The sequence below is a fragment of the Schistocerca americana genome, unplaced genomic scaffold, assembly GCF_021461395.2.
Source record: "Schistocerca americana isolate TAMUIC-IGC-003095 unplaced genomic scaffold, iqSchAmer2.1 HiC_scaffold_13, whole genome shotgun sequence".
Taxonomy (NCBI): Eukaryota; Metazoa; Arthropoda; class Insecta; order Orthoptera; family Acrididae; genus Schistocerca; species Schistocerca americana.
Window position 1 is genome coordinate 20,788,312 of NW_025725371.1, and position 72,089 is coordinate 20,860,400.

Consider the following 72,089-nt stretch of genomic DNA (forward strand, 5'->3'; position numbering starts at 1 on the left):
GAGGTGAGCCAGCATCTGTCTAGCAAGCAGGAGGTGCAGGTTCGGATCCCGGTCCAGCACAAACTTTTAATTTTCCCCACTGATGTAACTCGATGCCCACTAGCAGCTAAATGTCAGCAATTCCTTTGTGTCTCGATTCGTACTGGTTGCAGGATCAAAAAAGGTGTCTGTTCTCTTGGACACGTGAATTTTGCAGTAACTTTCATTTTCGAGTTGGAGAGGAAAAAGTACTGCGAGAACAGAAATTATAAGCCCTGCGGACGGGAGTTGACTGTTTAGACACGGGTTTCGTACCGTTCGGCCACAGTCGGTGAGGCTTTCCTCGTGAAATGTATCTCTGATAGTGGATGACATTTCACTGTGACAGGTACCGCAGCTGTATACATTTTAAGAAATCGTTATTTGCACAGTCTCAGGTGTATGACATAAATGATTGAGGACTAGCTTTGATCAAATATAAGAGAAAGGAAAAAAAAAATAAAAAAACTGTCCTGAGCGGGATACGGGTCCATTTGACCAAAATTTTCAGAGTAACTGTAGGCCATAACTCGACTATTGCGGACCTACAGCAGATTGGTATGAGTGCACGGAAATGTGTGTGATTTTAAACTGACTTGCCCCCAGATAGCTACCTGTTATGCTAAAGAGCATAGTTACAAAACACAAAGGAAGGACTAGATAGGTTGAGGACAAAGGGCACTAGGAATGGGAAATGGCAGTTGGTAAGAAGGCAGCTAGGAGGAGTAGATATTCGGACAGTTGTCGTATAACAGATAGATTTTACCAACTGTCTGTGTTTAGTGGAGTGTCTCTTGCAGCCTCTTGTAACTGTAGGTGTAGGAAACATGCAGAAGTCCTCAGCAGTTAGAGAACCTGAGTCAGTTGCAAATTCTAGCGGCAGAATCTTCTTCTTCCTGTTACATAATTCACACGGCAGAGGTATGAACCCGCAGTTGCAGGAAGTGTCGGGGGGAGAGTAACAGGTCACCGGCATTGTGAAGCCTAGTGCAGGATTGGCTCAGGTGACCGTTAATGTAGAGGAGTTACGTAGGAATTTTACAAAAGAGGATCACATCGTGATTGTGAGTGGCGCTGGGAATAGTATCGATAGGGTGAGGGAGTGTGATGCAGGTGGTGACCTGGTAGAGATAGCTACTCAAACTGGTGGCACTAACGTGCACTTCGTGCAACCGTTTCAGCGTCACGACTGGCCTCGTCGTAGTGTTGCCGTTAGGTGTGTTAACGTGGGGCTGGAGAAGGCACTGATGGAGGAGGACACAGACTCGACTGGCAGCACTGCCATGTGATCCATCAGTAGATCGGATGTCACTAGGCATGGTCTGCACCTCAATAGGTATGGAGAGGGGAGGCTGCCAAAGCTTATAGGTAACAGTGTAGTGGGTGGTGGTGGGATCACTCGTGGAAAAATTCCTGTAGTAATTGGTGTTAGAGCTGCATCTTTTTTAGATTGAAGTCAGCTGATAGGTGTTGTTGTTGTTGTGGTCTTCAGTCCTGAGACTGGTTTGATGCAGCTCTCCATGCTACACTATCCTGTGCAAGCTTCTTCATCTCCCAGTACTTACTGTAGCCTACATCCTTCTGAATCTGCTTAGTGTATTCATCTCTTGGTCTCCCTCTATGATTTTTACCCTCCATGCTACCCTCCAATACTAAATTAGTGATCCCTTGATGCCTCAGAACATGCCCTTCCAACCGATCCCTTCTTCTTGTCAAGTTGTGCCACAAGCTCCTCTTCTCCAGAATTCTGTTCAATACCTCCTCATTAGTTATGTGATCTACCCATCTAATCTTCAGGATTCTTCTGTAGCACCATATTTCGAAAGCTTCTATTCTCTTCTTGTCTAAACTATTTATAGTCCATGTTTCACTTCCATACATGGCTACACTCCATACAAATACTTTCAGAAACGACTTCCTGACACTTAAATCTATACTCGATGTTAACAAATTTCTCTTCTTCAGAAATACTTTCCTTGCCATTGCCAGTCTACATTTTATATCCTCTCTACTTCGACCATCATCAGTTATTTTGCTCCTCAAGTAGCAAAATTCCTTTACTACTTTAAGTGTCTCATTTCCTAATCAAATACCCTCAGCATCACCCGACATAATTCGACTACATTCCATTATCCTCGTTTTGCTTTTGTTGATGTTCATCTTGTAGCCACCTTTCAAGACACCATCCATTCCGTTCAACTGCTCTTCCAAGTCCTTTGCTGTCTCTGACAGAATTACAATGTCATCGGCGAACCTCAAAGTTTTTATTTCTTCTCCGTGGATTTTAATACCTACTCCGAATTTTTCTTTTGTTTCCTTCACTGCTTGCTCAATATACAGATTGAATAAAGTCGGGAAGAGGCTACAACTCTGTCTCACTCCCTTCCCAACCACTGCTTCCCTTTCATGTCCCTCAACTCTTATAACTGCCATCTGGTTCCTGTACAAATTGTAAATAGCCTTTCGCTCTCTGTATTTTAACCCTGCCACCTTCAGAATTTGAAAGGGAGTATTCCAGTCAACATTGTCAAAAGCTTTCTCTAAGTCTACAAATGGTAGAAACATAGGTTTGCCTTTCCTTAATCTATCTTCTAAGATAAGTCGTAACGTCATTATTGCCTCACGTGTTCCAACATTTCTACGGAACGGATGGGTTAAACATCATCATCAGTTATCTGCTATATTAGCAGGTCCTTTGCCTCTCCATTTTCTGCGATCCATTGCTTCCTTCTTAAGGCTGCTGTATGTTGTACCGTCCATCATGTCATCCAGTATCTGGAATCTCTTCCTTCCTCGCTTCCTTTTCCCTTCTACATAACCTTCTAAAACTGTTTTTATCAGTCCGTCATTCTTTCTTAATATATGCCCAATCCAATTTCTTTTTCTTCTCTTTATTACATCTAGTAACTGCCTTTTCTCTCCCACTCTTCTCAGTACCTCTTCATTTTTTACTCTGTCCATCCAACTTATTCCTTCCATCTTCCGCCATGTCCAGATCTCAAAAGCCTCCAGCCTTTCTCTGTCTTTTTTCCTCATAGTCCATGTTTCAGCGCCATATAGAAGAACACTCCATACAAGACATTTTATGAGTCTCTTTCTGAGTTCCCTGTCCATACCGCTGCAGAAGATTCTCCTTTTCTTATAAAACGCCTCTTTTGCCATTGCTATCCTTGTTTTAATTTCTTTTGTTAAACAAAAGGTTTCAAACGGTAGGCATCCTTTTTTATTTAACTAAGGCATTTGATTGTGTTGTTCAAAGAATATTGCTGCAGAAGTTGACCATTATGGAATACAGGGGGTAGCTCACAATTGGTTCACCTCTCATTTTAACAATACAGCAAAACATCATGATCCACAGTGTTGAGAATGTGTACAATGTGGGGTCTGAGGGGTGCGGGGGGGGGGGGGGGGGGGAGGGGGGGGTGCACCAGCGATCAGTGCTGGGGCCACTCCTGTTCCTTATTTATATAAATGATATGCCTCCAAGTATTACAGGTGATTCTAAAATATTTCTGTTCACTGATGACACCAGCTTGGTAGTAAAAGATGTGTGCAACATTGGCTCTGTTTCAGATAATGCAGTTCATGACATAAGTTCACAGCTTGTAGAAAAGAAACTAATGCTAAATTACAGTAAGACTTGGTCTTTACAGTATCTAACAGACAATTCAACAAAACCTGACATTTTAATTTCACTGAATGGGCATGTGATTATTTAAATTGAACAGATCAAATTTCTAGGTGTTTAGACAAGATCCTGAATAGTTTACTATCTACCTAAAGACTTAATGGTGCCATTTGTGCTATTTAAATGGTATCTGAAATAGGTGATAGTTTGATACAAAAAGTCATTTACTTTGCTTATTTTTATTTTCTTATGACATTTTGTATTATATTATTGGGGAACTCTTCCCATTCTCTAAGGATATTTGTGGCTGAGAAACAGGCAGTTCGGGCAATAACTGAATCTATTGTCGACCCTTGTTCATTAGTCTGGGCATTCTGAAATTGGCCTATAAATATATGTATTCTTTACTGTCATTTATTGTTAACAATATCAGCTTATTCCCAAGAATTAGCAGCTTTCACTCAGTTAATACTAGACAAAAGTCCAATCTCCATTTGGGTCGCACTTCGTTGGCTCTTGTGCAGAAAGGGGTGCATCCATTTTCAATAAGCTACCACAAGAATTCAAATGTCTTAGCAGTAATCCACACTCTTTCAAATAGAAACTGAAGAGCTTCCTCATGAGCCACTTGTCATGTTCTGTCAAGCAGTTCCTAGAAAAAATAAGCCGATTCCTGTGTTATATTGTTGATTTTGTTTACATAAACTTATGGCTTGTCTTTTTTGGGTTCATAAACATTTTATTTTATCTGTCAATGCTTTTATGCTGTAATTTCATGTACTGACCAGTCCCATGACCTTAAAGATTTGTTCCTCAATTTGGTCCTACAAAACTAGTTGCTTAAAATAAAAAAATTAAAAAAAAAAGTTCCTGAAGATTATGATTCCTGCTGACCAGTCAAATGTAGGCAAACTTTAAATTACTGCCTGTGGGTAGTTATGTTTGTTGCAAATTTTCTGTGGTGTCTACTGGGCGATGCACGACTGTGCTAATTATAGCATACTGTCATTAATTTATTACGATGGTAATTTATGTTGGAGAAATGGAACTACACTAAGATAGTAGACATGTAGTACCACAAGATTTGATGTTGTTAACAGTGAAATCTAAGGGCTAGCTAATGTGGAAAGACACTGAATTAACTGTTATTGTAACAAGTGGAGTAGCACCTTATTCTGACAAAAGCACACTGGTAGACACACACAGACTGATTCCCTTCCTGGAGGAGGTTTTGTATGCTCATTGCTGACTCTCCTTAATTTTGTGGCCATAGCTTATCATAATTGCCCTTCTGACCTCTGATTATTCCGAAAATTTTGCTCAGTTTGATGTTGCTTATGCTGCTCTGGCATTATCTTCAGTTTTTTTGCCTCCCTGTTTATTGATCCTATTAATATCTGAGTGTTCACAGTTGGTGATGAGTCAGGTATATGTGAAACAAATTGAAATTCAGTCTTTGATATCTTTGAAGCTATTATACTTACAATTCCCTTATTTTTAAGTATTCTGAAATTCTACCTGCCCCAAATTGGCTAGTGTATTGTGACCTGTGACTTGGATATTTCCTAAAAACTATTTTATCTTCGCATGGCACTCAGTTAGAATATCAAAGTCGTCAAAACTGGTGAGCAGTTTGCAAGCAGGTCATTTAAATTTTGTCTCTCTGATTTTTTTCTCTAATAAAGACAAGATAATCTGACACAACTTTAACTATGTATTTAATTGTGTTTTAAAGGGGTCGAGGGCTGAAAAGATTGAGAAAGCTGGACATATGGTGTGGACCTGGCTTGGACAATGAGACAATAATTGCCATCAGCCGTGGGCTCCCTGCTTTGCGGAACTCTCTGTCTGTGATGCAAAGGTGCTCTCGGCTGCTGCCTTCTCTGAGATCTATCGCCTGGAACAGCTTGAAATGTAAGCACTGCTACTGACTTTGTAGTGTAGTTCAAACAAAATAACTGGCTAGGTGATGAAACTGTAACTGGTGAAGGAGTTGAGAACTGTATGAGTAATTCATAAATGTGATGATTGAAAATGTGTTAAAAATCATAAGTGCAGCCATTAAATGAAAACACATTGGGGGACATTAAAATTGCAACAGTACACAACTGGAACATGAGGAACATCAAATTTGCTTGAAGGGTACTGAATGTTTGGATACGCAAACAACTGGCATTTCAGTGTAACCCCACAGAGTAAGTAGAAGTAAATCCACTACCTTCTATATGTGAGGAAAGATTACACAGTGGATTTCACATTCAGAAATCACATTAGATGTTGTTTGTGAAAAGGTTGCATTATACCTCGTGTAAGATGGAGAAATGTCTGTCGGCACATGTCAGGATATGAGAGCAGCACGGTTGTGGCCTGTAGAGACTGTTGTTTATCAATGAATGATGTTACTGCTTACATCAGTCGAGATCCGACAGCTCTACTGCAAATATGGAACCGATGTATACTTGCACCAAGAATGATCAAAAGTACTGTTTGTTAACAAAACCAAAACTCAATTATAATGTCCTCGGACAAATATCCACACGACTATATGCACATGTCAAAGAAAGTTTTGCATCACCCTGGTTCCCAGAACTCTTGAAGATAGACATTGACTGTGGATATTGTATCACAGACACAGTCCCTTTGACTGTTGAGAGGTGTCACTAAACCTGCCCAAAGGTGTAAACAATCCTGCATGAGCAGCACATATTAGATGCGAGGGGGTCCGATAGCCAATCAGTTCCAGTCATCTACCAGGAAGTAAAAGGTACACGGCTTGTGTTGTCTGTATTTCAATCGTGCCTAGACAGTCATGGTCGCAGTTTGATCACATCCCCAGTGTTACTTTGTGCCAGGAAGGGCTTTCAACAAGGGAAGTGTCCAGGCATCACGGATTGAACCAAAGAGATGTTGTTCAGATGTGGACAAGATACAGAGAGACAGGATCTGTCGATGACATGCCTTGCTCAGGCCGTCCAGTGGATGACCGCTATCTACGGATTAAGCCTCACAGGAACCCTGATAGCACTGCCACCGTGTTGAATAATGCTTTTCGTGCAGCCACAGGACGTCATTTTGTGACTCAACTGCACGCAGTAGTCTGCATGATGTGCAACTTCACTCCTGATGCCCGTGGTGAGGTCCATCTTTGCAACCGTGACACCATGCAGAGTGGTACAGATGGGCCCAACAACATGCCGAATGTACAGCAGTCCGGACCACTACGTCTGAAGGTCTCGCTGTATGGTGGTACAACGTGCAATGTGTGGTTTTCACGAGCAATAAACATCATTTCCGCCCTTTTTATGTTGATCTCTATTCCAATTTTCTGTCTTGGAACCGAAGTGATGCAAAACTCTTTTTTGATGTGTGTATAACAGAAATGTCTCTGCTGTGGACATCGTGTGTTATGTTCCTACACGATGAATCCTAGAGTTGCAGTAGGAGGCGGCGTGAAGTGTGGGGACGTTGTTGTTGCTGCTGGCATGCAACAGCTGATGTGCTGCCGGTGAAGATCGGGACAAACTGGGCTGAGTTGCCAGCGTGGAGTGCTGAGATGGAACTGCCAGTACTGCCGAATGGTGGCATTGCATCTGATCTGCTGGTACTGTCCGCTCCATAGCATGTAAATGACTTTGTATGGTTTTGTAATGGCTTAAATAGTCGGAGCAGACGAGTATTTGCATGACGCTGCAAGGCAGCGTGACTAGGCGTAGCGAAATAGTGTTGTGCTGATAGTGTTCTCTGCTGTAACAGGCAGACTTACAAAAGAACATTCCAAAATCAAGATAGGAGACGAGGTACTGGCAGAAGTAAAGCTTTGAGGACGGGGCGTGAGTCGTGCTTGGGTAGCTCAGGTGGTAGAGCACTTGCCCATGAAAGGCAAAGGTCCCGAGTTCGAGTCTCAGTCTGGCACACAGTTTTAATCTGCCAGGAAGTTTCATATCAGCGCACACTCCACTGAAGAGTGAAAATCTCACACTGGAAACATTCCCCAGGCTGTGGCTAAGCCATGTCTCCACAATATGCTTTCTTTCAGGAGTGCTAGCTCTGTAAGGTTTGCAGGAGAACTTCTGTAAAGTTTGGAAGGTGGAAGACGAGGTACTGCCAGAAGTAAAGCTGTGAGGACGGGGTGTGAGTCGTGCTTGGGTAGCTCAGTCGGTAGAGCACTTGCCCGCGAAAGGCTAAGGTCCTGATTTCGAGTCTCGGTCTGGCACACAGTTTTAATCTGCCAGGAAGTTTCAACATTCCCAAATGTCAATAAACGATCTCGATGAAACTTGGCGGGTGTGTTGAGGGGCCAAATAGTACAATATATATTTTTTTGTTGGTACCTAATTTCACTATTAAGGGATAAAACACACCCTGAAAGACAATTTGGCAGTTTAGGTTTAGAAGGAATATCTTCAAGACAATATATAAAAAATGTTTTTCGTATGAAAGGTCATGTGTAATTAATATTCTTGAAAACTGTGTAATCAGCTTCTGTAATAATTTGAAATTTTGCAAAATGCTGCCTACTGCAGTTCTATTGTGTTGTTTCTCAGGTGGAGACTGACATCATAATCATTCAGTAGATGTAAATCAGAAAGTCTTCTCACAAAAACTTCCAACATCGCCAACTGTATACTTCCCACAGCTGTACCTGTGCTGTCGATCCCTTTGGTATCACTAGGTGAGGGTGAACGAGTTCTTTGTCTTCAGGTACGATGCTCTATATGGTTCTTTCACACTGACCACTGCAATAATCTAACAACAATACAGATATTCTCCCTCACTGGGAAAGAAAACAGCTTTCAAATATCTTTCGACTTGGTCGGGTGTTTGTTTGGTGACATTTTGATGGTATGACAAGGACATTTGTGGCTTCAAAAAGAAATTCTCAAGTTCTCGGACCAAACTCACCATTGTTTTCTCTTACAACTATGAAAAGGCAGCTGGTCAATGTGATAAAACCATTTAGAGCATTGTACATGAGGAGAAGGAACTTGTTCGTAAGGCGATCCCAATAGGCTCGATGGCACAGGTACAGCCGTGGGACGTATACAGCTTTTGATTTTGGAAGTGGTGTCAATCTTCACTTGTGAAATAATGAAATCGAGCTGCAGTCACTAGCACTAAACAACCAATTCTCTTCGCCAAGACTTATAGATATATTGAAATATGCCTGATCCACAACAGAATATTTTGAGTACCATCTGTGACAATTTGGAATCCTGCTGAATTTTGTTTTATATTGTCTTCTCTGTTGCGTATATTACAGGAAGAAATTTCATTCATTTTATGTGCATGCTGTAAGAAAACATGTTTCAAGAATTTCTTTACAAATTATCATCGTCATTATTTTCTACAATAATAAGTAGTTACTTATTATTTTCAATTAACAAAATACACACATGTGAAATGCTAAACGAAGAAAGAAAAGGAACAAGAATGTAAAATAACAACTGAAGAAATAAAAAAAATATAAGTGAAATGAATAATTTGAATTGTAATGAAAGTTTATATATCTTACAAAGTAAAATCGAGGATGGAATGTAACAATACCAGAGAAGGAAAGTTGCGGAGATGAAGAGTCGCGATAGGCACAGTAAAGAGATTCACACCATCATAGCTTTTGGCCATGAAGGCCTTTGTCAGCAGTAGACACACATACACATACACACACGCACACAAACACTCACACAAACACAACTGGCACACACGTCTGCAGTCTCAGAGAGCTGAAACTACACTTTTACATATCTTAATCTACGTTGAAAATACTCTGACAGCACACATTGTGTACAGCTTCTTTTCAAAAAATTGTATTTCAGAAACCAGCTTCATTGCATAGGGAAGCTTGAAAGCTTCTTTAATTTACTTTATACAAAAATTTTCATTTCTCGAAATTAATTTGATTTGATTTGATTTATTATTGGTCCAGTTTTATCTTACATCACAAATTGTGCAATTAATATTGGACAGGTCAAAGATAAGTTACAATAATACATAGTATTAGCAAAATAGTAGGCAAATTAAAAATAAGTACTTATTACAATTAATTTTGTTACATATTTAGAAATTCTCTGGCAGAATAGAAACAGTGCTTTATTAGAAATGCCTATAGTTTAGCTTTAAATATTGGATGAGTAGCATTTTTTATTTCCTCTGGTATCTTATTGTGTAGTATTACACCAATGTTAATTATGCTCCTCTGATAGGTGGTTGTTCTGTGATATTTTTGATGTATATATGATTTCCCTCTGGTTCTATGGTTGTGTACATTTTTGTTCTGCAGCAGTTTATCTTTTTCACTATGGACTACCACCTGAAAACAGGCAGTTTCATAAATGAATAAACTTGGAACATTTAGAACACCAAGCTCTGTAAAATGGGGTTTACAGGACTCCATCTTTTTAAGGCCACAAATTATTCTTAAAGCTCTTTTTTGCATTCTAAAAACCTTTACACTGTGAGTTGAGTATCCCCAGAAAATGATCCCATATCTGATTAGTGAGCGGAACTGTGCATAGTATCCCTGCAGTACTGTTGTTTTGCTTGTTGTAGCCTTTAAAATTCTTAGGCCATAGCATACAGATGATAGATTTCTACACAAGTTATTTATATGTGTGTCCCACTTTAAGTCTTGCTGAACCCTAAGACCCAAGAATTTTTTGACACTTACATTTTCTAGGGGATCATTTTTTAATTGGGCTTGAATAGACATTTGATTACTTCGAGGAATTAAATGAAAATCGACACACACAGTTTTTTCAGTATTTATAATGAGTTTGTTTTTTTGTGAACAACTCAGAAAGTCTTTTCATAGAACTTTCTGCTGTGGACCGCAAAGTTTCTGGACTGGATCCAGTGAGCAATATGCTGGTGTCATCGGCAAACAGGATAGTTTTTGTGGAACTCATATATTCGACTACGTCATCCACATAAATCGAGAAGAGTAGTGCCCTAAGATTGAGCCCTGTGGTACACCATATTTTATTGGTAATTCGCTAGATAGAAAGGAGTTCTTTCTTGTTTTATTCATTTTGTTGAATTCATACTGAAGTGATACTTTCTACCTGTAGTTTTTTAGGTATGGACACAACCAGCTATGTGCTATACCTCTTACTCCTCGTCTTTCTAATTTTTCAGGCAGAATGTTATGGTCCAGGATTCAAAGGCTTTTCATAGATCTAGAAAAATACCTGCAGCTAATTTATGTTGATCAAGGGATTTTAAAATGCAATCTAAGAATTCGAAAATTGCAGTCTGTGTAGATTTAGACTTTCTAAAACCATGTTGTTGTATTTTAAGAGGTGCATATTTATTTATAAAACTTAAAAGTCTGTCATAGAAGAGTTTTTCTAGAATTTTTGAGAAGGAACTTAACTGTGACACGAGTCGGTAGTTCGATATTTTATCAGAAGAACCTTTTTTAGCAGTGGTGAAACTTTTGCTATTTTAAAAATACCTGGAAATACACTAGTTTTTAAAGAGAGGTTGAAAATTTTTGCCAAGGGGTTTGCTATGTTGTGAGCACATGCTTTTAATATGAAATCAGGTACTTTATCATGACCACTTGGCGTTTTATTGCTTAATGATTTAATTTTGCTTATAATTTCATTGGGGTTCATTTCATAAACATACGTAGAAGCAGCCGAGATCACTGACTTGCCGGAGAAACTTGGGACCGGTCCTTGACAGTTTACTTGAATCAGGTCTTCAGCTAGTGAAGTGAAGTATTCATTGAATTTTTCCACAACTGAATATGTGTCTGTGACTTTTGAGCCTTCTAGTGTTAGTGATACATTCTTTTTCTTTGGCGCTGAACTACAACTTTCTTTCTTTGTAACTCTCCACGGGGATCTCATTTTGTTAGATGAGTTTCTTATCAAATTGTCATTCCACATAATTTTTGCCTCTTTGACTACTATACCATAGATTCTTTTGTAGGCTTTTGAATAATCTGCGAATTCTTGGCTTACTCTATATTTCTTACAACAGTAGTGCAGAAATCTGTTTCTCTCACTGGAAATTTTTATGCCTTTAGGTACCTGTTGCTTATTATTCTAAGATTTTACTGTTTTTGCTACTTTTGGAAACGCTACATTAAAATAGAAAGATGCTCTGAAAACTCATGTACATGCTATTAACATTTTTTGAGTGGTGATGCTTTCCCAGTTTTCCTTCGTTCTAAACATAATAAGCCAAATTACCTTTCGGGGCATGTATCACCCCTTAAAAGTGAAACTGGGCACAGACAAAAAAATATGAATCACACTATTTTTCCCCTCTACACACCCACGTAGTTTCATCAAGGTTGTTTATTGACACTTGGGATTGTTCTCGGGACATTCACCCAGCAGCAGTAACCGGTGTGACCATTTCCACTGGCAACATGTAGCCAATCAGATTTGCAGAACGTGGTATCCAACGCAAAACTTCTATTTCTTTGCACCCACACTGTGAGTATAATTGTAAAAAGGGAGAATAATCGGAGAAAGGAATATAGGTGGTTGGTACATAACTTCTCTGTAAACGGTTTAGTTATGGAGGTTACAGTTAAGTGATGAGTGACCTAAAAATTTTTTTCGTATGTCTGAGACGGACTTCCAGATGTTACTAAATATGAAAGCTCAGTACGACATACTGAGGGTTACAAATTTTTGAGAAGTTGTAACCCCTGCTTAATATCTTTCTGTTAGATTACACTTTTAGCTACTGAATATTCGTACAGCTCTTTAATGTACATGCATAGCATTTCAATATCTAAAATTAGTGAAATAGACCCGAAAGTGTTGGTTTGTTTACATCCTGCAGGAATAGCAGTGAGTCATAGGCATGCCACTTCAATACGTTCAGCTCTTTTCTGCCTGATTTCAAGAAGGGACATCTGCTAAATTCACGGAGCAATTGTGACCTCAGATTGTGAATTCTGCTGTCCAATTCTTTATCCAAAATACCAAATGGAGGTGCGAGTTGGCGAACTGCATCACGTTTGGCAATGTGGTTTTTGTAATCAGAGAATGTAGAATCTTACAACGAATGTCTTTCACGAAATTCTTCAATTAGTTTAATCAATATTATTTTTTGTCCAGTCTATCTTCACACACTGCTACCAGCTGATCGCCTGCACCCGAGACGTAACACGGGGAGCCTGCCTATGAACTGTGCAGGGATTTGTGCTGCGTTTTCAGTGAGCGAACGGATACGGGCACGCTTGCCAGGATAGAGTATTTCTTGGAATTCTAGCACTGATGTTTCAGGCACACGTTTAAGCGACAAATCTACTTGCTGAAGCTATTGTAGTGTGCCCTTCTCCTCGGGGTTCTGCCGTGAAAAATATAAAATAAAAAATCTGATTGGGTTTGGAATCTTGGTGGTTTCAGTTACGGATAAGGCGGACTTCGTATTATTGATTGAGATCGTGCTGTAATTTGACCGTGCATGGCAGAGCGGGTCGGTAACACTACAAAAAGCGACTGTACGGAAATAGCATCAGAAACTAATTGAAATTTACCTTATAATCTTGTTAGACACCCAGTATTAATTACAATGTAGTCATCATGGCTGTCATCCTAATTTCACTTGTAGGACGACCTGTCTTTCACTTTTCTCCGTCTGTTGAAAACTTCTTCAAGTTGCCACTGTCATGATCAGTTTACAAATTTGATGATAACCCCCTCAAATCACTTTTGAAACAACCACACTTTGTAATGTAATTTTAATTTCCACCCAAAAGCACATTTAACACATCGCCGAAAAATACACGTCTTTCGTATCAAGACAAGAGAGAGAGTCCTCAATTAGTTCTTAAAAACAAAAACCTACGCAAGACTAAAAGGACGAACAAAATTATTTATAAAAATCGGTCGCTGGCGCAGCGCTCTTCTGCGTGTGCGATCTTTGTATTGGCGGAGGCGCGGAAGTCAAAGTACCATTACAATGCCTCCTCTACTGACACGCTCCGCAAGCGAGCGTGGCAGTATAGAAAATTTACATAGATACATATATATGAGAAAATAAGAAATTTACATATTACAAAAAATATTTCTGAGCACAATGCTCTTTGCATATCAGTCTTTGTATACAGTCTTTTTGGTGTGTATCTTCTTTAGGAGTCGTAACATTAATGTCTTTGAATTGCAGCGTATTATCGTTGCTTAGCACAGTGTTTGAATTCAGTTCACATGATTCGTGTTTAGAATGGAATTAATTCGAACAATAGATGTTTCTATTATATTGCTCCAATGTCTTTAAACGTAGTATCAGATTCTGAGTGTGTGTGTACTGCCTGGATCTCTTGCGTGTGACTTGAAGAAAATCCAAAGTTTGTTCAATGTGTCAACACGAAATTGTGATCTCCAGCAGTCAAATTTTGGTGGCGTCTACCGGGGTATAAATGGTCAATGAGGGCATAGGAAACACCTCACTGCCTAAGACAGGTGATGAGCTTGTCTTTTACACCAACCTGAAGACCTGCCGGCTTCCACTACACCATACACTTCAAGGTATATTGACATTACGTAAATATTGCTTGACCAGTGTTCCATCACGTTGGTTTCTTCTTTGCATTTTCAGTTCCATTTATATGAATCATGTGCTACATGCACAAGTCCTTTGCAGCTCATTAACATCTACTTAAAATACATTTCTTGATATAGTAAGTACATAAATATACAAATATTTACAATTAATCATTACATGAGATAGTTACATTGTTGTCATATAGCACATATACAGAATTAAATGAAAAATATAGTAAATTTTTACGTTACATTCAATATCATTGTGCTGACATGTGAATTACATTCAGATTTAAATATACATTTTATTTATTTTATTTGTTAGCTCATTCTTTTTTTCTTTTCTTTCCTTTTTTTTCCCTTTCGTTACACTTGCAACATTTGAAGATAATTGTGGCAACTCGCTAGAATATTCAACTTAAAATTCATCTTGCCTCCTGGAATAAAATTTACACATATTTCAAGCTTCAAGACAGCCCTCTGTAGGAGGATAGGTTCATGGGATGATTGCTAACTACTTCATAAATACTAGTAAAGTCATCTCCTACAGTGGACTACACAAAATAAAATATGATAAATAAAATACATGTTAACTTAATATAATGTAAAAGTTCCTATACCTAATACCGTTTCTAAGTGTGGTATCCCCACTATTGCTGTTTCTAAGAGTGGTATTCCTCTATTACCATTTCTAAGAGCGGTGCCCCTCTAAATATCTTAGGATCCTAAAAGTATGTACATCAGTGTGGTAAGTGTGTGTGTGTGTGTGTGTGTGTGTGTGTGTGTGTGTGTGTGTGTGTGTGTGTATATATATATATATATATATATATATATATATATATATATATATATATATATATATATAGTTCAAGTCACTCACTCATATTCCTATAAAGTTTGTGTAGTTCATCTCCTTCCTTTCATGAGTATCAACCAATATAAATAAATGTTTTACTTAATAAATAAATAAATCTTCTTAGATAATTGCTGCTGCGTTCCATGCTGTATATCCATTCTGTATTTACCTTGTGGTACCTGTAAAATTCTATTCATAAATAAATATGTGTGTATGTCTCTCCATACTGTCAGATAATCACGAATTATATAATGTCAAATATTTCATCAACATGTATAAATTTTTCTAAGGGAGGGATGAGAGTATGAGCCGCAACACAGGACTGACGTTTTGTTTTCTCCTTATTCTCCTTTCTATTTAATGGTGCATTAGTTCAGTTCAGTAGATGAGCTTTAATTATGTCATTAGATGACTGCTAAATATGTTCTCTTAAATAATTCTTCCAATCTGAAGTGTCAAGCCTACATAACTCCAAAAATTTCATTACAAGTTCCCATTAGATTAGTGTTAAAGTGTTATAGATTTAAATCTACTGGTATATTTCCAACAGTGGCTGCTGTAAATAATTCTTTCCACATAAATCTATACTTTCACCTTTAGTTATAAGAATATATAAGACATCACATAAGTTATTATCTCAGGCATACCAATCTTTCAATAAATAGTATTCTTTCCACTACTTTCATTCTGTATTCCATGAGTACATGTGATATAGCGTTCAAATCTAGTTTCTCCCCGCTCAACATATTCTCAATTACTCATAACATTCTCACCTATCCATTATTCATTCTTCACAAAATAACATATATTTATTCCTCAGCATTATATATATATATATATTTTCCTCTTATTCATCATCATTTCCTTTTTTTACTTCAACAACAATAATAATAATAATAATAATAATAATAATAATACCCTTTTCTCATCTTATATTCCATTTACCTCTCTCCATATTACTATTTATCCTCTTACTAAACTAAAATTACATTCACTCATCTCATTCAGTCACTCACATCACTCATATCAACATTACTATTATCACATGCCTCCTAAAGAAAATAATTCTGTTCAGTTCTCTGCCTCCTCTAATGTGTATATGCCTCCTCTAATGTGTATATGCCTCAATAGCAACTCCTCTTATAACCAAATATCTTATTAGCTATTGGATGGTTCACATTGCTTTCTAGACTTACCTGCATTCATTAGATTGTAAGTATCTGTATAACTTAAATGTAGGCTCATCATAACTGTATATCATATTAATTATCTTCTTCTCATTAGCTAACATTTTACTGTATGTATTTTTTCAAATGTCTGTGTGGATGTAGACCTCTGGGTTTATGTGTTAATGGATATTCTAATGAATAACAGCCAGGGTGTGGAATATTTGCAATTCGGTATGGTCCAGAGTATAAGATCTGCCATTTCCTGTTTAAATGTTTCAGTTTTGTGGGTTTAGGATGTGTTCTTAGTAAAACTAACTGATCAACTTGAAATGTTTGTGCTTTCCTGACACCTCTGTCATATTTCTGCTTTCTTTCCTTAGCTTTGTCACATAATGTTGTGTAAGCTTGTCTTACCTTTTCTTCTAAACTAACATGATTTGTTGTTGCTGTAAATTTAGGTAGAGGGTCTGCCCATTAATTTCTTTCTGTTTTATCCATAATTAATTCAGTTGGTGTGTATCCAGTAGAAATGTGAGTTAAATTGTTCACTATTTGTTCAAATGGTGCTAGGTATTCTACCCATTTTGTGTGCTTCTCTGGTGTCCGTGTTCTCATAAACTGTCCAAATTCTCAAAATGTTCTTTCTACTGGGTTTCCTGCTGCGTGAAATCTTGAAATTAAAATATGTTTAACATTCTGTTCTTCAATAAAAGTCTTCCATTTTAAACTGGTAAAATATGCTGCTTTATCCGTGATCATAACTTCAGGTTTTCCTATTCTTACAAAATAATCTGTTAATAGACGTCTGGTAATAGCAGTGGTAGAAACTGAACATAAAGCATATAATTTTAAATACTTTGTGAAAACATCTAACACAGCAAGGATGTATTTTATTCCTCCACGTGCATGTGGATAGGGTCCTGCAATATCTCAAAGAATTAGCTGTAATGGCCTCTTAGGTATGATTTGGGTGCAATTCATTCATGCTTGTGTGATTAGAATATTTGGCTTTCTGACATATGATGCATTTCCTAATATTACTCAATACTCTTCGCCTTAAATTTGGAAAATAGCAATATTGTATAATTTTATCTGTACATTTCGTTACACCATAGTGTCCCCAAGTTCTGTGTGTAAATAAAATAAAATCATCAACATGAGCTTCAGGTAAGCAAACACACCAATGCTGTGATTCAGGGTTTCGTCGGTGAAGTAATACTTCTTTGTGTAATGTGTAATATTTTTCAAGATGTGGGTCCGTTCCTGCACGTAATTTATTCTTTATCTGGATCCACCTGGTATCATTGTCCTGCAATATGGCTAACTTCCTGCACATGTTTTTGTAGTAAGGTGCAAATGTGCCATCATACATGAGTAAAATTTTGAAATCTGATGTTTGTTCTGTCACATCTGAAAATTCTTTTAGGCCTTGTGGCAAACAAGATAGAGCATCGGCTATATTGTTGGATTCTCCTTTTATATATATAATATCAAAATCATATTCTTGTAGTGATGCACACCAGCGTGCAAGACGTGAATGTAATAACTTGCATGATAGCAGGAAAGAAAGAGCTTGATGATCAGTATAAAGCTTAGTACGTTTTCCCCATAGAAAGTAGCGAAACTTGCGAAATGCCCATACTATGGCAAGTGTTTTGCGCTCAGTCACTGAATATGACTTTTCGCATTCAGTGAGCGTGGGGCTAGCAAAACTTATAGGTTTGATGACTGTTTGTTCATCTTCTACATGAATTTGGAATAAAAATGCTCTGAGCCCATAGGAACTTGCATCTGTTACTAGGCAAAAGTCTGACATCATGTCAGGATGACATAACAATGGTGCATTAACTAAAGCATTCTTAATCGCTTCAAAATCTGTCTGACAGAACTCTGTCCATTTCCAAATATTATTTCTTTTGAGTAAAGATAGAAGATGTGGACTGTTAAGAAGGTGGTAGGGTACAAATTTTCTGAAGAATGAAGATGGACCAAGAAAGGCTTTGAGTTGTTTACGATTCTGTGGGGATGGAAAATTCTTTATTGCATCAATTTTTCTTGAGTCTGGATAAATGCCTTCAGTTGATATGATGTGACCAAGGAATTTGATTTCTCTCCTCCCTAATTTCGTCTTTGATAAATTGATAGTGACACCTGCGTCAGAAAATTTAGTCAGAAGTTGCTTCAAAAGATTTACATGTTCTTCCCAAGTAGTGGTGGCAATGACAATGTCGTCAACATAAACTGTGATTTGCGATAACTATTGTGGTCCAAGAACAGCATCTAAGGCTTCAATAAATACTCCAGCACTCACTCGTAGACCAAAAGGTAGAACACAAAATTGATAACTACGTCCCTCATTTACGACTGCTTTTATGGAGGTTCACCTGCCAAAATGATGAGCGGAGGTCGATATTGGTTAAATACTGTACATTATGAAATTTTAAAAGTTGTTCTTCCAAATTTATAGTTCGTGTGTTGATTGGGATTATAACTTTGTTAATTTCTCGTGTGTCCAGCACTAACCTTACACTACCATCCTCTTTATTAACTGCTAGTATCGGATTGCAATATGGTGAATGTGACCTTTCAATGATACCCCAAGCTTGCATTTTTTCAATCTTTTTCAAAACTGCGGGTTTCTTTGACCAAGGAATATTATAATATGTTCTACAGTATGTTTTGTGTGGTTTAACATCCATCTCATAAGTATGGCCTCTAATAATTCCAGGTTTCTCCACAAATACCTCAGCAAATTGCTGCAAAACTTCAAGTAATTCAAGTTGTTGTTCCTTCGTAAGATATTCAGATTCTGTGCATTTCTCATATAAATCATTAGGTTTAATTCCCTGAGATACAGCTTCATTAAAAGTTAAATCACATATGTTTGTTGCTGTTGGATACATAAAATGTAACTGTTCAAATTTACCTTGTTTACTGTTTAAGTTTTTACCCTATGTTAACTCTATTGTCAGTTGTTGTTGGTTTACGGTTAAATGACATTTCCCTTTTCCTAAATCTATGATTGCTTGATATTCATTCAAAAAGTCAATTCCTAATATGCAGTGCATAACTAATTTGTCTACTTCCAGAAAACTGTAATTGAGTGGTATATATGAAAATGTGAAGTTAATTAGCGCTTGAAATTTCACATTCTTTGATTTGTTACCGGTGGCACTTATAATGTGACAATTCTGTACTGGCAATGTTTGTATGTTTATTATTTGTTTGAGTTCATTATATAAGGACATTGAAATAACACTTGCTGCTGCTCCTGTATCTAACATTACTTCCACTTCATAACTACCAATCATAACTCGTGTTATAGCCTGAATAATCTTCTTCGTCTTACTGGTACTATTAAAATCTACATCCTGATATAATTCTTTTTCTATTTTCTTACTGTCCTCATATCGGAGAAAACAAATCGTCGGTTCCGTTGCGCTCTGCTCCCTATCGACCGTAACTCGAGCGCTTAGCTCGGTCGTCGTTCGTTTTCCGGGAAATTCGGTTGTTGTTGCGGGTTGGGTTCATTGCCCAACTCAATAATATTTACATTTCTGTCACGCGTCACCCAAGTATCAGCTGTTTGGTTGTTGACATTACCTCGCGTCGCATTGGGAGTTTCGTTAGGTAGGAATTGAGGGTTGCTGTATTGCATGTGTCGTGGCGGTGGTCCATTGTGATTTCCCCATACATTATTTCGCCCATGACTGTAACTGGTATTGTCATTACTGTTATTCCTGCAATACATGTTTGGATGTTGTTTCTCTGAAAATATCCTGGATGGTACCTGTTATCCTCTCTTCTTTGATCTCTATGATTTTGGTTCCTTCTTCTGTTGTTGTTGTTTTGAATATAACTGTTATTGTTCTGATTGTAATTACTGTTCGGATAACCATTATAGTAATAATTACTGTTTCCTTGCCAATGCTGCGAGTTGCTTCTCCTAATATTGAATGGATTTGTCCTAGTGTAGTGCGAATTGTTTCTTTGAGTGTTTTGTTGTGGTGTCAGAGGCGGATTCCAATAGCCTCTGTCATTTCTGTTGTGCGTACGCGAATTGCTTGGATGGATCGGATACAATTGATTGAAATTCCTGATCTCATCTCTGCAAACAACATCTATCTCATCAACATAACTAAAAAAATTCTTTATGTTGTCCTCGGACACTCCTATTAATTTATCACGGTAAGGAAATGGTAAGTGGCTTTTAAGTGTTCTAATTATATCTGGTAAATTTGCTGGTTTTGTCCAATATAATGTTTTGTCTAGGTAGCGTTCGAAGTATTGACGTAAAGTCTCTTTCTTCGGGTTGTAAATTTCTGGATTGTATACTTCTCGTTTTAAACTTTGCTGTTCTGTGATCGACCAGAATTCCTCAAGAAATGCTTGTTCAAACTGTTCAAATGTTTAACATCGTCTTTTCATTGCTGCTCCCCACTTAGCTGCTCTTCCACGTAACAAATTTGTAACATATCGAATTTTATTGGCTTCTAACCAATGTCTCAGGAAAATACCATCAAAAGAGCGGATGAAAACAATCGGATGCACTTTGTCTTTCTCATCACATGAAAATGTCTGAAAGTATCCATGTCGTACTAATGTTTCATCAGCTACTCCCGATGGTATTATGGGTCCTGCATTTTGTGTCAACCTGTGCATAGTATGTGGTGATGTCTGATAGTAATTTTGATCTTGTGGTAGCATTGAAAATGGTTCATTGGGATTTGTATCACTCATTGGTAATTCTATTTTCGGCTGTGTGCTGGGTCTAGCATTATTATGATTCTCATTTATGTTTTGGTTGCCTGTTATGGGTTTTGGTATCACTGACGAACTTGGTATTACATTTTCTTTAAGTTTACGTACCTCTTTCTGAATATTATCTGTTTCTCCCTTTACTTGTTCCTTTGTCTTATCTAAAATGATCTGTGTCATTGTCTCACACTTCTCATCTAAATAATCATCACATAATTTGCATTCATGTACAAGTTTCTCTGCTAGAGTTGTGCCATTCTTTAAAGATGCTACATCTGCTCTGTCTTCAAGTTCTTCTAAATTTTCCTGTAAGGATTTCTGCTCCAATGTTACATCATTTAATCTGTCTGTAATCGTCAGGTCTAAGTGTTCTTGGTTTGTTTTTACGGAATTGTGTGACTGTCGTAATTCGTCAACTTGGGTACTGGTTTTCTGTTGTTCAAAAACTACTGTTAACAATTTCTCATTACATCATTGTAAGTCTGTTTTTGTCTCGTCACTGAATTCCACAAATACCTTTTATTGTCTCGTAACCTTGTCTGATAAGTCAGTAAATTTCCTTTCAAGACTACTGCTGGTTTCTGTCAAGTCGGCAATTTGTCTCGATTGTTTTTCAGAATTTTGTTTTATGTCCCGTGTCAGTTCATCGAATTTAGTGTCAAATTTCCCAATGTCACGTTTTAAATTGTCGTCTAAAGCATTAAATCTTTTGTCTAAAGTGTCAGTTTTCTGTTTTGGTCACCAAGTAACTTCAGAATCTGGTTGAGCATGTCAGAGTCCTGTGTCTTAGTTTCGTCATTTTTTCGTGACTGATTGATGTCTGGTTCTGAAGTTGACATTGTGAATGTCATGTTTTGTCGCGTAGTACTCACTCTCCATTCGCCTGTATATCTTTAAATATAGGGGTTGTTGTCTTAATCGAACCGGTAAAATTATGTCTTGAACATCCTCACGATTATGTTCAATTTTCATTTGACTGTCGGACATGTTTTGCAATGTGTCACTTTCACTAAGCTCGTCCGCGGGAACAATTTCTACGCGTCTAGCGTCCATCTTGCGATTTTCGTAATTAATTGCAAATAAAATTTTCCAGTGGCAAAAAAAAAAAAAAAAAAATTTAAATATGATATGTTGAAATCTGAAATTTCTCTTATGGAAATGGATATTTCTATATGATTTCTAATTAGAAATTAAATTATTAAACTGGTACTGAAATTTCCATCTCACAAATAAATGACTGTGAATATGCTCTTCACTTATCCTTTGCAATAATAGTAGTAAATCAATTTTAACTACAATTTGAAAAAATAATTTCGAAATAAATGGATCGGAATAAAGGGAGTACAGATGGCTGCTTGAAACTGGAAAAAATGTAAATTTCTGTACTCACCAATTTTTTTTTTCTTCACTCTTATGATGCAAATGTAGCGTCAAATATACAGTTTTCAATCCAAAATTTTTCTTTCGCGTCCGTGCAAATTATTTTATGGAACGTTACCCTTTTCCTTTCTTTTTTTTTTTTTTTTTTTTTTTTTTTACCAAATTAATTTCCTCAGCATCAAAATGAAAATTAACACAAATTAATAACAGGGAAACCAATATTGTTGTAAATTTCATGCATGTAACATTACAATTGAAATGAACGGGACTTAGTCCAAATTCATTTTCTGATGCTATTAAGTGGTTAAAATTAGATAAAATGTCCAAAATTTATAATAACTGCACTTGTATCAAATGTGAAGATAGCAAGTCCTGTCACCAAGACGCCAATTGTAGTGTACCCTTCTCCTCGGGGTTCTGCCGTGAAAAATAGAAAATAGAAAATCTGATTGGGTTTGGAATTTTGGTGGTTTCAGTTACGGATAGGGCGGACTTCGTATTATTGATTGAGATCGTGCTGTAATTTGACCGTGCATAGCAGACCGGGTCGGCAACACTACAAAAAGCGACTGTACGGAAATAGCATCAGAAACTAATTGAAATTTACCTTATAATCTTGTTAGACACGCAGTATTAATTACAATGTAGTCTTCATGGCTGTCCTCCTAATTTCTCTTGTAGGACGACCCGTCTTTCACTTTTCTCCGTCTGTTGAAAACTTCTTCAAGTTGCCACTGTCATGATCAGTTTACAAATTTGATGATAACTCCCTCGAATCACTATTGAAACAACCTCGCTTTGTAATGTAATTTTAATTTTAATTTCCACCCAAAAGCACATTCAACACATCGCTGAAAAATACACGTCTTTCGTATCAAGACAAGAGAGAGAGTCCTCAATTAGTTCTTAAAAACAAAAACCTACGCAAAACTATAAAGACGGACAAAATTATTTATAAAAATCGGTCGCTGGCGCAGCTCTCTTCTGCGTGCGCGATCGTAAATTATATCTTTGTATTGGCGGAGGCGCGGAAGTCAAAGTACCATTACACTATGTCTGCAATGATAATGTCCGAGAGGACAGATTTATCGCTTCCTCAGCCTCGCAGGGTCGTAGAGCCACATCACGTCTGCCGAGTCGGTTTACAGGTCATTTGCAGCAGGACGAGTACACGACGTGGATAGTGGGACAATGTAGGGGGCACAAGATCACGTCTGTTAATTTCTTACTTTTCTGATCTGTGACATGACTTTTGAGGTCTCTGGAATGTCACGACACGGCAATTGTCGTCGCGGCTTCCCTTGACGTGGACGCGGTGAGAGATGTGTCGGTAGCAGTGTGTCTGACAAGGACAGTGGTCACAGGAGTGAAACCGCATCATTTTTCCATAAAAGTCCCCATTCTGAGCACACTTGAAGATACACGCACCAACATGTGGAGGTCGAGAGGAGGAAGAAGCATTGCAAGATAACATTTGTGGTACTCGTTCAAGCCTGACACCTGGCGCAATAGTACGAGGTGGCCTCAAGTACATAACAAGATTACGTCTGTTAATTTCTTACTTTTCTGACCTGTGACATGACTTTTGAGGTCTCTGGAACATCTTCTGACAACATAATGCGCAAACCGAATCACCTCAATCCAGAGGGCGGTCAGCTGTTGCCGTGGCCAGTGAGTTCTCCGCACCTCTAGTCTGTTTCATAAATTTGGCCACAGGCCGCTGAGAGAATATCGTGCCACCACTGTGACTGATGACCTCTGGCACAGAGTATATGTAAGAATAAAATATAAGAATTAATATAAGGACTGATATAAGAACGAAATATAAGAATGTGGGCATTTAAAAGGATTGTAACGCCTGAAAATATTGTACACACATATACTATATAATAAATGCATGACACTTATTGTGAAACACAGTCATAATTTTACAATTAGTATAATGCCCTTGTATACTTAACTTGATAAGAAACATCATGTAGTAATCTTCTATGGACATGGGTAGATAAATGTAAAATAAATAAAATAAATAAATAAATAAAAGCAGTAATTGGGTTTTGAACGTGGGGCACAAAACTGAGAGGCTGCATCACTAGCCATTGTGACACCATTTCACCTGAGATTACTTTGCTCTAAAAGACACACACGTAAAGTAGCTAAAAAACTTTGACTGTTGTTTTCCCGAATAAGCTTAGACATGTGTTAGCTTATTTTGACTCCTCTTGCACTGTGCAAAGTTTAAGTTACAGCACTCGGCATTTTCTCCTCATTGAGCCAGCTCGATGTACGGCCAGGTCAGAGTCGAGCCGCTGATGTTACCTGAGGTGGCGCCTCCCTACTAAATGTATTCCCTCAAATCACCTAAAATATAATAGTGTATGTTCTTACTATACTGCAGACCCACAATAAGAAAAGTGGTATTTGTTTTCATTCTTGATGTTGCAGTTTTAATGGCCAGATTCCTGATGTTGCAGTTTTAATGGAAAGCAGTGTAATTTCCCAGACGAGTGAAGATACAAAGTGAGAAGCTCGTCTTACTTTCACATTTCTTACAATAATCAAACTATTCGAGCAAATCAGATCTCTGTAAAGTCATTTCTACATCTGCAATCTGCAAGACACCTTATAGTTTGCAGTGGAAGGTACCTCCGCTACCACTGTCACTGCAGAAGAAGTTATCAAAAAGTTTCTGTTCGAGGGCACTGTTGTAGTGTATATGCGACACAGCACATGTCCGACGGTGATATATGAGCTCTGATGTGTAGGGACAGCTTAGTGAGGCATTCGTGTCTTCCTGACACGTGTGCGGAAAAAGTGTGCCGTGGCAATATTAGTACCAAATGTGTCCAAACTGGACCAATGTGCTGCTGTTCTTTTCTCAGCTGCTGAAGGACAAACACCAGTCAGAGAACAGAGAATGTGTTTCGGGCAGCACATCTGTTGAAAACCACAGTTCAGGAATCGTACACCAACTTCCGTGCCTGTGACAGTTTGACACGAGACGCCAGCTGATCTAGGAGGTTGGCTTCACCCATTAGAGATAAATGGGAGACACTCGAGCACCTGCCCTTCAGTCCCAATTTCTCCCTGTTCGATTATCCTGCCGGCGGTACCTTAAAAAAGTCCCCGAAGGGTCGACAATTCCTGCCGGACGAAGGTGTGCGGCAGGCAGTTACGGACTTCTCTGCGTAGCAGGACACGGTGTTCTTCCGAGCAGGTGCCTTCGACTTGGTGTGTAGGTGGGAGGATTGCCTCAGTGCTCACAGCCATTTTGCGCGATTGCAATCCCAGACTGTACGGCCTTCGAATGGGAACTTTTTGATTGCCCTTTATAATTAATGTTTGTCAGAATGTCTATACACAAATAGTACCAAGGAATACATTTCACTGTGAGTACTTCACTTACAAAAAAGGAAAAATCGATAATTTGTCCTTGTACTCCTCCACGTAGTAGGTGAATATGGATTGGGGCTAAGAAATGGAAGAGGAAGCCACCTGGTAGAATTTTTCACAGAGCATAACTTAATCATAGCTAACACTTGGTTCAAGAATCATGAAAGAAGGTTGTATACATTGAAGAACCCTGGAGATACTAAAAGGTTTCAGATAGATTATATAAAGGTAAGACACAATTTAAAACCTGGTTCCTAAATCTCAAAGACATTTCCAGGGGCAGATGTGGACTCTGAGCACAATCTATTGGTTATGAACTGTAGATTAAAACTGAAGAAACTGCAAAAAAGATGGGAATTTAAGATGGGACCTGGATAAACTGAAAGAACCGGAGGTTGTACAGAGTTTCAGGGAGAGCATAAGGGAACAATTGACAGGAATGGGGGAAAGAAATACAGTAGAAGAAGAATGGGTAGCTTTGAGAGATGACAGAGAGAAGGCAGCAGGGGATCAAGTAGGTAAAAAGCCGAGGGCTAGTAGAAATCCTTGGATAACAGAAGAAATATTGAATTTAATTGATGACAGGAGAAAATATAAAAATGCAGTAAGTGAAGCAGGCAAAAAGGAATACAAACGTCTCAAAAATGAGATCGACAGGAAGTGCAAAATGGCTAAGCAGGGATGGCTAGAGGACAAATGTAAGGATGTAGAGGCTTGTCTCACGAAGGGTAAGATAGATACTGCCTACAGGAAAATTAAAGATACCTTTGGAGAAAAGAGAACGACTTGTATGAATATCAAGAGCTCAGATGGAAACCCAGTTCTAAGCAAAGAAGGGAAAGCAGGAAGGTGGAAGGAGTATATAGAGGGTCTATACAGGGGCGATGTTCGTGAGGACAATATTATGGAAATGGAAGAGGATGTTGATGAAGATGAAATGGGAGATACGATACTGCACGAAGTGTTTGACAGAGCACTGAAAGACCTGAGTCGAAACAAGGCCCCGGGAGTAGACAACATTCTATTAGTGGATGCATATTCAATAAAGTGAGGAAACGTCAAATTTCACCTGTAAAAGGTACAGGAAATTTAAATAACAGTGCTGCAGACGCTATTCCAAAGGGTGTAGTACAATTTTCGACAGAGTCATAGAGTTCATCGAGGATGATGATGCTGTGCGAAAGATGAGTTTCCCAGTGGATTTAGAAATACTTGCCTATATGATTGTTTCACGTGCATATGGTAACTGTGGGCGCTGTACGGTGACAGTGACCGTATTAGCATTTTAAGTAATTGATAATAATAAAGTGTAAAGTTTGTAAGTACGCTGTTCAGTTCAAGACTTCTGCTCTCCACGGGAAGATGTATGAGGTGAATACAAGATTGAGTTGTGGCATGAGATGCTTAGGTGTAGGCAGAGAAGGCACAAATCTGTTTTGTGGCTTGATGAACTTGCCTGCCGGCCGGTGTGGCCGAGCAGTTCTAGGCGCTTCAGTCGGGAACCGCGCAACTGCTACGGTCGCAGGTTCGAATCCTGCCTCGGGCATGGATGTGTGTGATGTCCTTAGGTTAGTTAGGCTTAAGTAGTTCTAAGTTCTAGGCGACTGATGACCTCAGCTGTTAAGTCCCATAGTGCTCAGAGCCATTTGAACCATTTTTGAACTTGCCTGCACTAGTATCTAGGATCAGTGATTACAACAGAACACTTTTCAGTACTCTTGGAGTTGAGTGCAAGGATATGAAAGCAGCTATTGAGGAAGCTGTAGACATTAACAATGAAGGGGAAAAAGACATTGTGAGTCTCTTGTGACGAAACCTGGATGAAAAGGGGCAATACACTACATCGTGGTGTAACATGTCATTAGTGTAGATACAGGGAAAATCTTAGTCTTCCAAGTAATGAGCAAGTATTGCTCTCAGTGTGACACAAGAAAGAACAATGATGGCAGTGAAGAAGAAAGGTGGCAGCAGGAGCACAAGAAAGTATGCAGCAAGAAACTTGGGGCTAAGTGGTGGAATGGAAGCAGCGGGGACAAAACTAATATTCCAGAGGTCAGTTGAAAAATATGGTGTTAGTTATGTGAAGTTTCTAGGTAATGGACCTTCCAGTGCTTTTAAGACTGTTTGAGAGAGCAATTGTTATGGCTCACAAAAACTAAATTTGAAAACCTGGACTGTGTGTGGCATATTCAAAAGTGAATGGGGGGTAGACTACTCTAATTGAAGAAAGAAATGAAAGGCAAGAAATTAGAAGGAAGTTCACACTTACAAAAAACCCATCGGGGGTAACTTCGTAGTGTGGAAACAATGTGCAAGTCGTGTGGGCAAATTCTTTCATAGACTTTCCACAGATGGTGATCCTCAACATTCCCTTTGTGACATGTAGTGATGCAAATATCTTCAGGCAGAAGCCAGTGGAAAGCCATACACTAACAAACATCGTTTGCCACTTGCTGTTTTAGATGCTATAAAACTAACTTTCAGGTATCTAGCCAATCCTGAACTGCTGAAAAAATGTGTACACGGGAAAACACAGAATGTAAATGAGAACTAGAATCACCTTGTTTGGATGCGTTGTCCAAAAACACTATTTGTATCCTCAATTGTTGTGAACATCCCTTCATGTGACGTCTGTCTAGCATTCGATAGTAGAAATGCAGGTAAGGTTAAGCGCATGCAGAGACCGGCCTTCCATCCAGGTGCATTCACACTCGAGACGCACACAAGCATTGATGAAGCATTACTGGAGAAAGCTCAGGCAGCAGAAAGAAAAATGCAAAATTTGAAGTATCAACAATGTAGAAAAAGACAGATTGCGATTCGCCTTAAAGAAGACACGACACGTAAGTTGCAGACAGGCCCACCCAACCGCCCCCCCCCCCTCCCACACACACACACACACACACACACACACACACACACACACACAAACACACACAGCGAGATGCTGCAGTCGGCAGTCATGTGTGCATGAGACGTGCCTGCTACTCCAGGAAGACGAGGAAGAAAAAAAAGATTCAGGACATGGGCATCATTAGTCACTAGATGTACACCAATATTGTCAAAAATTTAAATAAAAAGTTTAAATGTCAATTGCCATAAACTGACTTTTCTTAGCTATAATGTACCTTTTTCTCAGGAACTGTAAAAGCTAACATTCTGATATTTGCTGTAGTTCTTAAGATTACTGAATAATCCTGCTCAGCAGTTTTCCATTATATTTTCTCTGAGAAAAGTTCTCCTTTAAAATTTGAGAAATATAGAGCAGTCCCTGGTAACACAAAACTGAAAAATTAATTTCAAAGCAACTACGACCTTAAACAAAAATCGGTTCCACGCACTTATGTAGATGTAAACTGTGAAATTCCACTTTTATTGCTCGAGTAGTTTACGAGAAAAGGTTATAGAAATAATGGTTCAAAATGGTTCAAATAGCTCTGAGCACTATGGGACTTAACATCTGAGGTCATCAGTCCCCTAGAAATTAGAACTACTTAAACCTAACTAACCTAAGCACATCACACACATCCATGCCCGAGGCAGGATTCGAACCTGCGACCATAGCAGTCACGCGGTTCCGGACTGAAGCGCCTAGAACCGTATGGCCACTGCGGCCGGCTAAACAGTGGTAATTGAAAAATAAAATCCTTATAAGATGTTTGTCATCATGCATTGTCAACCAAAAACTGCACAGAATATCAAGCATTATGTTGTACATAATAGCCTCAAGTTTAGTATTTTAGCTGTCATATTGTTGGAGATACATATGTGAAAGTACAAGAACACATTTTGCCCTATGCCTGTCCTTAGAGAGTATCATTTTCTTATTAGTACTCTCCACATTCAGGAAGACCTTCAGGGTTTGATGATGATCATTCAGATGCTTGAATCCACAATGATCCAGGTTGGTGTTCTTGAGGACTGCCAAATGTGATGAACTATGATCATTTCACCATCATATGATATTTGCATGCAGGGGGGAAGGTTCAAAAATTGGCTGCATGGATACCACATGGTCCAAGCCAAAATCACAAAAATCAGTGGGTAGCCATATGTGCGTCTCTGCTTATTTATCGTCCACTGGCTCGTGAACAACACTGACCATTCCTATCCTGTATCGTGATTAGTGGTGAGAAAAGGTTCCTTTATGATAACGTAAGGAAAAGAAATGAGGCTGAGCCCAAATTAAGCAGCAACTCCCTGCGTAAAGACCTGTGCACATCCACAAAAAATAATTTTATGCATCTGGTGGAACGGCAACGGAGGGGTGTACTTCCCCGAGGTGTAACAGTCACTGCTGACGATAACTGTCAAAAACTGACACATCTTGCAGATGTAATCTGAGAACAGTGACCAGGAAGATGGGGTCAAGTGATGCTGCTCCACAATAATGCATGCCTGCATTCTGCTAGACTGACAGGAATTGGATTGGGAAGTCACACCACACCCATCTGATCTTGCACCCTCAGTTTTCACCTTTTCTACTCTCTATCAAACAACCTTAAAGGAAATTCATTTCTGGATGAAAATGTGCTTCAAACATGGCTCAACAAGTTCTTTGCCTCAAAACCAAATGATTTCTACTGCTGCAGAACTGAAATGTTACCCCAGACGTTGTAAATAGTGATGGAGAACATATTATTGACGACTAAAGACTGTTATGTGTGTCTTTTGTGTTTATTAAACTTATGGAAAAATGCTACGAACTTATGCACTAAACCGATACATTGTATTGGAGTTTAATTGCTTTTACTTTAAGATATTCATAATTTTTTGATTTCCATCAAAGATTCTCTGTTTTGCTGGCAACAACTGGAAGTAAAATCCATTACAATTTTCTCTACCAGCTTGTCCCCAAATAAACGACAGCACAATCGTGGTTTGTTTCAGATTGGACGTGACAGATTGCAGAACACTCGGCGGGGCCCTGTTCTCCTACCTCGTCGGGCTGCCGCGACTTCACACGCTTCGAATGGAAAATATGGCTTTTGCGAGGCTGCAACCGGGTGTGAGCAGCATCCTCGAATTGTCAGGTGTGCGCTGCCTGACATTCGATTATTCCGTTGTCGCTGGAGTTCCGTTTGAAAAGTTTCCAGAAAAGCTCGTCAATCTCAGGTAACAAAAGATCTACACCTGTTAGATTACCCTGCAATTTTGGCAATGTGTTCCTAAATATAGAGCATACCAAGAAGTGGTACAGAATGGGACAGTGCTTTAATGCCACTGCTTATCAGTATGACATCCTGAAGACACATTCCAGTTGGAAACTGCTGTCTTCCAGCCACATATTTGAGCCATCGTATCCCTGTACAGTTTTTACCCACCGTACTTCCCTCCAATAACAAACTGACAATTTGTTTGTGTCCCAGGTTGGGACCTACTGACAAATCCTTTCTTTTAATCAAGTTGTGCCATAAATATTTTTCTTCCCCAGTTTCTGTCTACTTTCTCCTTGGGTATTCGATTTACCCATCTAATCTACAGCATTCTTTTGCACCATCTTATTCCAAAAACTTCTATTCTTTTCTTATCTGAACTGTTTATTTTACATGTTTCACATTTATATGAGGCTTTACTCCAGCCAGAAAAGACTTCCTGTGCTCTTTTTCAGAAGTGATTTTCTTCATATTTTCACTTGCTGCTTCACGTCTTCTCTACTTTAACCAGCATCATTTATTTTGCTGCTCAAATAGCAAAACTCATTCACTCGTTTAGTATCTCATTTCTGAATCTGATTCTCTCAGTACTGCCTGATTTAATTTGACTACATGCCATTACCCTCATTTTACTTTTGTTGATGTTCATCTTATAATCTCTTTCCAAGACAGTAGCCATCCTGTTAAACTGCTTTTCCGAGTCATATGGTCCCTCTGACAGGATTATAATGTCAGCAGCAAACCTTTTCTCTGTCAGAATTAAAATGTCGCCAACAAACTTCAAACAGAAAACAACACAACTAAGAAATTAACAGGAAAGCTACACCTTAATAACATCATATTCGTATAAATGATTGACAGGTAGATAATAAAATGAAATTAAATTAAAGCATCGTCAGTAGAGCTCATAAAGGGAGCAGCACAGTACTGATCAATGAAGAGCAATATATAGAAAAAAAATCAAAGATTTCATCTGTGGTGTCACCGCCAGACACCACACTTGCTAGGTGGTAGCTTAAATCGGTCGCGGTCCATTTAGTACAAGTCGGACCCGCGTGTCGCCACTGTGTGATCACAGACCTAGCCCCACCACAAGGCAGGTCTCGAGATACGATATAGCACTCGCCCCAGTTGTACGGACGACATTGCTAGCGACAATACGGATGAAGCCTTCCTCTCATTTGCCGAGAGCCAGTTAGAATAGCCTTCTGCTGAGTCCATGGCTACGACCTAGCAAGGCGCCATTAGCCTTACCTAGTTTGAGAGTTATCGTATAAATGTCTCAAGAAGAACGCTGTATTCATCAAAGAATAAAAGTTAAGTATAAAGCAGCTACGTACTTTTCTTGCTACCATTCAATAGTTATCCTGTTCCAGACTTGACGCCGGTCGGCGTGTGTGTACGCGTGCCTTTCTTTCGGCTCCCTTCCCAGTGTGGCGTAGCAAGCTTGTTACGCCACATCATCATCTCCTTGAACAATATCAGAAAACTGAAATCCAATCCAGCAGCACATTTCCTGACACACATAACAAACAATTTCAAAGACATCAAACACATACTCACAGGTAAACAAAAACAACACATCACACAATAGAACCCAAAATCTCCAACACTGAGGCTGACCTGAGGTTCACAAACCCCTTATTCCAGTGAGGGCCATTATCAACTTGATGAATGCACTACCTACCATGTGGCAAAACACATGAAAAAATTGTAACACAGCAATATGAAATGAAGAGCAGCAGAACAGTGAAACACACAAATGAGTGCATAACACAAATAAAAGACTTACACATATCACAAACAGCACCTCTCATAATTTTCAACAAAGAGAATATGTACAACTTGATACCCAGTGCAGACACAATAAAACTAATTGAAGAAAATCTACTGACATTTAACAAACTACCGGCAGAAATGAAAAGACCAAAACCCTTCAAGCAATCACATCCAAAAATTACTTCCAGTTTGAAAAGGAATTTTACTTACAAAAAGATGGCCTTCCAGTGTGATCGTCAGTATCAGAAACATTGGCAAACATATTTATCAGCCACATAGAAAACACATTCTTTGATAAAAACATCATAAGGAAATGACACATAATTGTTTACTGGTACAGGTGGCAGGGGTAAAATACAGGGAACGAAAGGCTATTTACAATTTGTACAGAAACCAGATGGCAGTTATAAGAGTCGAGGGACATGAAAGGGAAGCAGTAGTTGGGAAGGGATTGAGACAGGGTTGTAGCCTCTCCCCGATGTTGTTCAATCTGTATATTGAGCAAGCAGTGAAGGAAACAAAAGAAAAATTCGGAGTAGGTATTAAAATTCACGGAGAAGAAATAAAAACTTTGCTGTCTCTGATAGAATTACAATGACATCGGCAAACCTCAAAGGACTTGGAAGAGCAGTTGAACGGAATGGACAGTGCCTTGAAAGGAGGATATAAGATGAACATCAACAAAAGCAAAACGAGGATAATGGAATGTAGTTGAATTAAGTCGGGTTATGTTGAAGGAATTAGATTAGGAAGTGAGACACTAAAGTAGTAAATGAGTTTTGCTATTTGAGGGGCAAAATAACTACATTTTATATCTTCTCTACTTCGACCATCAGCAGACTGGCAATGGCAAGGAAAGCATTTCTGAAGAAGAGAAATTCGTTAACATCAAGTATTGGTTTAAGTGTCAGGAAGTCGTTTATAAATAGTTTGTACAAGAAGAGAATAGAAGCTTTCGAAATGTGGTGCTACAGAAGAATGCTGAAGATTAGATCGGTAGATCACATAACTAATGATGAAGTATTGAACAGAATTAAGGAGAAGAGGAGTTTGTGGCACAACTTGACCAGAAGAAGGGATCGGTTAGTAGGACATGTTCTGAGGCATCAAGGGATCACAAATTTAGCATTGGAGGGCAGCGTGGAGGGTAAAAATCGTAGAGGGAGACCAAGAGATGAACACACTTAGCAGATTCAGAAGGATGTAGGTTGCAGTAGGTACTGGGAGATGAAGAAGCTTGCACAGGATAGAGTAGCATGGAGAGCTGCATCAAACCAGTGTCTGGACTGAAGACCACAACAACAGCAACAAATCTGTGGATGTCATAATCTGTAGGGTGAATGAACCAACAGAGTAAATAGATAAACTTCATACAGACATAAACAGCATGAAAATAAATAAATAAATAAATTCAATTCACCATGGAAAAAGAAACACAAAATCAAATACATTTCGTGGATATAACAATAAAGAGAGACAGCAGTAGGCAAACATTTGACATATTCAGAAAGCGAAGAGCCACAGATACAATTACACATGCTTCAACCAACTATCAGTAAAATAAAAAATTATCAGCCCTGTGACATATACCACTCAGCCAAGAAAACCATGAAAAAGAATTACAACCATACAACTAATTGCCAAACAATGTTTATAAAATCCATATAGTGCAAAAGACTCAACCCCAAAATCAAAATATAACTAAAGAAAAATGAAAACAAGCAGAGAACACAAACACTTAAAAATGCCATAGACACTACAACACACAAAGAAACACAAACTAACAGACATAACTAACAGAAAGAAATGGCGCAATTTAATATACACACAGAATAACAAATACACTAGAGAAACAGGGATTACACATTGCTTATGGAATGAGATACCCATTCCTGTCACATTTACAAACAACAACAGACAAACCAGATATTAACCAAGGAGTGTACCACCGAGACTGTATGCTCTTCCTAAAGTGCATAAAGAAGGTCTGCCTTTACGGCCTATAGTCAGTAATATTGACGCACCCACATATGATTTAGCCAAACATCTAGCTTCTTTGTTGAGACCATTTGTTGGCAAATGTTCACACCATATACGGAACTCTGCTGATTTTATTAATAGACTGGGGGCTCTCCACTTAAGGTGGGGTAGGACGTCAGACTTGGAGCAGGAGAGGCACCACAGGACATTTTATTTTCTGCTGTCTATACTTTTACAAATAAAGTCATAAAACTTTGTCAGCATGACCAGGAAGGATTCAGTATTCACAATCATAGCAGTGGAAGTGCAAAAATATAACAAAATGATTTTTTTTTTTAGGTATGAAATTTCATCATTTTTTCGCTTACTGTTGGCTGCATTTGTTGCTGTAGGTACATTTTTCTTCACAAGTAAGAGAGATTCTTTGATGAATTTTGCACAGCATACAAACCATACTTACAGGTGTATGAAACTCTAGAATTTTCCAAATCTATTAAAAGCTGTGGTAAAAATTGAGATAATTAACTACAAAATCTAATTTTTTTTCTAAACATAAAGTATAAAACATAACAGCTCATTCATTTTTCAAAAATTAAATAGATTCTAGAGTTTCAGACAGCTGTAAGTACGGTTTGTATGCTGTGCAAAATTCATCGAACAGTCTCTCTTACTTATGAAGAAAAGTGTACCTATAGCAACAAATGCAGCCAATAGTAAGTGGAAAAATGATGAAATTTCACATGTAAAAAAAATTATTTTGTCATGTTTATTAACTTCCGCTGCTACGAGTGTGAATCCTGAATCCTTCCTGGTCGTGCTGACAAAGTTTTATGAATTTACTTGTAAAAGTTGGCTTCAAATTAATGATATGAATATAATAGAGGGAAACATTCCACGTGGGAAAAATATATCTAAAAAGAAAGATGATGAAACTTACCAAACAAAAGCGCTGGCAGGTCGATAGACACACAAACAAACACAAACATACACACAAAATTCTAGCTTTCGCAACCTATGGTTGCCTCGTCAGGAAAGAGGGAAGGAGAAGGAAAGACAAAAGGATATGGGTTTTAAGGGAGAGGGTAAGGAGTCATTCCAATCCCGGGAGCGGAAAGACTTACCTTAGGGGGAAAAAAGGACAGGTATACACTCGCACACACACACATATCCATCCACACATACACAGACACAAGCAGACATTTGTAAAGGCAAAGAGTTTGGGCAGAGATGTCAGTCGGGGCGGATGTACAGAGGCAGAGATGAAGTTGAAAGACAGGTGAGGTATGAGCGACGGCAAATTGAAATTAGAAATTAGCGGAGATTGAGGCCTGGCAGATAGCGAGAAGAAAGGATATGCTGAAGGGCAAGTTCCCATCTCCGGAGTTCTGACAGGTTGGTGTTAGTGGGAAGTATCCAGATAACCCGGACGGTGTAACACTGTGCCAAGATGTGCTGGCCGTGCACCAAGGCATGTTTAGCCACAGGGTGATCCTCATTACCAACAAACACTGTCTGCCTGTGTCCATTCATGCGAATGGACAGTTTGTTGCTGGTCATTCCCACATAGAACGCTTCACAGTGTAGGCAGGTCAGTTGGTAAATCACGTGGGTGCTTTCACACGTGGCTCTGCCTTTGATCGTGTACACCTTCCGGGTTACAGGACTGGAATAGGTGGTGGTGGGAGGGTGCATGGGACAGGTTTTACACCGGGGGCGGTTACAGGGGTAGGAGCCAGAGGGTAGGGAAGGTGGTTTGGGGATTTCATAGGGATGAACTAAGAGGTTGCGAAGGTTAGGTGGACGGCGGAAAGACACTCTTGGTGGAGTGGGGAGGATTTCATGAAGGATGGATCTCATTTCAGGGCAGGATTTGAGGAAGTCGTATCCCTGCTGGAGAGCCACATTCAGAATCTGATCCAGTCCCGGAAAGTATCCTGTCACAAGTGGGGCACTTTTGGGGTTCTTCTGTGGAAGGTTCCGGGTTTGAGGAGATGAGGATGTGGCTCTGGTTATTTGCTTCTGTACCAGGTTGGGAGGGTAGTTACGGGATGCAAAAGCTGTTTTCAGGTTGTTGGTGTAATGGTTCAAGGATTCCGGACTGGAGCAGATTCGTTTGCCACGAAGACCTAGGCTGTAGGGAAGGGACCGTTTGATGTGGAATGGGTGCCAGCTGTCATAATGGAGGTACTGTTGCTTGTTGGTGGGTTTAATGTGGACGGACGTGTGAAGCTGGCCATTGGACAGGTGGAGGTCAACGTCAAGGAAAGTGGCATGGGATTTGGAGTAGGACCAGGTGAATCTGATGGAACCAAAGGAGTTAAGGTTGGAGAGGAAATTCTGGAGTTCTTCTTCACTGCCACCCATTCCACATCAAACGGTCCCTTCCCTACAGCCTAGGTCTTCGTGGCAAACGAATCTGCTCCAGTCCGGAATCCTTGAACCATTACACCAACAACCTGAAAACAGCTTTTGCATCCCGTAACTACCCTCCCAACCTGGTACAGAAGCAAATAACCAGAGCCACATCCTCATCTCCTCAAACCCGGAACCTTCCACAGAAGAACCCCAAAAGTGCCCCACTTGTGACAGGATACTTTCCGGGACTGGATCAGATTCTGAATGTGGCTCTCCAGCAGGGATACGACTTCCTCAAATCCTGCCCTGAAATGAGATCCATCCTTCATGAAATCCTCCCCACTCCACCAAGAGTGTCTTTCCGCCGTCCACCTAACCTTCGCAACCTCTTAGTTCATCCCTATGAAATCCCCAAACCACCTTCCCTACCCTCTGGCTCCTACCCCTGTAACCGCCCCCGGTGTAAAACCTGTCCCATGCACCCTCCCACCACCACCTATTCCAGTCCTGTAACCCGGAAGGTGTACACGATCAAAGGCAGAGCCACGTGTGAAAGCACCCACGTGATTTACCAACTGACCTGCCTACACTGTGAAGCGTTCTATGTGGGAATGACCAGCAACAAACTGTCCATTCGCATGAATGGACACAGGCAGACAGTGTTTGTTGGTAATGAGGATCACCCTGTGGCTAAACATGCCTTGGTGCACGGCCAGCACATCTTGGCACAGTGTTACACCGTCCGGGTTATCTGGATACTTCCCACTAACACCAACCTGTCAGAACTCCGGAGATGGGAACTTGCCCTTCAGCATATCCTTTCTTCTCGCTATCCGCCAGGCCTCAATCTCCGCTAATTTCTAATTTCAATTTGCCGTCGCTCATACCTCACCTGTCTTTCAACTTCATCTCTGCCTCTGTACATCCGCCCCGACTGACATCTCTGCCCAAACTCTTTGCCTTTACAAATGTCTGCTTGTGTCTGTGTATGTGTGGATGGATATGTGTGTGTGTGCGAGTGTATACCTGTCCTTTTTTCCCCCTAAGGTAAGTCTTTCCGCTCCCGGGATTGGAATGACTCCTTACCCTCTCCCTTAAAACCCATATCCTTTTGTCTTTCCTTCTCCTTCCCTCTTTCCTGACGAGGCAACCATAGGTTGCGAAAGCTAGAATTTTGTGTGTATGTTTGTGTTTGTTTGTGTGTCTATCGACCTGCCAGCGCTTTTGTTTGGTAAGTTTCATCATCTTTCTTTTTAGATATATTTACTTGTAAAAGTATAGACAGTGGAAATTAAAATGTCCTGTGGTGCCTCTCCTGCTCAAAGTCGGCTCGTTTGACGTCCTACCCCCTTTAAGTAGTTCAGATCTTCTAGTGAGTTTTGATGTAATTTCCCTTTTCACAAAAGTACCTCTTGCAGATTCCTTGATTCTAATTGGTCAACAGTTTGAATCAGACATTATGTTGAAACAAAGCAGTACTCTTTCCTCAACTTATTTTATGTTTAACCAGGAATATTATGAACAGTCTGACGGTGTCACCATGGGCAGCCCTCTGTCTCCTCTGGTGGCTAACCTCCTTATGGAGGATTTTGAGGAGAGAGCACTTGAATCAGCGGTCTGTAAATGAACTGTTTTTTGGAGCTATGTCGATGACACTTTCACAGTGTGGCCCCACAGAGAAGAAAAGTTAATGGAGTTTTTTCATCATCTTAACTCCATCCATGAGAATATTCGATTTACTATGGAACTAGAGAAAGATGGCTGCCTTCCATTCCTGGATGTTTTGGTTAAACAGAAGAGCGACGGCACTGTGGAACATTCTGTCTATCGGAAGCCCACTCACACTGATTTGTATTTGCATTTATCAAGTTGCCATCACCCATCCCAGACTGTGAGTGTACTTAAAACCCTTGTACACAGGGCACACACGGTGTCGGATGCAGAGAATTTGCCTATGGAACTGGCACATTTGAGGATGGTGTTCAGAGACAATGGGTGCTTGACCCGGCAAATTAACAGGGCGTTCTCAACTAGAGCCAGGAACCGGGAAGTGGATAAAGAGGAGAACGTCCCAGCCAAGTCCCTAGCTTTTCTTCTCTTTGTCGGAAATATCTCCTTCAAGATAGCAAGGATTCTTAATCATTTTCATGTGAAAGTGGTTTTTTGTCCGCCTTCTACGATTTCGGATTTGCTGGGATGGATGAAGGATGATTTGTCACTGCGGAAGGCGGGAATTTACATAATACCATGTTAATGTGGTATGGCCTAAATAGGACAGACAATGCGTACAGTGGAAGAGTGTTGTACAGAACAACAACGATGCACTCACCTACTGCAAGCCAGTAAGTCTGCAGTTGCGGAACATTGTATTTCTAATGGACATTCAATGGAGTACTACAAAACTTCGATTTTGGCCACTGCAAAAACTTTTTGGACTCCATTATCAAAGAATCAGTGGAAATACGCATTGCGGGAAATCTAATGAACCGTGACAGTGGTTACCAATTGAATAATGCATGGAATCCCATTGTCTCCGAAATTTGCTCGAGACGAAGACCCCAGAAGAGTTCGATAGCTGCGGCCAGTGACAATACCCACGGCAGCTGAGTATTGCAATTCCACCAGCAAGGGCGCTGCCACTGGGAGGTGTGGCCCTATCTGTCTCTGCGACTGCAACGCATGCGCAGCATTACTATCAGTGCACTATATAAGATGGAGTTGAGAACGTCTTTGTCAGTCCTCGTTCGGCTCACCTGAAGATGGTTGGCAGTTGTACAGTCGAAATATCGTGCAGTGAAGTTTATGACGACTGGCTGCAAGCCCGAAATCTTTTTGAACACAGGAATATACTAGTTAGAATGCCAAGAACATGAACCAGTATATCTGGTGATGACAGGTGGGAATTTCAAAACAAGGTGGCGGTGGTGGTTGTTGGGATGTTTAAGGGGGACTAAACAGCTAAGGTCATCAGTCCCCCTCAAAACAAGGTATAAAGAACTTGTAAGAAGTTGGAAATATAAGAATAGCAATTCTACCTCTGCTGGATACCTGATAAAACAAGGGCATGAACTATCCAACATGGAACAGGACATGAAAATTATTAAGGTGAACAACTACAACAAAAAAACTCCAGACATTACAGGGAAACTTTCATATACAAAGAGTCCTTGCAATGAATAAGGAAGTACTTAATGAGAAAATCAATAAAAGCAGTTACTCACAGATCAGTCATTAAAACAATAACAGAGATGTGGAACATCTCTCTCTCTCTCTCTCTCTCTCTCTCTCTCTCTCTCTCTCACACACACACACACACACACACACACACACACAAAACAAATGAAAAATATCAAGCCATACACACAACATAAACAAAAGACGAAAGATAAGCACACAGCGACAATTGGCATTACCCGTGGTAAACACCACATGGTGAACACATAGTGAAAGTGCAAGTGAGTTGTTGCAATAAAGGTGGGTGAAAAAATAACAGAAATCCGCCATCTGGATTATGGGGAACAAGTGAACACATCTCCAGGACCACACATATGAACTAGCATCAATGGAAATCATAAGTAACACCAAATGATAATTTAACCTCATGAAACTAGTGCTATAAATGTTGTTTCTAATCGGAAAAACAAGAGAAAAACATAAGAAAACATAACATAGTAACATATTTGGACTACTACCTAATGCATTTTTATCATAGATATAAAAACAAATATGTATTTCAGGCCACTAAAGATGCTTCATAAATGAAAGAAGTGAAACGCATATGGCAAAAAACAAACTGCCTTTCATTTAGTTGCAAAGACAAAACGTACCTCCAAGAAAAAATATTTCTTATCGCTGAACTTCAAAACCCTTTCCAAATTTTTTGTCCATATCTGTCACAGCTTCCCAACATTTCCACTGAATAATATTATGATAGCTGCAACCGTGTTTCACTCCCTTCTCAGCTGCTACCACCTTCATTTTATCTGCATCTTTTTCCACTCACATGAAGCATATGATACCACCTGGTGTGACTGTAACTCGATCCCATGGCTCTGATTTCAAGCTTCGGGAATCTGTGAGTCCAGTGGCTACACATACTCCTTATTTTTTTTTCTTTTAAGATGTCTTGAGGCCTTCAGCTGCCATTCTCTTTATTTCCTGTACGATTGTACAATTTCGGCCTTAGGCCATTTTCAAGTATTTTTATGCATGATTTTTTAGTAGCAGATTATGTCATTCACATCGTTGTTCCTGTGACATCATGTTATGCTCATAAAATAAATCCAATGTGTTCATGCTATTTTAGGAGCATGTTACTTTTGAGCAGTTACATTACATAACATTTTTATTGGTCCTTTTGATCATTTGTTGTACAAGGTATACTGTACAATATTGGACAGATCATTGTGATTTACAATACATGTTTTTAAATCATATAACAGTATTTAAATTGTTTTAGCCTTCATATTATTACAACTGAAGGTTCAGCTTCCATACATTATATTTAACGCAAATAATTATCTTTTTTCTTTTTAGGTATTTGGCAATAAATTTTTATGTTTCAAGATATTCATTTATACTATAATAACATTTTTGCAATAGATATTATGGACAGCAGTTTTAAATCTTGAAATGTCTTTTATTGTTTTAATGTTTGTAGGTAGCTTATTGTATAGTCTTGTTTCCTTTTGCAACTACTTGAAAGTAACACACTCCTAAAATAGTGTGAACACTTCGGATTTATTTTATGAACATAACGTAATGTCATAGAAGCAATGACTCATATGACATAATCTGCTACTAAAAAATCATCCATTAAATACTTGAAAACGGCTGCTGGTAAACCTTTTGGGATGTGAGGTCGTGGTCTGAGAAACTCTTCTGTTCCTGACGTTTTGTCCAGGACTGTGCTGGACATCTTCAGAGGCAGTCCTCTGCCGAGTCTTGCCGACTGACTGGTCGGACGTCCGAGAGCGACATATATACTGTAGGAAAGGGGGCGTGGTCGAAGTAACACGTGATTAGCAGAGATAATCCTTGTCAAAGATAAAACTTAACTATCGATTGTCATCTTGTCAAAGATAAAGTTGTCTAGCGATTCTGCAGAGCTACTGTCCATATGTCACTAAGTTTCATTGCCTCCTCTTCTCTGTTAAAATCATCCTGATGCTTATAAATTTCAATGGCTTCTCTACATAACTGTGGATAATAATTTGACGTTGTAAATAAAATTTCTGTTTCAGAAAACTTCACTTCGTGGTTTCCTGACTGAAGAGCATGCTCTGCCGATAGGAAAAATAGAGAAATCAGCTATAGCAGAGACTTTTGTGCTCTTTTAGCCATGTATTTACACTCCTCTTGGTAGTTCCAATATAAACTTTACCACATGTACACAGAATTTTGTATACACCACATGTCAACACAGGAGGGTGTTTATCCTTCGCAGATTGCAGCACTTGACTTATTTTCTTTGTTGGTGTAAAGACCGGTCTGATGTCATGTTTCTGTAAAATCTTACCAATCTGATCTGTTACTTTTTTAATAATACCTGATAATGGCCTAAAGCCAAAATTGTACAATCGTACAGGAAATAAAAAGAATGACAGCCAAAGGCTACAAGAAATCTTTCAAAAAATTGCACTGAAAATTATAGACTCCTTATATGATGACTTTTGCTTGTGGTACGGCTATGAGTCCGTGGCCTTAGCTGAACGTCAACTTCAAGGTGTCGTACAGAGAGCCCATTCTTGGGACCTGTAGCACGGCTCCCAGTTTTCCTCCAATAAAGCACATATCATACATTTTTGTTGCCACAACACGGTCTGTGCAAATCGAAAGCTCTACTTAGAAATCCAGTGCCGTGAGATACATTGACCTTCTTCTGGGCTCCTATTATAATAGACACTGTTACACCATACCTGTCAGCTTAAAACAAGTTGGATGCAGAATCTCAATGCTCTCCACTTTCTTACGTCTTTTTCCACTTTTGTGTGTGGTTCGTACTGCACAGCTTATAACGGTCGTCTTCACTCAGGTACTCTTTCCAGATGGTCCTTCCATTTAATTCTAAATTCATATATCTTATCATTTTTTTTATTCAACTTTGAACTGTTTTTGTAATATGCATTTTTATTTTGTCTATTTTTGCGTATCCTTTCACCATTCATAGGAATCTCATTTCCAGCACTTGAATCTTATTTTTTAGTGCATAATGATTGGTATATAAGTTCATAGTGTTTTTCCATAAGTTTAATAAACACAATAGATACTCATAACAGAGACTTTAGTCATCAGTAATATATTCTCCTTCACTGTTTACAACAGTCTGCCAATGCCGGTGTAAATTTTTGATTCTACGACTAGAAATCGTTCTTTCGAGACGAAGAACTCGTCGAGCCACTTTCGGAGCACATTTTCATGTCGAATTGAATTTCCTTGAAGGTTGTTTGATGAAAAGCAGAAGGATGAAAATTTTAGGGTACAAGATCAGGTGAATAAGGTGGGTGTGGAATGACTTCCCTACCCAACTCCTATGTAGTGCTTTTTGTCAGTGATGCAAAATGCAGTCTAGCATTATCGTGGAGTAGCATCGCTTCACGCGGTCTTCCTGGTCGTTGTTCTCAGACTGTGTCTGTGAGATGTCTCAGCTCGTAACAATAAATATCAGCAGTGATGGTTACACCCAAGGGAAGCAATTCGAGGCACGCCCCACCATCACTGTTCCATCAGATGCATTACGTTATCTTTTGTGAATACGTGCAAGTCTTTGTACGGACAGTTGCTAATTTGTTTGGGCCTTCACCATTCCTTTCTTTTCCTAATGTTAGCATAAAGACACCATTTCTCGTCACCCGTAAGGATCGGTCGGAGGTGTTCACGAGTCAGTTCACGACGAGCGAGAATAGGTGCAAGTACGGCCACCTGTTCATTTTTATGATTTCGGTTTAGAGTGTGCGGTACCCATTTGCCCAATTTTTGAACCTTCCCCATTGCGTGCAAATGTTGCACAATGGTGGAACGATCACAGTTCATCACATTTGCCAGTTCTCAAGCACACTGACACGGACGAGTGTGGATTAATGCATTTAAACTATCTTCGTCAAGCCCCGAAGGTCTTCCCGATTTCAGGCAGTCACTAATGTCGAAACAATACTTCTTAAAATGAAAAACAATTTTCTTGTTACGCTCTGTCCATTGGCATTATCCCGATGTTTCTGGCCACCTCCACTGCTGTCCGAAAAGTTCAGATTTCTCCACTCTGCCCTCAGTTTTCTACTCTACTCACTATCTCAAAATGACAAAATGGCAATATGTGAATGCAAGTAGCAACAGCAAACTACAAAGAAAAACTGATAATCGCTAAATAAACCCGTAGCGACTGGATTACCGATAAGCAAAACAAAAACGCTATGAAGTTGTTCGCCAAACTAATGTTACACTTGTATTTCCTGCAGCCATTTACCCCCTTGCCTCGTTCAGCCCCTCTCGCTCTGGAACTGCTCCTTCCCTGTGCGTACTGCCACTCTCCTCTTGTTACCTACCCCCCCCCCCCCCCCCCCCCTGCACCCTTTCCTACCTCATATCCCAGTATGTCACTTCCTTTTAGATTCTTTTCTCATTGTTTTCTCTGAGATAAATATGAGCCTCCATGTATATAATTAAATTTTCTGTTGTTCAAACATGCACAATATAGAGGTAACTCCATTGGATGGCCACGTTGTCACAGTAAAAGCAGTGTTTTCATTCTTATCACAGGGAGCTGGGAGTCAAAGAGTGTCAAGGTGACCCGAAGGCCGTAGAAGGGCTGGCCAAGCAGATGCCCGGTCTTAAAATCCACGGCGTCATTCGACCTTTGTAACCGGCTTTCTACGTGTCTGATAACGAGAGTGGTGCAGAACTTGAAGAGGAGGAGAATGTGTTGCTTCGCAGTGCAGAGGAAGCAGTGGATGACTGGAGAGTTGCAGTGATAGTTAAAGAGTGATAACGATGTCTAGGATTAAAGCAGTATATCTGTTCTCTCTCTAGAGAATATATAAAACTGATATGATATTTATAGGGAACTAATTTTAAATACTGATTGCATCTCAGCTGGAATATTGTAACTGGGCCAAAATTTAATACTTCTCAACTTTTGTTACTAGACTGTGTGTCGTAGTGGACTGCTGCAGGCTGTCAGGTCGAAAATATTTATTTTGGGTGTAACGTCACATTAACATTGGTGGAAACTGTTTTGAAACAGGGTAATTACAAGTAATTGTGGAAGTGTGTAGAAAGAACATAAATTATTTACAGTAATATTAGGAAAAGGATAGTGTGCAACTCAGTGGGTCATCTTTACACTGATTAGCAGACAAGTACAACGAATAGACTGTTATACATTCTAACTTCTGGCCGTGTTCGCTCGTGCGAACGTACGCGTATTTTCTTTGCCGAAGGAGGCTCTGACAGAAAGCGGTAATGTGTAACAGTCTTTTAGTTGTGCCTGACTGCCAATCCTTTTCTTAAAATTGTTGATATTCCAGCCTGAAGTTTCCATTGTTTAACCATCTGCAATAGTGTTTGAATTCTGGCTTTAACGATCCGCAATGACGCTCGGTTTCTCGTCGTAATGACAGTGGATTTGAAACAACTTTTTCTTTACGAGATAAAGTGGCAAGACTGATGAGGTAGCCATTCTTAAATATCACTGGCTGGACTAGCATGTATTATTGTGTACAGTAATTAATTTAAAATAGTTACGAAATATTTGTTATCTGTTTATCCAAAAAAATTTTTCTTGCTTATTTATTCACTTTTTATTTGTATTATGTGCAAGTTTCATCAAAATAAATGTTCTCTTTGTGGTAATCTGAAGTTAGAAACTTTTGTCAGTTTTTATGAACTAGTGAAACAATAATAAATTAGCACCAGATACCCTATTATTTTAAGTGTCAATTATACAGGTATTTATCAGGTTACTACTAATTAACATTTTTAAACTTGGCGATACCACGTTCCATTCAGAGCAACGTACCCCTTGAGTTATAAGATGTGATCGACTGTGCTTAATTTATGTCTCTGTACATCTGTGTCATCAGAAAATCTTCTTTAAAGTAATGAGTTCATAGTTCATGTCCGAGAGAGGGGGGGGGGGCGGGGGGAGGGGGGGGGGGAAGGAAAGAAAGAAATACCCAGAAGGGGAGGAGGAAAAGAAATGAAACTTCACAAGTTGAGAGGGTATGTGATGTAGGAATGATTACAGAATGGAGTCAAATTTACAAAATCTTGGCAGTACGAGCCCACTTAACCAGTACGATGTCGCCCCCACTCTGGCCTGGATGCGTGCACTGACTTGGCTGGGAAGGATGTCGTACACTGGCTGCATCCTCTCCTGAGGGGAGCCGGCCCCCAGCTGGCACTCAGTACTCTGCGTACTGGCACTCGGATAGGCTCGATGCCCGAACTGGTCTCGCGCATCTTCTATCAGTGGCGAAACTGGCGATTGTTTTGTTTGCAGAACTCCCTCAATATCGTGCCGTTGTAACATTTTTAAACAAACCAGGTGGATTCTTTCACGCTGTTACATTTTTCTCCCCCGCCACTAGCTCCCTCATACCCCGCCCCGCCCCCTTTCCTTTCCTTTGTGTGTGTGTGTGTGTGTGTGTGTGTGTGTGTGTAAACGTGTGTGTGTGTGTAAACATCATTGGCTTATCATTTGTATGGCAGGTGTGCACAATATCAAAAGTCTCAAATATTAGCTCAGGCTAATTTTATTATCCATTACATTCGTCTGGTTACCTAGAAGCCATTAGTGTAATTAGTTTACTAAAAGCTGTGCTGACTACAAATACCAGTAACATAAAACATTGTTATCATTGTTCATGTGTAAACATCTATCTCATTACTGGCTTTCAGATAAAGTATTTATAGATGCAGCTAATGTCGGGAAACTGGTGGTGAGTTTTGCTCACAACTAGTTTCAGAGTAATTAGCATTTATAGTTGAAGCGTTGCTACCAAAAACAGAATACCATTTTTTGGCAAACTAAGCAGCATAATCCAATAGCAATTATTGTTTTATTTAAAATTCCTCAGTCCCACTGTGGTGGTGGGTGTACTGTAAGATCTTCGGTACACACACCATCAGATTATATGACTTGTCACTCTAACGAAGTAGGCGAGTGTCAACAATATGTCTCATGGTCCTATCATGGCGTGTTTATCTTCTGCCGTTTGGTCAGACGATAGAAATGCCACTTGCACGCTTAGAGTAGCAGATTGACGGTGAACAACTTTAAACAGAACTTGATTAATTTTCACACACATTTATTAAAATAATAACAAGCCTAAAAACTACTTAACTTGGTTCTGGATGCTATTTACAATTGACACTCTGAAGTTCCTTTGTCAAGTATCAGAGACATGTGACAATAAGATTAACGTACCAAGACCAAAGTGTCTGCCATATTCCTGTACACAGCCGTGAAGATAAATGAATAATCTTATTAGGCGCAAACTGAAACTTGACTATTGACTGGTACAGACAAATGCAGACTGGTACAGACTAATGCAGACTGACAAATCGGAGGTCTGTACACTCGTTATAATACCTCGAGCGTTCAGGTATCACTGCGCGAGTGTGATCCGCAAGGACAAAAGGTTCTACGTTAGCAGCAATCTCATTGGCTGCGTTACATATTAATACGCGGATCGGCGGAAGCAGAATTTGGTCCATCTCTTAAGACAGCGCCATCTCGTAGTGCGGAGACGGACGAACGCTGCGCCTGCGCTGTTGTGCTTAGCGGGGCGCGCTCTAGTGGGAAAGTTGTGTACGCGCTAACTACGCGGAACTATGTACACAACACACACAAATCTTATTCCACTATTTGACCGAGCGAGGTGGTGCACGGTGAGCACACTGGACTCGAATTTGGGAAGTTGACGGTTCAATCCTGTGTCATACACATTTAGGTTTTCTGCGATTTCCCTACATCACTCTACGGAAATGCCGGGACAGTTCCTATCGGAGAGTGCGGCCAATTTCCTTCCCTGTCTTTGACACGATCTGACCTCGTGCTCCATATCTAATGACCCCGATGTTGACAGGATGTTAAATCCGACCTTCCTTCCACGTTTCCATTATTCACAAATAGAAATCTTTAGCTATAATTTGTAAAAGGACAGCAAATAACAGTAACTGAATGTACTGCAGATTTTTGTACTTTATAAAAGAGAGGTTGCTAAGAGCCACACGAGTCAGTCTCCAGAAGTGTATAATGTGAGCGAGATCTGTTCCAAAAATTGCTGCACACTGCCGGCAGAAGAGTTAGCACTGTGTACTGAGTTTTATATGAATTTCACATCTGGGAGATCATTCTGTAGTTTAATTCCAAATTCACAGTGAATCATTCAAAAGCAACAACTAATCTCGAGAACTCTGTCAAACTTCGACAACGGTTTCTGGAAACTGTAACGACAGTATTGGACTGTGACCTGTGTTATCTCCAAATGATATTTACTGTGCATATCATTTTCATTTTGATGTGATTAGTTACTTGAAAGGATAACAATTTAAGGATGTTAATCGGTGACTGTGTTAATTGAACGTCAGCCACACATAAACTTCTGTCACTTTAGTGTTTAGGTTACTACACTTGAACAACCGTCATCATTGTAACATCAGTAGAGTGTACTATGTGGCTTATCCTTTATCTGTGCATAAATTACAGTGACTGGGACTCAGATCTGACCATAAACAAAAAGTTATTTAATATCAAAGTGCAAATAAAGTGTTTTGGATTCTAAATCTGGTGCAGACAGTATCATTTGACACAGCCTATTTTTGACAATCACTTTTCAGCCAAATCCGACGGAGGTGCTTCTACCGATGATATATTAGCACGGGTAAATAGGGTAATGTTACAACTTGGGAGTGTTATGCCATCAAAACTGGTGCCAGAGACAGGGAATTGTATGGCACTGTTCTGGATGTCTTGTCCAAAAATTACCTCGAGCAAATAGTTAGAGAACCAACTCATGAGGGTAACATCTTAGACCTCCTGGCAACAGACAGACCTGGACATACAGAATCAGTTAACATAGAGGAAGGTATCAGTGACGTGACAGCATCTGTGACGACGGTGAGCCGTGTGGCTCGATCGGCGATATTCCCACCGCCGGTACGGGTCACCTTTCCAGTGGTGTGTGCAGAGCACACGGTGGCGCCACCTCCTGGGCCGATCGAGGAGGGAGGGGCTTGTGCTGTAAATTGTGGCCGGAATAGACTACTTGGTTCTGTGCTGTTGACTTCATTTTCTTGGCCGGCCATTCCTACTCCTACTGAGTCTGTCCTTGAATGTGTTAATTTCAACTTGCTTAGTACGCAAGGTTCTAGTGAGAGCTGTATGTGATGTCACGATTAACGTTTACTAGGGCCTGGAGTGCTGATACATTCTGTTTGTAGATTGCTACTGTCAGTGTTAACCGCCATTGAAAACAGTTTGTCTGGCCCTTGTCTAAGTGCCGCCCGGTTATTGTATTTATATCACATGACGGAGTTAAGCTGGCTAGTTGCTATAGATATACATGGATAAAATGTTCCCTGGATATATTTTGCTGCGAATTGCAATAACATTACTGTTACGTTTCTATCTGAAGCGATAGTGTCTTTGAGAGACACGTTGTTGTTGTTGTTGTCGTGGTCTTCAGTCCTGAGACTGGTTTGATGCAGCTCTCCATCCTACTCTATCCTGTTCAAGATTCTTCATCTCCCAGTACCTACTGCAGCCTACATCCTTCTGAACCTGCTTAGTGTATTCATCTCTTGGTCTCCCTCTACGATTTTTACCCTCCACGCTGCCCTCCAATGCTAAATTTGTGATCCCTTGATGCCTCAAAACATGTCCTACCAACCGGTCCCTTCTTCTTGTCAAGTTGTGCCACAAACTTCTCTTCTCCCCAATCCTATTCAATACCTCCTCATTAGTTACGTGATCTACCCACCTTATCTTCAGCATTCTTCTGTAGCACCACATTTCGAAAGCTTCTATTCTCTTCTTGTCCAAACTGGTTATCGTCCATGTTTCACTTCAATACATGGCTACACTCCATACAAATACTTTCAGAAACGACCTCCTGACACTTAAATCTATACTCGATGTTAACAAATTTCTCTTCTTCAGAAACTCTTTCCTTGCCATTGCCAGTCTACATTTTATATCCTCTCTATTTCGACCATCATCAGTTATTTTGCTCCCCAAATAACAAAACTTCTTTACTACTTTAAGTGTCTCATTTCCTAATCTAATCCCCTCAGCATCACCCGATTTAATTTGACTACATTCCATTATCCTCGTTTTGCTTTTGTTGATGTTCATCTTATATCCTCCTTTCAAGACACTGTCCATTCCATTCAACTGCTCTTCCAAGTCCTTTGCTGTCTCTGACAGAATTACAATGTCATCGGCAAACCTCAAAGTTTTTACTTCTTCTCCATGAATTTTAATACCTACTCCGAATTTTTCTTTTGTTTCCTTTACTGCTTGGTCAATATACAGATTGAATAACATCGGAGAGAGGCTACAACCCTGTCTCACTCCTTTCCCAACCACTGCTTCCCTTTCATGCCCCTCGACTCTTATAACTGCCATCTGGTTTCTGTACAAATTGTAAATAGCCTTTCGCTCCCTGTATTTTACCCCTGCCACCTTCAGAATTTGAAAGAGAGTATTCCAGTTAACGTTGTCAAAAGCTTTCTCTAAGTCTACAAATGCTAGAAACGTAGGTTTGCCTTTTCTTAATCTTTCTTCTAAGATAAGTCGTAAGGTTAGTATTGCCTCACGTGTTCCAACATTTCTACGGAATCCAAACTGATCCTCCCCGAGGTCCGCTTCTACCAGTTTTTCCATTCGTCTGTAAAGAATTCGCGTTAGTATTTTGCAGCTGTGACTTATTAAACTGATAGTTCTGTAATTTTCACATCTGTCAATACCTGCTTTCTTTGGGATTGGAATTATTATATTCTTCTTGAAGTCTGTGGGTATTTCGCCTGTCTCATACATCTTGCTCACCAGATGGTAGAGTTTTGTCATGACTGGCTCTCCCTAGACCATCAGTAGTTCTAATGGAATGTTGTCTACTCCCGGGCCCTTGTTTCGACTCAGGTCTTTCAGTGCTCTGTCAAACTCTTCACGCAGTATCTTATCTCCCATTTCATCTTCATCTACATCCTCTTCCATTTCCATAATATTGTCCTCAAGTACATCGCCCTTGTATAAACCCTGTATATACTCCTTCCACCTTTCTGCCTTCCTTTGTTTGCTTAGAAGTGGGTTGCTATCTGAGCTCTTGATATTCATACAAGTGTTTCTCCTTTCTCCAAAGATCTCTTTAATTTTCCTGTAGGCAGTATCTATCTTACCCTAGTGAGATAAGCCTCTACATCCTTACATTTATCCTCTAGCCATCCCTGCTTAGCCATTTTGCACTTCCTGTTGATCTCATTTTTGAGACGTTGGTATTCCTTTTTTCCTGCTTCATTTACTGCGTGTTATATTTTCTCCTTTCATCAATTAAATTCAATATTTCTTCTGTTACCCAAGGATTTCTATTAGCCCTCGTCTTTTTACCTACTTGATCCTCTGCTGCCTTCACTACTTCATCCCTCAGAGCTACCCATTCTTCTTCTACTGTATTTCTTTCCCCCATTCCTGTCAATTGTTCCCTTATGCTCTCCCTGAAACTCTCTACAACCTCTGGTTTAAATATGTCTGCTTGTGTCTGTATATGTGTGGATGGATATGTGTGTGTGTGCGTGAGTGTATACCCGTCCTTTTTTCCCCCTAAGGTAAGTCTTTCCGCCCCCGGGATTGGAATGACTCCATACCCTCTCCCTTAAAACCCACATCCTTTCGTCTTTCCCTCTCCTTCCCTCTTTCCTGATGAGGCAACAGTTTGTTGCGAAAGCTTGAATTTTGTGTGTATGTTTGTGTTTGTTTGTGTGTCTGTCGACCTGCCAGCACTTTCATTTGGTAAGTCACATCATCTTTGTTTTTAGATATATTTTTCCTACGTGGAATGTTTCCCTCTGTTATAACCATATATATATATATATATATATATATATATATATATATATATATATATATATATATATATATATAACCCGGACGGTGTAACACTGTGCCAAGATGTGCTGGCCGTGCACCAAGGCATGTTTAGCCACAGGGTGATCCTCATTACCAACAAACACTGTCCGCCTGTGGCCATTCATGCGAATGGACAGTTTGTTGCTGGTCATTCCCACATAGAATGCGTCACAGTGTAGGCAGGTCAGTTGGTAGATCACGTGGGTGCTTTCACACGTGGCTCTGCCTTTGATCGTGTACACCGTCCGGGTTACAGGACTGGAGTAGGTGGTGGTGGGAGGGTGCATGGGACAGGTTTTACACCGGGGGCGGTTACAAGGGTAGGAGCCAGAGGGTAGGGAAGGTGGTTTGGGGATTTCATAGGGATGAACTAAGAGGTTACGAAGGTTAGGTGGACGGCAGAAAAACACTCTTGGTGGAGTGGGGAGGATTTCATGAAGGATGGATCTCATTTCTGGGCAGGATTTGAGGAAGTCGTATCCCTGCTGGAGAGCCACATTCAGAATCTGATCCAGTCCCGGAAAGTATCCTGTCACAAGTGGGGCACTTTTGTGGTTCTTCTGTGGGAGGTTCTGGGTTTGAGAGGATGAGGAAGTGGCTCTGGTTATTTGCTTCTGTACCAGGTCGGGAGGGTAGTTGCGGGATGCGAAAGCTGTTGTCAGGTTGTTGGTGTAATGCTTCAGTGATTCCGGACTGGAGCAGATTCGTTTGCCACGAAGACCTAGGCTGTAGGGAAGGGACCGTTTGATGTGAAATGGGTGGCAGCTGTCGTAATGGAGGTACTGTTGCTTGTTGGTGGGTTTGATGTGGACGGACGTGTGAAGCTTGCCATTGGACAGGTGGAGGTCAACATCAAGGAAAGTGGCATGGGATTTGGAGTATGACCAGGTGAATCTGATGTAACCAAAGGAGTTGAGGTTGGAGAGGAAATTCTGGAGTTCTTCTTCACTGTGAGTCCAGATCATGAAGATGGCATCAATAAATCTGTACCAAACTTTGGGTTGGCAGGCCTGGGTAACCAAGAAGGCTTCCTCTAAGCGACCCATGAATAGGTTGGCGTACAAAGGGGCCATCCTGGTACCCATGGCTGTTCCCTTTAATTGTTGGTATGTCTGGCCTTCAAAGGTGAAGAAGTTGTGGGTCAGGATGAAGCTGGCTAAGGTAATGAGGAAATAGGTTTTAGGTAGGGTGGCGGGTGGTCGGCGTGAAAGGAAGTGCTCCATCGCAGCGAGGCCCTGGACGTGCGGGATATTTGTGTACAAGGAAGTGGCATCAATGGTTACAAGGATGGTTTCTGGGGTTAACGGATTGGGTAAGGATTCCAGGCGTTCGAGAAAGTGGTTGGTGTCTTTGATGAAGGATGGGAGACTGCACGTAATGGGTTGAAGGTGTTGATCTACGTAGGCAGAGATACGTTCTGTGGGGGCTTGGTAACCAGCTACAATGGGACGGCCAGGATGATTGGGTTTGTGAATTTTAGGAAGAAGGTAGAAGGTAGGGGTGCGGGGTGTCGGTGGGGTCAGGAGGTTGATGGAGTCAGGTGAAAGGTTTCGTAGGGGGCCTAAGGTTCTGAGGATTCCCTGAAGCTCCACCTGGACATCAGGAATGGGATTACCTTGGCAAACTTTGTATGTGGTATTGTCTGAAAGCTGACGCAGTCCCTCAGCCACATACTCCTGAAGATCAAGTACCACGGTCGTGGAACCCTTGTCCGCCGGAAGAATGATGATGGACCGGTCAGCCTTCAGATCACGGATAGCCTGGGCTTCAGCAGTGGTGATGTTGGGAGTAGGATTAAGGTATTTTAAGAAGGATTGAGAGGCAAGGTTGGAAGTCAGAAATTCCTGGAAGGTTTGGAGAGGGTGATTTTGAGGAAGAGGAGGTGGGTCCCGCTGTGACGGAGGATGGAACTGTTCCAGGCAGGGTTCAATTTGGATAGTGTCTTGGGGAGTTGGATCATTAGGGGTAGGATTAGGATCATTTTTCTTCGTGGCAAAGTGATACTTCCAGCAGAGAGTACGAGTGTAGGACAGTAAATCTTTGACGAGGGCTGTTTGGTTGAATCTGGGAGTGGGGCTGAAGGTGAGGCCTTTGGATAGGACAGAGGTTTCAGATTGGGAGAGAGGTTTGGAGGAAAGGTTAACTACTGAATTAGGGTGTTGTGGTGCCAGATTGTGTTTCTTGGAATTTTGAGGTTTTGGAGGGAGTGGAGCTGGAAGTGGGAGACTGAGTAGATGGGAGAGACTGGGTTTGTGTGCAATGAGAGGTGGTGGAGGTTTGCTGGAAAGGTTGTGAAGGGTGAGTGAGTTGCCTTTCCGGAGGTGAGAAACCAGGAGATTGGATAGTTTTTTGAGGTGAAGAGTGGCATGCTGCTCTAATTTGCGGTTGGCCTGTAGGAGGATGCTCTGAATAGCCGGTGTGGATGTGGGAGAGGAAAGATTGAGGACTTTTATTAAGGATAGGAGTTGACAGGTGTGTTCATTGGCTGAGTTGATGTGTAGGTGAAGGATTAGGTGGGTGAGGGCAATGGATTGTTCAGTTTGGAACTGGTATAGGGACTGATGGAAAGAAGGGTTGCAGCCAGAGATGGGAACTTTAAGTGTGAGGCCTTTGGGGGTTATGCCAAATGTCAGACAAGCCTGAGAAAATAAAATATGCGAGCGTAATCTGGCTAGGGTGAAGGCATGTTTGCGGAGGGAATGTAAATAAAACTTAATGGGGTCGTTGTGGGGGTGTTGTGAGGGTGACATGGTATTAGAAGGTGGAAAGTGTAACATGAGGTTGAAATGAAAATGAAAGATAAAAATATATGGGGAGAGATACGGGTGAACTAGAAAATAACTGGAGATCTGGTATGAAAAAATGCGAAAAAGTGTTGGTTAAGTTGATCCTGTGGTGAACTTGGGTTGGTAGACAGCGATGTGCATGAAGGTTACGTGGTTGTGTTGCCGCTAAAACACGTTAAAGGACGGAGAAATTCGGGAAAATTTCGAAAAAACGTGTAAATGTATTAAAAGGCGTAGTGTTGTAGTGAAAGATTACGAAAATGGGGCTAACAATTGTAAATAATGACGTTAAAACCTGTGGAGAGCGGTTAAAAATGATCAGTGATGTACGAAAAACTGAAGTGGAAATAAAGTAAAAGTTATTAGAACTAGCCGAAATGGTTGTTTAATACGTTGGGTTTTATAGCAGCGGTATTGTTGAAAGCGCAAAATAAAAATTTTTTGGTTATGGTTTGGAAGTGGGTTACGTATTATAGAGTGTATATAGGCGGGATAAAATTGTATTACGGTAAAAAGGGAAGGTGAAGAGAAAGTGAGACAACTGGTAAAAGCAGAAAGAGAAAATAAAGAGAAAATAAGACGACAGGAAAGATTTCGAGAAGCAACAGCGACAATAACAAACGTAATTGTTGGGTTCAAATTAATGATATGGTTATAATTGAGGGAAACATTCCACGTAGGAAATATATATCTAAAAGCAAAGATGATGTGACTTACCAAATGAAAATGCTGGCCGGTCGACAGACACACAAACATACACACAAAATTCAAGCTTTCGCAACAAATTGTTGCCTCATCAGGAAAGATGGAAGGAGAGGGAAAGACGAAAGGATGTGGGTTTTAAGGAAGAGGGTAAGGAGTCATTCCAATCCCGGGAGCGGAAAGACTTACCTTAGGGGGAAAAAAAAACGGGTATACACTCGCGCACACACACACATATCCATCCACACATACAGACACAAGCAGACATATTTAAAGACAAAGAGTTTGGGCAGAGATGTCAGTCGAGGCAGAAGTGCAGAGGCAAAGATGTTGTTGAATGACAGGTGAGGTATGAGTGGCGGCAACTTGAAATTAGCGGAGATTGAGGCCTGGTGGATAACGGGAAGAGAGGATATATTGAAGAGCAAGTTCCCATCTCCGGAGTTCGGGTAGGTTGGTGTTAGTGGGAAGTATCCAGATAACCCGGACGGTGTAACACTGTGCCAAGATGTGCTGGCCGTGCACCAAGGCATGTTTAGCCACAGGGTGATCCTCATTACCAACAAACACTGTCTGCCTGTGTCCATTCATGCGAATGGACAGTTTGTTGCTGGTCATTCCCACATAGAATGCGTCGAAGTGTAGGCAGGTCAGTTGGTAGATCACGTGGGTGTTTTCACACGTGGCTCTGCCTTTGATCGTGTACACCTTCCGGGTTACAGGACTGGAGTAGGTGGTGGTGGGAGGGTGCATGGGACAGGTTTTACACCGGGGGCGGTTACAAGGGTAGGAGCCAGAGGGTAGGGAAGGTGGTTTGGGGATTTCATAGGGATGAACTAAGAGGTTACGAAGGTTAGGTGGATGGCGGAAAGACACTCTTGGTGGAGTGGGGAGGATTTCATGAAGGATGGATCTCATTTCTGGGCAGGATTTGAGGAAGTCGTATCCCTGCTGGAGAGCCACATTCAGAATCTGATCCAGTACCGGAAAGTATCCTGTCACAAGTGGGGCACTTTTGTGGTTCTTCTGTGGGAGGTTCTGGGTTTGAGAGGATGAGGAAGTGGCTCTGGTTATTTGCTTCTGTACCAGGTCGGGAGGGTAGTTGCGGGATGCGAAAGCTGTTGTCAGGTTGTTGGTGTAATGCTTCAGTGATTCCGGACTGGAGCAGATTCGTTTGCCACGAAGACCTAGGCTGTAGGGAAGGGACCATTTGATGTGGAATGGGTGGCAGCTGTCGTAATGGAGGTACTGTTGCTTGTTGGTGGGTTTGATGTGGACGGACGTGTGAAGCTGGCCATTGGACAGGTGGAGGTCAACATCAAGGAAAGTGGCATGGGACTTGGAGTAGGACCAGGTGAATCTGATGGAACCAAAGGAGTTGAGGTTGGAGAGGAAATTCTCGAGTTCTTCTTCACTGTGAGTCCAGATCATGAAGATGTCATCAATAAATCTGTACCAAACTTTGGGTTGGCAGGCCTGGGTAACCACGAAGCAAACCTCAACCACCTCTCATTGCACACAAACCCAGTCTCTCCCATCTACTCAGTCTCCCACTTGCAGCTCCACTCCCTCCAAAACCTCAAAATTCCAAGAAACACAATCTGGCACCATAACACCCTAATTCAGTAGTTAACCTTTCCTCCAAACCTCTCTCCCAATCTGAAACCTCTGTCCTATCCAAAGGCCTCACCTTCAGCCCCACTCCCAGATTCAACCAAACAGCCCTCGTCAAAGATTTACTGTCCTACACTCGTACTCTCTGCTGGAAGTATCACTTTGCCACGAAGAAAAATGATCCTAATCCTACCCCTAATGATCCAACTCCCCAAGACTGTATCAAAATTGAATCCTGCCTGGAACAGTTCCGTCCTCCGTCACAGTGGGACCCACCTCCTCTTCCTCAAAATCACCCTTTCCAAACCTTCCAGGAATTTCTGACTTCCAGCCTTGCCTCTCAATCCTTCTTAAAAAACCTTAATCCTACTCCCAACATCACCACTGCTGAAGCCCAGGCTATCCGTGATCTGAAGGCTGACCAGTCCATCATCATTCTTCCGGCGGACAAGGATTCCACGACCGTGGTACTTGATCGTCGGGCTTTCAGACAATACTACGTACAAAGTTTGCCAAGGTAATCCCATTCCTGATGTCCAGGCGGAGCTTCAGGGAATCCTCAGAACCTTAGGCCCCCTACGAAACCTTTCACCTGACTCCATCAACCTCCTGACCCCACCGACACCCCGCACCCCTACCTTCTACCTTCTTCCTAAAATTCACAAACCCAATCATCCTGGCCGTCCCATTGTAGCTAGTTACCAAGCCCCCACAGAACGTATCTCTGCATACGTAGATCAACACCTTCAACCCATTACGTGCAGTCTCCCATCCTTCATCAAAGACACCAACCACTTTCTCGAACGCCTGGAATCCTTACCCAATCCGTTACCCCCAGAAACCATCCTTGTAACCATTGATGCCACTTCCTTGTACACAAATATCCCGCACGTCCAGGGCCTCGCTGCGATGGAGCACTTCCTTTCACGCCGACCACCCGCCACCCTACCTAAAACCTCTTTCCTCATTACCTTAGCCAGCTTCATCCTGACTCACAACTTCTTCACTTTTGAAGGCCAGACATACCAACAATTAAAGGGAACAGCCATGGGTACCAGGATGGCCCCTTCATACGCCAACCTATTCATGGGTCGCTTAGAGGAAGCCTTCTTGGTTACCCAGGCCTGCCAACCCAAAGTTTGGTACAGATTTATTGATGACATCTTCATGATCTGGACTCACAGTGAAGAAGAACTCCAGAATTTCCTCTCCAACCTCAACTCCTTTGGTTCCATCAGATTCACCTGGTCATACTCCAAATCTCATGCCACTTTCCTTGATGTTGAGCTCCACCTGTCCAATGGCCAGCTTCACACGTCCGTCCACATCAAACCCACCAACAAGCAACAGTACCTCCATTACGACAGCTGCCACCCATTTCACATCAAACGGTCCCTTCCCTACAGCCTAGGTCTTCGTGGCAAACGAATCTGCTCCAGTCCGGAATCACTGAAGCATTACACCAACAACCTGACAACAGCTTTCGCATCCCGCAACTACCCTCCCGACCTGGTACAGAAGCAAATAACCAGAGCCACTTCCTCATCCTCTCAAACCCAGAACCTCCCACAGAAGAACCACAAAAGTGCCCCACTTGTGACAGGATACTTTCCGGGACTGGATCAGATTCTGAATGTGGCTCTCCAGCAGGGATACGACTTCCTCAAATCCTGCCCAGAAATGAGATCCATCCTTCATGAAATCCTCCCCACTCCACCAAGAGTGTCTTTCCGCCGTCCACCTAACCTTCGTAACCTCTTAGTTCATCCCTATGAAATCCCCAAACCACCTTCCCTACCCTCTGGCTCCTACCGTTGTAACCGCCCCCGGTGTAAAACCTGTCCCATGCACCCTCCCACCACCACCTACTCCAGTCCTGTAACCTGGAAGGTGTACACGATCAAAGGCAGAGCCACGTGTGAAAGCACCCACGTGATCTACCAACTGACCTGCCTACACTGTGACGCATTCTATGTGGGAATGACCAGCAACAAACTGTCCATTCGCATGAATGGACACAGGCAGACAGTGTTTGTTGGTAATGAGGATCACCCTGTAGCTAAACATGCCTTGGTGCACGGCCAGCACATCTTGGCACAGTGTTACACCGTCCGGGTTATTTGGATACTTCCCACTAACACCAACCTATCCGAACTCCGGAGATGGGAACTTGCTCTTCAATATATCCTCTCTTCCCGTTATCCACCAGGCCTCAATCTCCGCTAATTTCAAGTTGCCGCCACTCATACCTCACCTGTTATTCAACAACATCTTTGCCTCTGCACTTCTGCCTCGACTGACATCTCTGCCCAAACTCTTTGTCTTTAAATATGTCTGCTTGTGTCTGTGTAAATGTGGGTGGATATGTGTGTGTGTGCGAGTGTATACCCGTCCTTTTTTCCCCCTAAGGTAAGTCTTTCCGCTCCCGGGATTGGAATGACTCCTTACCCTCTCCCTTAAAACCCACATCCTTTCGTCTTTCCCTCTCCTTCCCTCTTTCCTGATGAGGCAACAATTTGTTGCGAAAGCTTGAATTTTGTGTGTATGTTTGTGTGTCTGTCGACCTGCCAGCACTTTCATTTGGTAAGTCACATCATCTTTGTTTATATATATATATATATATATATATATATATATATATATTTTAGACACACACACACGTACTTTTTGATAGTAAAATTTGTTACGTTACAGAAACGGCATCTCAGAAGAATTGGGCGATTATTGTTGCTAAATGTTGTAATCCTTTTAAAGTAGAACAACATAAGAAAGTCTGTGTACAATCACTAAGAACTGTAAGAGACTGGATGTGCTCTCTAGACTTAGGAATCATTAGTGGCATGAAAATATGTGATGTATGTAGGAAAAAGATTAGTGACAAACACAAAACAGAAGAAGTAGTTTTACCTTGGAGTAGCGAAAATGTAAACGATTCTTTTATTGATCCTCAATCTTCCGTAGACTATTTCAACAAGTCTTTGGAACTCATTGGTGAGTCACCACTAAAGAAGAAAAATTTTTCTGTGCCTACCTATACAAAGAAAACACTTGATAAAATAAAGTCTAGCTTAGAAAAGAACTTACTACCAGAATCGAGCCCTGAAGAAGTTATTACCGAACATTCCGAAGATGAATCAGAGATTACTCAACAGTTAAAAGAAAAGTTTGCTCAAACAACAAAAAGAAGTGAAAACATGATGATTTTGTCTATCTTACCTATGAGTTGGAGCTGTCAGAAAATAGAAGAAGAATTTGGAGTGACAAACTACATGGCTGGTGCAGTAAAACTGTTAGGATTTGACAAAATTCCTTTTTCTTTTACTAATCCTAAACCTGGAAGAACTCTAAATGAGTATATTGTTGACTGTGTAAAAGACTTCTACAATTCTGACTATGTTAGTAGAATGGTGCCAGGGAAAAAAGATTGTGTGACTATAAGAAATAAAGATGGAAAGATCCAGGTTCAAAAGAGGCTAGTGTTGGCAAATTTGCAAGAAATATACCAATTACTTAAGGAAAAGATCCCTGCAAACAAAATTGGGTTTTCCAAGTTTTGCAAATTAAGACCAAGGAACTGTATCGTGGCTGGAAGAAGTGGCACACATACTGTTTGTGTGTGTACCTTACACCAAAACATTAAACTAATGATGAATGGTGCTAAGATGCAAAATTTTGTTTTGGATGGAGATGTAACTGCTTTGAAATTTTATCATTCCTGCCTAGCCAAGATGATGTGCAATCCACCATCGTAACAATGTTTTATGGATATTTGTAAAGAATGTCCTGGTGTCTCTAGACTTAAAGATCTATTGAATGCAAAGTTCACTGACAATATGATTGAAGTTAACTACAAAAAGTGGGTAACTGTAGATAGGTGTTTGATGGATACTGTAGTACAAAGTACTGATGACTTTATGGATGAGTTTCCGGACACTCTAATGAAGGTAAAAACTCATTCATTTATAGCTAGTCAGCAGAAAGAATACTACAGCGATATCAAGGACAATTTAACTGAAGGCCATATAGTAGTCAACTGTGATTTTGCAGAAAACTACTCTTTTGTAGTACAAGATTAAATACAATCATTCCACTGGACTACCACCCAAGCTTCACTGCATTCTTTCATCATATATTATAAATGGGAGGGAAAACTAACACATCTGCAGCATGTCTTCATATCAGATTGCCTGAATCATAATCCAGTCGCTTTCTATGTATTCCAGAAAAAACTGCTAGAAATCGTGAAGCAAACCTTGTCTTTTGCACTTAAAAAGATTACTTAATTTTCTGACGGCAGTGCTGCACAATATAAAAATAAGAAAAACTTCTTTAATTTGTGTTTGCACAAAACTGATTTTGAAGTTGAGGCAGAGTGGGAGTTCTTTGCAACATCCCACGGCAAGAGTGCATGCGATGGCCTCGGTGGAACTGTTAAGCGGCTAGCTGCTAAAGCCAGCTTACAAAGACCGTATGACCAACAAATATTAACACCCAAATCACTTTATGTCTTTGCCATGGAAAACATAAAAAAAATTGACTTTGAATATTGCTTAACAGAGGACTATGAATTGACCAAAGAATACTTACTTCCTCGGTTTAGTGACTGTGGAAACACAAAAGTTTCAATCACTTTTGACTCGTATAAACCCTGCACAGAGTGTCAAATTACCGTCAAGCCCTATCATTTTAGCCTGGACGAGTCTCTTTAATATGTGACAACACTGAACCAAATAACACCGTCATATATGGAAAATATTGCTGCTGGTTTTGTGACAGTAGCTTACGATGACTCTTGGTGGCTAGGATCCATTGAAGAAAAATACAGGGCATGTACTGAATAAATTTTTTTCACCCAAAGGGTCCAGCCCTGTCTTTTTACTATCCACAACCAAGAGATATAATAGATGTCCTAGGAAATACTCTTTTACAAACAGCAAATCCAACAACAGCTACGGGAACAACCTACACTTTAAGTGCTAAAGAAATGAAGTTGTCTTCTCTTGCTTAGGAAAAATATCTTAAAAGATCATAAAAGAAGCACGTTTAAATTATGTTACACCTACCCTCACTAAATACTAAGTTGTATAAATACCATGTGTATTAACTTTGTAAATACCAATTAGTATTACAAATACAGTTCTATCCATGCAAATATAAAGAAGCTAATCTTTTTCCCCAACTGAAATTACTTATATGCCAATTTCTAATATAAGGAACTTGTTGTAAATGATTACAAATAACACTGGAAAACCAAGAAAAAGATAATCTCTGCCATTTACAACTATGGATGAAGGTGAGTGGCTTTATTCAAAATTTTAACTTGTAGCATGTATATTACCAATTAAAATGTGTTCACTTTCTTCTGATGCATAGTTAAAAGAATCATGAACATTAAATTAAAACAACATCATATCATTTAATGAATTAACAAACAAAAAGAGGGTAATGTTGCATAAAAAGGCTAACATAATAATTTAAGTTTGTTAGAATTACATAGGCCTACCTTAGTATTCATAGCCTAGAAATAGTCTGCTTTTCAACTCACTAGTGTGTATTGCGGTAGTAAAATATTATTTTATATAAGAACCCATTGAGATCCAATCTTGAAATTTTGCATGCAAGTAGTCAGTTAGACTGGACAACACATGTAATTTTTATAAAAAAAATCCGAGGGTACATATTTTGGAAATTTTAAGAAATGTTTTTTTGGAATAGTTTAAAATTTTCAGATTTAGGTAGCATAGTCATGTTACATATAAAGTTGAAGGTAATTTTTAGAGGAAAACAATGGTGCAAGTTTGACCTCTATAGGTTGTATAGTTTTTGAGCTACAGGATTTTAAAACAATCATCGATTGATCAAAAACAAAAGTTTTTTTTTTATTTTTAAACCCTTGAAACTCATAAACCAAAGGTCAGTTCAAGCAGCATACGGATTAGGTTGTCACAATTTCCTTGTCTTTTGTTAATGAACTGTATAGCTTGGCTCATTCCACATCCCTGAAGACTACTTTCGTGATGGGATCTATACAGCCTGATGAAGAAATAATTATACCCTGCTGGATTTACATTTGTCAATTGTCCTGTAAGGATATGAGAAATTAGTGACCCCTTATTATTATACCTTCTTTTCCAAGAACATTCCTAAAGAGCTTAAATCACAGATGATATCGCTGGACCTTGAACTTCACATAGAAAATATAGTAACCTGGTAGTCACTTAACAAAGAGTTTTAAACTATTCTGACATTTCTCTCTCTCTCTCTCTCTCTCTCTCTCTCTCTCTCTCTCTCTCTCTCTCTCTCTCTCTCTCTCACACACACACACACTAAGCTTTATTCACATTAGCTACTTCTGCATCACACAGTGGCAGCACAAAACTTGGAAAATAGCATTTGTGTGGGTCTAAATGGCATTCAACCCAATCAGTGACATTACCCATATAGGAATTTCATCTTAACTCTCCTGCGACAGTCTTAACAGGTTCTACAGATACATTTTTGGTTCAGGGGGTATACAGGAATTTATATACTGCTGCACTTGATACAATGTTTTATAGTCTACAAATGCTACAGAAGAATGTTGAAATTTAGGAGGAGTAGGAGTGAGAACATTCCCTGGAGAATCGGCAGTGAAAGGAATATATGGAAAACTGTGACAAGAAAACAGATATCCTACTGTCCACCCTATCTGTTCAAGACCATTGGGGAATAACTTCTGTGCTACCAGAGGGAGTTGTAGGGGGTGAAGTCTGAAGAGGAAGACAGAGACTGGAATACATCAAGCAAATAATTTAGGATGTAGTTACAAGTGCAGCTCCGAGATGAAGAATGAAGAGGTTGGCACAGGAGAGAAATTTGTGGCAGGTCAGGACACACACACAACACACACACACTTCCCACACTAAGCTTGCACCTTACGAGCTTGATTGTACTGTCACAGATTGTTTGGAAATTTCTTGAGTTTCTTGAATACGTTTGTCCTCACATGGTGAGGAAACAATAGTTTCAGTGGAAACTTCAAAATTTTTAGGTGTCCATATTGATGAGGATTTAAACTGAAAAAAAACTGCAACTCCTACAAGAACTTAGACCACCCACATTTGCACTTTGAATCTTTGCAAATCTTGGGGAGAGAGAAATCAGTAATCTAACATATTATACATATATCCATTCAATAATGTTCTGAGATAACTCATCTTTGAGAAAGAAACTGTTCATTGCTTAAAAAATGTACTGTAAGAATGTGTGGTGCTCACCCATGATCATCTTATAGACATCTGTTTAAGGAGTTAGGCATTTTAACTACTGCCTCTCAGTCTATTTATTCCCTCATGAAGTTTGTTGTTAGTAATCTATGGCAGTTCAAAAGAAACAACGAGACACACAAATACGATACCAGAAGCCAAAATGACATTCATTGCTGCACATTAAAGTTTTGGCCTTAGCACGGAAAGAGGTGCAGAATGGTCTCAACAAAATGTTTGGTCATTTATACTGTGATATAAAATTCTCAAGGCACAGATAAGTTAATTTTGCAAAAAGTGGGAAAGTTTCTTTACATAATATGATTGGGTAATGACAATGTAAAATGACTTGTTCCACATCATAGACATCAGTTGTACAAATGACCCGTGGAACACGGAACCAACTATATCAGTCTCCACTGTGCTGAAGTTGCCTGAGACATCTAGACTGAAGCTAACAGACTTGCAGTGTCACCTGGACCTTTGCACTTGTATAGGAGGCTTGGTTGTAATCCTGTCTACTAGTCTAGCACTAACACACTGAAGCAAAAAAAAAAAAAAAAAAAAAAGGCAACTGGTATAGGTGCGTATTCATTCAAATACAGAGATATGTAAACAGGCAGAATACGGAGCTGGGGTCAGGAATGCTTATATACGAGGGGGGACCCAAAAGTAACTGGAATTGTAATGCTGCACGTTGTGTACTTGTAGTAGCAGGTTGCGCCGCCAGAGGTTTGTAGTAGGAGCTCTGCTGAGTCATTCCGCCATGTGGCGTCACACAACAGTGAGAAGGGTGGTTTCTTTGGCAGTTCTTTGAGTGTGCGTACAGTGCAGGCATGACATGAGGAAATGGCTAGTTCATACGAACAATGAGCGGCAGTGAAGTTTCGTTCCTTGCTCAGCAAGAACGCAGAAGAAACTGTTGCGATGATTCACACGACCTACAAAGACCGTGTTCTTAGTAAAACGCAAGTGTTCAAATGGTTTTCTCAGTTTAGAAGGGGAGAAATGGTAGTTGTAGATCAGCCCTGTTCCGGTCGACCTTCAACTGTTCGAAGCGAAGACAACATTGACAAAATCCGTCATCTCGTCAGTGAAGATCGGAGCAGGACAATTGATCTACTCGAGAACTTGTCCGGGTTGTCCTGGAGCTCAATTCAGCGCATCTCGACCATCGATTTGGGGATGCGAAGAGTGGCAGCAAAATTCGTGCCGAAGCCTTCGTACCGAAGATCAAAGGGATCGTCGCGATCAAGCCTGTCTCGAAATGAAAAAATGTGGATCATCTTTGAACGCATCCTTCAACAAAATCATTACAGGTGATGAATCATGGTGCTATGGTACGAGCCAGAAAGTAAACAACAGTCATCACAATGGAAGTCACCTGGCTCACCTCGACCAAAAAAAGCTCGACAAGTGAAATCGAATGTGAAAACTGCGTTGATCTGTTTTCTTGACATCAAAGGGATAGTACACTCAGAATTGTTGGTTTTCTGTCTGGTTTTCAGGGACAAATTCAATTTGGAAGCTATGAAGTGGCTTCGCAGACATTTGTCGCGAAAATGTCCAGCTTTGTGGGATTCTGGCGTATGGTTCCTGCATCACGACAACTCTCCCGCACACACGGCTTATAAAGGCACATTTGCATGCCGAGCGTGAGTTTCCTCGGAAACGCGAAATATTAATTAAATAAATAATCAGTGACAAATAAATAAAGCCTATGGCACACAACTGCAGCGCTGCGTCGCTGATAAAACAAAAGCACAATTACGTTACTCTTATGTTTGATTAAGAAAGAGAGAGCTCTGGTTGAAGTGGTGCGAGAAGCACGTATTTTTTTTTATTGTCTGGCACACCGCCATATTTCATGTTGTAGAAGAATACTGCGAGTTGCAACCACACTAGGCACTCGATTCTGTAAAGAATTTATATTTATAAAAGTAAGTAGGATTATGAACTGTAGGCTTATTCATTGAATATATCTGATTTATCTAACTGTGTAACTTTTTTATGTTTAGTAGACAATCACCTCTGTACGACGTATTGGCATGGCTGGCAAATTATTGTAATATTGAGATTTAGACTATGAGTCCGCACCTACCGCAGCAGTCTTTGGAAACGATTTAATTACGAAGTCCGATTATTCAGTTTTATTTCACGGTCAACTACGATAACATTGCCTTTACGTAAAAGCCATTGGCAAGCGTCTGATACTGAATAATTAAACGTCCACGTTCCAGATAAGCCAATACAATTGCAATCACAATCACCATCATACAGATAGAATAATCAATATCTAAATAACAATATATTTTTATTTATTAATTTATTTTATATTGGCGACCGTGACAGGACTTGTTATTTTGTCATTTGTTACATTGTTCTCTTTGTTTCATGTAAAAAATCAACTTTCTGGACCTGGACGTCAATGTATGAGAGATAACAAAATCTGAAGATATTTTCCAATTCTGAAATTTTGCGGGAAGACGCAATGAAACTTCCAGCAAAATAAGGTAAGACGCAGCATCTTTGCATTAGCAGGCTTGACCAGACATATAATTCAGTGTATTAGCTTTTCAGTAAATTCTCTAGTGTTTCTTTTCCGCATAACAGTTTCAGTGATAAATTTCATTCTCAGTACTTTTCCCTAAACAATAACGTATGCAACAATACCAATACACGAGTGTACAATATGGCCGACTTCTGTACGATATCATGTAACATGGCCAGCAGCCATTACCAATAATCTCAAATTCAGTTTATATTTTTAAATTAACAGACAGCCATTGTTGCTACGAGCGATTCATGCTCAACTACATTTTATTTTAAAATCAGTGTCAAAAATTTTCTTGAAACATATATCACGTGTGGCATGGTAATAACTAGAAAACAATACGCAAAAATGGAACAGCAAGGACGTACTATTCAGACGCAATCCGACTCGGACGTGAGACAAGTGTTAGAAAATGACTTTACGACAGCAACCGGTAGTGACGATTCATCAAACATTGACGCAAGTGTTGACGAAAATTTTGACGATAGGCCGTCCACTACAAAAATTTCAAAATCTCAATCAGAGCCCATGTTAATGCATGACGTCACGTCTAATGACGCGGCGGGGGCAGAGACCTTGCAAACGGTAAACATTGCCGACATGTTACAAATGCTAGTGAAACAAAACGCAGAAAATATGGCAACCATAAGGAAACAGAACGCCGAAAACATGGCAACCTTAAAGGCACAATTAGAGACACAAAATGAACAGTTAAAAACACAAAATGACGAAATCAAATCTGATCTCATAGCAATCAAGATAGGTAATGACACTTTGTGTAAACGTGTGGAACTTATAGACGCCACACTGACCAAACAGATGACCGAACTCAGTACTAAATTTTCCCAGCTCTATACGAGACAAGAAAAGACTACAACTGACGTAGCACTTTTACAGACACAAGTAAAAAACCTTAATGTCACGTGTGAAGTTCTTACTGAACAAATTCAAACATACCCTTCAGTACATGACAACCTTGAAAAACGAATTACTGACGTACAGAATAAATTTGACAATGTTGAACAACACCTGACTGACATCTTACAATCAGATGCCACAGCTCATTTTCAAAATATTAATAAAGAATTTCATGATTGGGTTGAGAACAAAGACAAACATTTTGATAGATGCTTACGTGAAAATTTACCAACAATTGTGCACGACTCCGTAGCGCAATACATTACTAATAACAAACAGCTGATCAGTGACGCAGTACAATCCGTCACTGCACCCATGAGACAATTCACCGATCAACTACAGTCTGAATGTAACGAAAATATCAGTCAAAATGTACAGTTCAGAAACCAATATACATTCGAGTATGATACACACATTCCGCACACGACAAATACACAAGAACAAAACACACCACGACTACAACACATACCACGATGTGGAAACACAAACACAAGCTATTATCATGGTAAACCACAGCAACATTATCGTAATTACTCGCCAGCTGAACATACCAGTAATTACAGTGGAATAAATCCATATCACAATGCGAAGGAAGATGAAAGCTTAATGAAACACAGGCAATTTCAGATTTTTATCCCAGAAAAACGAACCATTCATCCGGTGATTTTTCTTAAATCTTTTAGTAACGCATTTCCACGCACTTGGAGTGACCGGAAAAGGATTTCATATATTGTCGGTTACATCCAAGGCGATGCAGCTGTCTGGGCATACAGTCAAGCTGACGTATGTACCACGTACAGTGAGTTTGAGCGTGCTTTTCTGAACAAATTCTGGTCGCAATCCGTCCAGGAGCGACTCAGAAGACAAATTTTAGAACCTGAAACTTTTAACAGTAAAAATGGTAACTTACGCAGATATTTTGAAAAATACTTGAACATGGGACACTTTTTAGACGAACCAGTCGCAACGCATGATATACTCCGAGCGTTGAAGGCCAAATTGCCTTTCAACATTAAGGAAAAACTTCTACATATCCCGGATGACGATTCAGATTATTTTTTAACAGCTTTAGATTCGGTTGACATGTTACTTGAAGATCAGCGCTTCGCGCGGCAAAACAGCAGCCACAATGTTTACACTAGTGGTATGCAAAACATGCAGGCTTGCCAACACAATTCTGGCGCGCCCACAGTTGGATACGCGGTACAACAAAAACAGCAAACTCACATGCCGTCTCAATACGGAAATCAAAATCAACACGCGTATTCCAATACAAACAATAGTTACAACAGTAATAACATTTCATGCGGCAATCCATACAAGAGGCACCGCGGTAATAACTACAACGGTAACAACGGATACAAAGGTAATAACAAAAACACAAACAGAAATAGAAATAATAATAACTACGAGCCAAGACAGCATCAAGGTTGGACTCGTAACGATCAGTACTTTCATTCAAACTCTGCTTTACCACAGCAGCCACCAGGTCAAAATTGGAGCATACCTTACGACCGACAGGTAAGTTATAATGCGCAACAGCAACAACAACCGCAAAAGTTTGGAGATCATAATAGGCAATATCCGAATGTGAATATAATAGAAATGACACCTGATGCACAACCTCAATCTGTGTCAGTACCTAGTACAAATGATAATCCAACAAACTAGAAACAGTCACTACTTTGCCCCAGGTCATGGCTGAAGAATTCTTGGGGGGCGACTTCAATGTTAATCAGTTATTTGACACCACACTTGAACAACAGAATAATGATATGCCGAGTAAATCTAAACAAAAACTACCTGTTTTACTTATAAGATACAACCACAATAACAATATATCAGATGAACTTTTACAAGACAGTACACAATGTCGTTTAAACACAAATGAAATTGTTTTAGCATCTACTACTGGTGTAGTAGGTGGGATTCCAACTACTATTATCCTAGATACAGGTGCAGCTGTGAGCGTTTTGTCTTTTAATTTCTATAAAAAGATGTGTGAATTGGAACCTGTGCCTGAGTTTCCTGCCCAAAACTGTAAAATAACTACTGCACTAGGTAATAAGTCATGTAGGGTTACGAAGCAAGTTTTTGTAAACGTTAAAATAGGTAATGGAACCGTACAATGGCCATTCCTGGTTGTACAAAACCTTGTGACAAATTGCATATTAGGAATAGATATTATGAGCGAGAAGGACTGCATTATAGACTTCTCCAAAGGTAAATGTATTTTAAATGATAAAGGCAGTGTAATTATTATTGATTTGGACAGGAGAACTCTAAAGCATGACAAACACTGTACAGGGTACAAGGTTCAGTTAGTACTTGACATTCAAGACATGCAAACACACTCATCTGATACAGAGATAATGGACTTGAAAACATTGCTTGATCATAAGATAAGTGAAGCTACAGCTCTCAGTGTACATGAACGTATAAAACTACAGGAAGTGTTATCCAAATATTTACAAGTTTTTACCAAACGATTAGGTGTTATCAACACGTATGTGTACAAGATTGAAGTTAAGCCTCACAAGATCTTCTACCATAAGACATATAACGTACCGTTATCTCAACGACCTGCTGTGTGGCAAGAATTAAAACAAATGTTAGACTGGAAGGTCATTGAACCATCCACCTCACCTTATTGTAGTCCTCTACTTGTTGTCAAAAAATCAAATGGAAGCATTAGGTTAGTGTTAGACGCACGAGCTATTAATGAAATAATTTTACCGGTTCACACAAAACCTGAAAATTTAGAAGAGCAATTACAGAAATTTCTAGATGCAAAATATTTTTCCACAATAGATCTCGCTAATTCGTTTTGGCAGGTGGGTATCACTCCTGATTCTCGGAAATATACTGCATTTATGTTCGGGGGGCGAACCTATCAGTTTTGTGTTCTACCCTTCGGACTGAATGTCAGCTCTGGGGTATTCATTACAGCCCTGGATACCGTGCTTGGCGACGATTTAGTTGAGACAGTCACACACTATGTAGATGATATACTGATAGCTACACAATCTTGGAATGAACACGTTGACACTCTTCAAAGAATTTTAGAAAAATTTGCACAAGCTGGAGTCACAGCCAACCTAAGAAAATCAAAATTTGGTTGCAGTGAGATAAAGTATTTAGGACATATCATTAATTCACAGGGCATACGTCCGGATCCCAGTAAATTAGATGCTATCAGAAACTTTCCTAGCCCTCGAACTAAAAAGCAGTTAAAATCATTCCTTGGGCATATTCATTTTTCAGACGTTTTTTGCCACAACCACTTTTGAACAGTAAACATCTGCTAAATCTACTCAGAAAGAATCAAGTTTGGATCTGGTCGGAACAGTGCCAGAATGACTTTAATACAATTAAACATGCTTTAGTGAATGCTAACATATTGAGCCATCCAGATTTCAATTTAGATTTTTGTATGACTTGTGACACTTCACGTACTGGCTTGGGCTGTTGCTTATTTCAAGTTGTAAAGAATAAAGAGGAGGAACAGATAAGAATTATTGGGTTTGCAAGTCGCACTCTAACTGAATGTGAGCGTACATACTCCACTACTGAGTTAGAAACACTTTCCATAGTATGGGCATTCAAGAAATTCAATTATTATTTATTTGGAAAGCATACAGTAATTTACACCGATGACCAGGCCCTGACATTTTTGTTAACTTGTAAACTTGTACATCCTAGACTATCACGATGGGCAGTTACACTTCAGAACTACTCTTTTGAAATTAAGTACATAAGAGGTAAGGACAACACCATTGCAGACACTTTGTCTAGACTTCCACAAGGTATGAATGATACCAACAGTGACTTAGAAAATATAAATGACTACAGGATTCTCTTGATGCAAGACAAGCAGTATCACCAATATTATATTGATATGTGCAGAAACATGGCTGAATTACAAAAATCTGATCCTCACTGGTATAAGATAATAACATTACTGGTGGAAAAACACAATCATCCTTTGACTAAGTATTACAAGTTACACAATGATGTGTTATTTTACCGCCGACATCCAAATGCTACTAACTGGTGTGTATGCATTCCCAAAGAGTCTGCACGTAATCTAATTTGGCACACACACTTAGTTTGGGGTCATTATGGGACGAAAAAGTGTTTGGCAAAGCTCAGCACATACTGTTATTTTAG

At 40.1% G+C, this 72,089-nt stretch overlaps 1 long non-coding RNA gene across 1 annotated transcript; it reads left to right on the plus strand.

Moving 5' to 3' along the window:
* Positions 1–14,071: 14,071 nt before the first annotated feature.
* LOC124564241 lies at positions 14,072–45,838 on the plus strand. The gene is made up of 3 exons (XR_006970528.1): positions 14,072–14,136; positions 30,598–30,822; positions 44,733–45,838. It is a non-coding gene; the product is annotated as an uncharacterized LOC124564241 (long non-coding RNA).
* Positions 45,839–72,089: the final 26,251 nt, after the last annotated feature.